The following is a 72,089-nucleotide window of genomic DNA, read 5'->3' as shown; positions in this document are numbered from 1 at the left end:
TGGAGGTATCACCATCCCTGATTTACTAAAAATTACTACAGAGCTATAGTTATAAAAACCACATGTTAATAGCATAAAAACAGACATGTTAGTCAACAGAATTAAACTGAAGACCCAGACATAAATCCAAATACATATACTCACCTGATTTTTGATAAGAAAGCCAGAAACACACACTGGAAACAAAATATAGCATCTTCAATGAATGGTGTGGGACAAACTAGATGTCTGCATGTAGGAGAATGCAAATAGATTCTTATTTATAATGCTGCACAAAACTCAAGTCCAAGTGGATCAGAGACCTCAACATAAGACCAGAATAAATACATTAAACCTGATAGAAAATCAAGTGGGGATTAGCTTCGAACACGTTGGCACAGGAGATAACTTTCTGAACAGAACACCAATAACACAGACACTAAGATCAACAGTTAATAAATGGGACCTCATGAAACTGAAAAGCTTCTATGAAGCAAAGGACATGATCAATTGGATAAAGTGCAGTCTACAGAATGGGAAAGGATTTTTAACAGCTCCACCTCTGATAGAAGACTGATATCAGATAGATAAAGAACTCAAGAAACTAGATATAAAAACATCAAATACTCCAGTTTAAAAATGAGGTAGAGATCTAAGTAGAACATTTCAATAGAGAAAACTCAAATGGCTGAGAAGCACTTACAGAAATGTTCAATATCCTTAGCCACTAGGGAAATGCAAATGAAAATTAATTTGAGTTTCCATTTTACACCTGTCCAAATGGCTAAGTTCAATAACCCAAGTGACAGTTCATGCTGGTGAAGATGTGAAGCAAGGGGGACACTCCAGTATTGTTGGTGGGCATGCAAATTTATACAGCTACTACAGAAATCAATACAGCATTTCCTCAGAAAGTTGGGAATCAATCTACCTCATGACCCAGATATACACTCTTGGGCCCCATACTACCACAAGGACACTTGCTCAGTCATGTTCACAGTAACTTCATTCATAATAGCCAGAAACAAAAAACAGTCTAGATGTCCCTCAACTGAAAAATGGATAAGGAAAATGTTGTACATTTATACAATGAAGTATTGTACCTGAAGTTTTCCTGTGTCCCGCCCAGTCTGCAGCTGCTCAGACCCAAGTAAACACACAGAGGCTTATATTAATTAAAACTGTTTGGCCATTAGCTCAGCCTTACTATTGACTAGCTCTTACACTTAAACTCAGCCCATTTCTGTTCATCTATATGTTGCCATGTGTTCTGTGGCTTTACCTGTGTGCCATTACATTCTGCTCCCTGGATAGTGGGCTGGCGTGTACTTACTCAGCTTACCTCTTCCTGGAATTCTCCTTGTCTGCTTATCCTGCCTATACTTCCTGCCTGACTACTGGACAATCAGCATTTTATTTATCAACTAATCAGAGCAACACATTCATAGCATACAGAGCAACATCACTCATCAGAGTACTACTCAGCTCTTTAAAGAATGGCATCATAAAATTTTCAGACAAATGGATGGAAGTGGAAAACATTATGCTGAGTGAAGTATGCCAGATCCAGAAAGATAAATATGGTATGCATTCACTTATAAGCGGATATTAGCCATTAAGTAAATGATAACCAAGCTACAATCTGTAGACCCAGAGTGGTTAGGTAAAGACAAGGGTGATCTAGCAGGGATGCAGGGGGCTCTCTGGAAGGGGAAATAGAATAGGTTTTACGGGTAGACTGGGGGTATTGTTGACCAGAGTGGTGGAATCAGGAGGGAAGGAGATGGTATGGAGAGAGAGAGTGAGGGCAGAGATAGCTGAAATGAGGGGGAAACGGTGCACTTAGGATGTGGTGTGGAAACCTAGTCCAGTGCAAACTTCTTGGAACTTACTTATGAAGGTGGTCCTGATAAAGACTTCTAGTAATGGGGGATGTGGAGTCTCAACTGGCTAGCTCTTGTAGCCAGGCAAGGCTTCCAGAGGCAGGACTAAGTTACATTCAGTTGAGTTGTTAGCCATGAGGTCTATAGAAATCCTCAAAAAACAAGGCTGTTCACTGTAACAAAATGTTGCTCTTTGTAAACTGACAGCAGGACTCCATTGTGGAGGACAACAACCACACAACTCATTGAACATGGAGAAGTGGAGCTGGTACCTATATGGTGCTGTGGGATGTTCTGTATGCTGTTAATGTATTGTTCTCATTGGTTGATAAATAAAATGCTGATTGGCCAGTAGCCAGGCAGGATGTATAGGTGGAATAAGCAGACAAGGAGAAATCTGGAACGGAAAAACAGAACTGAGGAGAAGATGCCATCTTGCCGTCCCGGGAGCAGCATGTAATGGCAAACAGGTAAAGTCATGGAACATGTGGCAACATATAGATGAACAGAAACGGGCTGAGTTTAAATGTAAGAGCTAGTTAGTGGTAGACCTGAGCTAATGTTCAAGCAGTTTTAATTAATATAAGCTTCTAAGTGATATTTTATAAGCTGCTACAGGGTCCATGAGGCTGGGCAGACTGAAAAAAGCTTCAGCTACAATATGGAATCCTCACCCCTACTTTCTAATCTTCGGTATGGGAAGGTACTTTGAAGGCTCCCAAAAAAGAAACGTAGAGACCAACCCAGACATAACCATTGATCTAAAATCTATCCTGCCTACAAAATGTGCTAGGGCAGTGGTGGCACAGAAATTGTGGGAATAGACAACTTATATCTGATTTGACCTAAGGCCCGCTCCATGAAAAGAAATTCATACCTAATACTTCTTGGGTAACCAAGAGCCAGATACTAAATAGTCCAGAGACCTAGGGTAAAACCAAACACTAACAGTCAAAAAAAAATCAATGAAATGACTCCTAATGATATTCTGCTATCCTAATAGATCAATGCCTTATCCAGTTATTATCAGAGAGGCTTCATCCATCAACAGATGGTAGCAGATTCAGAGGCCCACAGCCCGCATTATGCAGAGAGAGAATCTAAATTGGAGGTCTCCATTAAATCCCTCCCCTCTGAGGTCATAGAATCTCCCAGAAAAGAAGTGGAGGAAGACAATCAAACAAACAAAACTTAAGGCACATTTACCACTGATAGAAGAATCATCATCCAATTGTTTCACTCTTGGGGTTATCTTAACTGGTTGGTTCTTTAGACAAAATAATATATCATTATTGATAGTGGTAAAACTGATTGCTGTGTCATTTTTGACTGCCACATTAGAGGAAATCATGTTGCCAGGAGACGATAGCTTTAATCTCTGTAGGAAACCATACTTTCTTTAAAGTGAGGATGATAAATAATGGTAAGCAATGACACAAAACCTGAAATTTATTCCTGTTTAAGCAAAAGTTGTCATCCTATAAGCACATGGATCTATTCTTGATGCAATGTCACTTTCTAGATAAATCTTTCTGAGCAGAAAGAAATGTGTTCATTTCAATTTGTAGGAGAAATACATCTGCAGAAGATCTCATGCACCATAGCTCACATGTAGGGGACTTGTCAACAAGCGACACAAGACACAGAAAACCCAGGTAAGCCCAAAAACATCAGGCCACTGGGTCTGGTGCTACTGCCCAATTTATAATCATAGATATTTACACTGTTGTGCTGACATCTTAAAGTTCCCTAAAATGGAAATGTAAAAAATTCAGCCATTATGAAAAATGCTGCTTGCTGGAAGAGCAGAGAGAGTGAATTAACACCTAACTGATCATCTAGGAAATAAAGAAGACAATTTGGGAACAAGTTATACAGTTGATTCTTTGGTTAGTAAAGTATTCCAGTGAAGAAGAAAAAGATATTTTTCTTTAGGAAACTGATGCTATATTTAATTTCTGCAATAAAATTAATGTAAAATCACAGAACAAACACACTCACAAAGTTTATATATGTGTATATATACATAATTATAGGTGAACATTGACATGCATGTTTACCTGCCTTCTAAGGCAAAATATATGCAACACAGACTTTCTTATTTGTGATTCAAGGAGAATAAATAGTTGTTTACAAAATTAACTAACAACCACTTGCTGTTCAGTAGGGTGGGCTTGCAATGCAGCATCAAATAAACACAAGACTTAGAGTAGTTGTTCATAGACAGACATCAGCACTGTCACCCCTTCTACTTCCATAATTCAGGACAATTGTTAGTTATAGTGGCTTCATTTTTATTCTAAATAATCCCAGTAGGCAAGATGCTGTTAGCTTCCTGAAGCTCTCACCTGCCATTATCCAACCCATATTATACTGGTGCTCTAAATTATTTGAGACATCATATTTTTTTGCAGGGATTATGGGCTTTAAGATTCCTTTTTCATTTTCAATATTTCATCTAGAAATTTTTATTTTTCATGGATCCATTGCCTTGAAGCTGATAGACACTTGGTCTCTGAGTAAGTAAGGAATTGTAATAAATAGACTGTGGCAATACTGATGTGATGTTTGGTGAGGTAAATACGGAAATGAGTCTACCTTGTCATGAGTATCTACTCTTTTGTGAGAGAATAACAAACTTCAGACTTGGAAATTTTTGTAAGAAAATCAGAGAACAAGATAACCTATTTGGGCACAAGTTAAGAAACCAATTTTATTGTTTAAGCATGTTTAAAAACTATCCTAATTCACAGTTTATCTATAGCAAATGAATTATCTGCTCTACCAGATGGCTACTTAATGTTTAGACTAGTTGAAATATTTCATGGAGGAGCAGATGATTTATTAAAGCAATCCTTAAAATTATGCTATAGCTATATTGAATTTATAATACTTATGTACTAGTCATATTTTCTTATAAAATTCAGAGCACCGGCTTTGGATGTAGTGTAGAAATGCACTGACTCACATGCACACACACAACAGCAATCTTTTGGACCAATGCCTTCACTGTACTCATAGCTTGGTGCTGGCTATGTTTAATGAAGAGTAATGTACATCAAAAATTTAAGTTTCCAAATATAAGGTCAGAGTACTTTGAGAATTTTAAGACACTAATTGTCATACTTAAAGGCCAAGAATTGTCAAAAACCTACTTTAAGTCATATCAAAGCACATATAAAATAACTTTAGAAGATAACAGTGCACACAGTATTAAAATCCATTTCTTTACTTGATCATGAATTTTAAAATTTATTTTATGTATATGGGTATTTTGCTTGCAAATATGTCTATGCCTCACTCATGTGTCTGGTGCTCCTCAGAGCTGGAAAAGGGCATCAGTTCTCTAGAACTAGAGTTACAGATGGTTGTAAACTATTGCAAGGATGCTGGGAATCGAGCTTCAGTCTCTGTAAAGGATTTAGGACTGAACATTGGTATTGATAAGTAACTAGAGGCCTCTTCCCTGAGGAAAATAATTTCTCCCACTCTCAGCATTCTCCGATTGATTGTAGTTCTTTGTCTAGGGCTGAGACTCCACAAGCTTTCCCCATCCACTTTAAGATGTCCATTGGTATCGTCCTTGGTCACATCTTATTTAGGTAGCCATGGTGATGAGACTTCATGAGTATAGCATCTCTGATGTTTCTAGGAGACATAATGCAAAAGCAGATTTCCTGTTCATCTGCCTCTTAAAGTCTTTCTGTCCCCTGTTTCACAATGATCCCTGTGTCTTAGGTACAGGGATTGGGTTATAGATGTATGAGTTGGGACAGGGAAACACACAATTGATCTCTTGTGCTCTGAATTTTGATCATTTTTGGTTTTCTGTAATGGTCTCCTCAGGTACAGAAAGACAAATGCCGCAGGTTCTCTCTCATCTGAAGTTCCTAGCTTGAAGTTTTCAGATGTGAGACTATAACCTATAGCAACTGCAGAAAGAGTGAAAGCAAAAGGGGACAGTGAGTGGAATAACAGAGAGGGGACTAGTATGGTACAAATGATTTGAAGGGGTAAATGAAAAAAAGAAGATGCAATTTCATTAGCATGAACAGGAAGATTAATACAGTCAAAGGACAGGGGAGGGTAAAATAATGGTAAAGATGCCTGAAAAATCATAAAGAATAATATCATCTATCCACCTAAAATTATGTCTAATAAATATATGCATATATAGTTGAAATGAAATTTTTCTATCTGGGCTGACAATGTCCTCCCCAACAGCCATAGACTATCTAACAAAACACTAGGCATTAAAGCCCCCTTTTGAATTGCTAGTCACGGTTGTCCAAGAGAAAAAAAAAGTTTGTAGGCTATTTCTGTTGGTCATTGTTGTCTCCCAGAGGTAGAAGTTAAATCCCTATAGCTGAGGATAGCACTTCTCTTATAGGGTCCAGGGGTACTGAGTTGTATCTGCCCTGAATGCCGCCTCCCTGAGGACCAGCTTTCATGGTATTCATGAAGGAGCCATGCAATCTCCAAAGGGCGGGACACAATTTCAAGTCCTGCCCAGAAATGATGCCAAAATAAACAACATGGCACCATAAACCTAAAGGTTCAATACTGGAACACGTACCTTGGTGGCAACCAACAGCTCTCTAACTGGACTTAAGGCACACTCGACAAGACAGAAACCATGCCTGTCACTGGAAATCCTGATACTGGAGGAGAGCCTGTAAGTACCACTTTACTAAACCAGCACACTCCCTAACTACATTCTAAGTGTTTAAGTTCTTACTCTTCATCAATCAAGTTTTTCTTCACAACAGGCCAAAGTATTTTTTAAAAAATACTTCATTGTATTTGTGTGTATGCCCATGCTCTGTATGTGCAGGTGCCTACAGAAGCCAGAAAAGGGCATCAGAGCTCTAAAAGCTGGAGGTACAGGCTGTTGTGGGCCAACTCAGGATGTTCTGGGATCTGAACTCTGACCCACATAATTGAATAGCATGTGCTCTTGGCTGAGTCATCTCTCCAGCCCTAAGACTTGACATGTGTTAGAGAGACTTCTCAAATCTCATGTTTGTTTCAATTTTAGTCTCAACAGTCAAAATTCCTACATGTCCATGAAGAGATGAATGGATAAAAAAAAATGCACTAAATAGGTGTGCTGGATGGCTTTGTGTGACAACTTGACACAAACTAGGTTTATCAGAAAGGAAGGAGCCTCACTTGAGGAAATGCCTCCATGAAATCCAGCTGTAAGGCGTTTTCTTAATTAGTGATCAATGGGGCGGGCAGCCAGTGGTGGGTGGTGCCATCCCTAGGCTGGTGGCCCTGGGTTCTATATGAAAGCATACTGAGCAAGGCAGGGAAAGCAAGCCAATACGTAGCTCTCCTCCATGGCCTCTACATCAGCTCCTGCCTCCATGTTCCAGCCTTGTTTCGGCTCCTGTTCTAACCCTCCAATGACAGACATGATATGGAAATGTAAGTCAAATAAACTTCTTCCTTCCCAACTTGCTTTCTGGTTATGGTGTTTCATCACAACAATAGAAACCTTAACTAAGAGAATGCGTAAATGTAAAAGGTATAATATACACACATGCAAATAGTTATACTAATATTTAGACTTAAAAGAACATTGTGTAATTTAATACACTTACGAGCCAAGAGACAATAAGATAATCACAGAAAAAAATAAGCTAATCGCAGAATGACTAATACTACATATTTGCTTGGACATAAGGTATCTATATTAGCCAGGTTTATAGATGGACAGAACAAAATGAAGTCTGCTAAGTCCTATGGGGAGAGAGAAATAAAATATTGCCTTCTCATGAACAAGAATAATCATTTCTTGAAATCCATTGCATGCTGTGGTGTCTATAGCTAACATTACAGTATTTTTCAGTTACAATATGTTGGGAAGACAGATCTCATGTTAAATGTTCTTAGCAAAAAATGAGAGTACACACAAAAAAAAATCACAGGATAAATTTAGAGGACAGTGGATGCATTTACTATTTTGCTCAAAATCATGTATTCATTAAGTGTGTACAGTTTGGTATGTCCAGTATATGCCAATAAATCTTTTGAAAATTTAATTTGCATAACTATTTTCTGTGTAAAAAATAGGAAATGGAAAGTTTCGTGTTCTAGAATGTTTATATCCTAGCATTCTGCTCACATGAACCTCGTGGTGGTGTGCTTTAACAGTAAAGATCTTAGTGGAAGGAAGTGGTAGAAATCCTGACACCAGAACTTTACACAGATATTCTGGACACATGAGTGATCAATTAGCTGAGGGTAGAGTTTATGTATTGATCATAGTGCTTACATGTACTGATACTGTAAACCTTAAATATAATTTAGTGAAAAACATGCCTATTATGGGATACTTGTTATGGGTAGGTATATTTGTGGACTACCGATAGTTTAAGATTAAAGAACTTGCATGGACCTTCTGCCTCAGCCAAATGACTTTTATTTTTCAGGAGTCACAGAAACACTACATAATCAGAATCTCTTAATATTCATTGCATTTGTTAGAGAATTATTAAGCAGACACATATACAAAGAATATAATTTCTGACATTTAATACCCCAGTCAAAAGTAAAAGTTGAATTAAATGTAGAAAAAAAATGTCATTTATTTTTTAAGAAGAGCATAAGGTGATAAAAATAGTCTTTCAATTAATGCTCATGCCCTCAGAGTCATACTTTGGAATTAATGTAAATTAGTCCCCAGAAATCTATTTCAATAAGTCATTTAAGGAGAGAGAGGAAAATGATATAATCATATCCCTTGAGAAATAAATAACTTTTCTTCAAGATGAACTTGAGCTTCTGGACCAAAAGTGACTGGATCAAGAAATTCAGGTTAAAACAGAAGCAAAAAAGTAAATGTTATTCTTAAGTAGAATGGTCTACTTCTGATGAGATTTACATAAATCCCAAAGTCCAGCAGAGAAAAGTGGACAAGAAAAAAAGCAAGTAAGATAAAAATTGCTTAACAGAATTCTGAAGTCTAAGGGGATTAAGGACAGAACAACAAAAGACTTCAGAGCCATTTCTGTATTCTCAAGAGGAGATCATTCAAACCTATTTGAAATCAAAGAAAACAAAAGTCACTTCTAACGTCCATCCCTAGGACAAAAAGAAATTAAATCTGAGCCCAATTCATATGGAACCATGTTCCTGAGAACAAAGTGGTTTAAAATAACAAAAATTCTCTGTGGCAGGAAGGCACAAGATTATGAAAAGTTTTACCCTTATTTGGGAATGCTTTTCCAATCAATTTATTTTGTTTTTGTAGTGGTGGAAGTTAAACCTCATAGCCTCGAACATCCTAGGCAAGTACTGTACCACACCGTAGCCCAGTTGATGATTTTAAAACATGTGATTTAAAATTCTACCCTCTTGATGACTTCTTATTTTCTATAAAATTCAAGTATCTTAATATTTCCAACATTAATTTGCATGCTATTTATTTATTATTTATTTTTATGTGTGAATTTATATGAACAATCCATATGCATCACACACAGGCAAAGGAAAAAGTATCATCCAAAAGTACTAGTTTGCTTCTAGCTTGAAAGGAGAATATGAGAATATTGTCTCTTCTCTGTACTTGGCATCTACTTATTTTGCTTCAAGCACAGAAAAGTCAAAAACATTACATTTTAAGAATTTTATTCTGCATTATTTTAGTGTTGATGTTTATCTAGTTTTTTTTTTCTTGATTTTTTTTGTAGCTGGTGGGATCATTGAATTGAAGAGATCTACACAGGAAACAGTATTATCAAAACTATTTTTACAATTAAAAGTTGTTTCCTTAGTGTTCAGGCCTAGCTTCATATGAGAAATTCTTTCAAGCAGGATGCTTTGGGGGTCTTCAACTTAGTTTGGTCTAGAAATCAAGATTAGATCTTTCACCTAATACAGATTACCCTTAACTTTCAAGCATGAGGTCAAGAATAAGTCTTAGGAGCTAAGAGGAAATGTAGTTGTTAACAGATTCAAGTCATCAATTCAAAAGGAATAAGCAACATATTTCTCTCTTTCCTGAAACCTCACACAGTATCTAAAAATAAAGTTAACAATCAGGGCATTAAGGAGCACATTGCCGATTTGAGGCGGTACCTCATTTGGTCAAATTCCATGAAAAAAGATGACCTACGTTTGACAGAACCCACTTGAATTGGGTGCGGTGGTGTGTACTTGGAATCCCAGCAATGGGGAGGTGAAAAAAGTCACAGTCAAGGGACTCACTGGACAGCCAGCCAGTCTTGCCTAGTTGGCAAGTTCCTGGCCGGAAGAAGAACTTGTCTCAAAAAACAAAGTGGACAGTGCCCAAGGAAGGAAACCGGAAGTTCCCAGGACTCCTTGTTGGATACTCGGTCGGAGAACCCTGGTGAGATGCAGAGGAACCCTGTGTCTGAAGAGACTCCAGGGCAGAGCTAATGAGGAGTGTGTGATAGACCTTATTTGGAATTATCAAAATGGAGCTGATGAGGCCTGATGACTTTTCCTTCTGTTTGCTATCTACTATTTTCTCTTTTGTCTTTCATTCTTGGTATCAGCTGTTTTGAAGCTGTTGGCTTCACTGTTTTATCATTTCTCTGTACCTTCCATCTTAATTAGATTTACTAAAATCTCATAAAGGGTTTCCTTCATAAGCCTCAGTGCATGCAGGGGCCATGAAACTATTGTCCCAGAACAAATCTAGCCACATCTATTCATTTATAACTTGTATCGGTGCTTCTTGGCTACAATAGAGAAGAAAAGTTTCCACAGAGATCATATGGATTAACAAAGCATAATCATTTATTACCTGACTCTTCCAAAGAGCAGTTTGCTGAGGTCTCTTACATTAATGGCAGATGGCACCACTGGACATGTGCTAGGGGCCTATCCTGAGAAATCTTTAAGAGGTGTAAAGGAGATAGTTTGCATTTCTAACAGCTGCTAAAGAAATTTTCTTCCAAGGATTAACTGCAGAGTCATGTTCAGTCTTTTGACATTATGCATGATCCTGTCACCTGCCATAGGTTTGAGAACCAAGCAATAGAGTTAACAACAACAAAAAGATCCCTGAACAAACAAACAAACAACAAGCAAAGAACCTTCTGAATTGCTGAAAAGGAGGTAGGTAGATCCCTGAATGTTACTGTTCAGCCAACCTAGCCCAGTCTGTGAGCTCCAAGTGCCAGTGAAAGACCATGCCTCAAAAACCAATGTGGGTGGCTCCTGAGGTTGATCTCTGGCCTCTATGTGCATGCCTACATATATGTGTGCATACATACAAGTGTGCACCTGCATGCGCGTGCGCCCGTGTGCATGCGCGCGCGCGCACACACACACACACACACACACACACACACACACACACTACACACCCCATATTTTAAGGTGCACATATGCAAGTGATGTAAAATAAACAAATAAATGCTGAGGAGAGAGAAAAGAGTAAACTGATTAGTCCTTTATCCGTTGTACAACAATATGTGAGGAGTTGTGAGCAGAATAAGGTATGAAGATAATACTGTGCTGAGAATGCATGACCATACCAAGTCAGATTAATTTTATTATGACAAATATTAAAGTACATCAATGAAAAGGAAGAATAAAAGTTCCAAGAAGGTCTTTGGTGGAATCTCTGAAGAGAGTGACATTTGATCTGGTTTTTGTAAAATATATTGAAGTTCTCTCAGTGAAGTTTCCAAGTTGAAAAAACAGAGGACGAAAGATATGAATATAAGAAAATATAGAGTATGTTGAGGTACATTTGAGGAGATTTCTGCTTCAGAGATTTGTTGATTATAATCAATGTATTATACAGGGTATTTTCCCTTATGAACTGCATCCACTCAGGATTAGATTAAGGACTTTATAGGCCAGAAGTCATTCGAACTCAATACGGATGAGCAGTTGTCAAAAGTTAATAACTTGCACTGATTATTTATGATCCCATTGAAGTTTCTTTAATTAAGCTGGCTTTCATAATCCCTTTCTAATGCCTTATCAGCCTGATTTGTATCTCTGTAAGCACTGACTGCTGCTAACCAGGGGGTCTGTTATGAGGCCCCAGATGATACAAAAGTATTGTAGACTTAAATGAACGATTGATTAGCTAGCTACCCACTAAGCGTGGGTTACAGCAAGAGCTTGTCTCTCTCTGATTGAAGCTTCTATATTGAGATTCTGGTACTAGTGTTCAATTCTTAAAACTAGATCAATTCTCCTAATACACTATTATGCTTATCCAACCTGTGGCCTTCACAGTCACCTGAGCCTAGCTGTGAATGTGGCCCAACCCAAAATAAACTTATTTCAAAAGCTTAAAGGAAGAAGACTTCATTTTTTTTTTTTACTGGTTTCAGAGGACTTAATCCATCATGTTCTGAAAAACAATGACATAACAGCTCACACCATGCAAGCCAGAATCTATAGATAAAAGGAATGGCAGTATTTTCCTGGCTTGCTTTCTTTTCAAATCCTTTTCATTCACCCTGGTTATCAGATCATTGGATAGTACCAGACAAGTTCAGGGTGGGTCTTTCCTTCTCACTTATCTTTGTTCATTAGACATTCTGTTTGACTTTTTTCAAATACACAAAATTTAACTTGAATGCTTCTGGATTGATTATGTTGTGGAAATAATGCTCAAATTAAAAAAAAAAAAGACTGATGTGATAGAACTCAAGAAATAGTACCAAGAAAATAAACGACTCAATCAAAAAAAAAAAAAAAAGAGCCATAGATGTGAGAGGTGAGTTCATGAAAGAAGAAACATAAATGATTAGCAAACATTTAAGAAATACGTCGAGCATCCTTATCCATCAGGGAGATGCATGTTAAAACTATTTTAGTAATCCAGCTTACCCCAAATAGAATGGCTATCACCAAGAAATCAGATGACAGCAAATACTGGAATGGATATAGGGTAAGGGGAAGTCTTGTATATGTTGGTAGGAATACGAACTAATACAGCCAGTTTGAAAAAGAGTGGAGGGTTATCAAAAAAGAAAGGAAGGAAGGAATTCGCAGGAAAATGAGTGGAACTGGAAAGGAAAGTATAGGAACCTAACCCAGTGTAGAAAGTAAAACCCTGCATTCTCTTTCTCATATGTCTGGCACATCTTCTAGGTTTTAGATTTTTTTTTATTGAGATATCTAGAGTGATTTGGAAGTGAGAAAGAGGCCATGGTGGTGAGATGTGGGATGGGAAGAGGCCTTAAGACAAGTAGGAACGGCAAAAGAATACTATGAACCAGAGGAAAGAAGTGCTGGGGCTGGCCAGGGTTTTCCCAAGGACGGAGAAGATTGCTGGAGAGACCTGAAGTCAGCACACATTCTCCAGTAGACCTTTCCTCTCGGGAAGATAGAAATGAGAAAGGGACCCACCGCATTACACAGCAGTCAGATAAATTAGTTGTCTCAGTCCAGGGGCGAAGAAGTCTAACAGAGAGAAGCCATCCACGAAACAGTGTCAAATACAATATTGTTCTGGTGGAAGCCCTACCCCAGTCCCTGGCACCCTGGATTCCGTATACCCAAAGAGTCTGGAATGTTCTGATGGAAGCCCCACCTTTGTGGCCAGACCCTGCCCCTCAGAAAGTCCTGCCAAACATGGCTCCTCCCCCAAAGATGCTCAAGACCACTCTCACGGTATTTAAACTGCATCCCAGAAAACAGACACGTGCTGTCTCTCTTCCTTGTCTACTTGCTGTGAGGCCGGAGAATCACCTGGGAACCCTTTACCCATTAAACGGGGACTTATTCTAATTCCATCTGACTTGGTCTGATTTGGATTGCTGCGTGTGGGTGGAGAGGCTTATCAGAGTGCAAAAACCTTTCAGATGTGTTAGGTATTTTCCTCACTGTTACAACAAAATGCCTGACAGAAGCAATGTAAGTGAAGGAATGTTATACTAGCTCACAGTATCAGAAGTTTTGGTTCCTCCTGATGAAGAGGATGTATGGTGCTAAGAGCATGAGGCGGATGCTTGTTTATGTGGTGGCAAGGCAGAAAAGAGATCTGGGTGGAGTGTCTTGCTTTCACTAGCCAGCCCCACCTCCTAAAGGCTTTAAATAGCCCTTAAAGGGCACCACAAAGCTTGGGACCAAACACTGAAGGCATGAGCATGTGTGAGCCTTAACAAGGATTTTGAAATTCAAATCTTGTATTGTATGTCCTTAGGCCAATAACCTTTGCAGTCCCAATGAACATAATAATGGCTGGGTTAAAGTGTGTTGAAGAGATCTGCTTACTTAATCTGTTTTTAACACAAGATTTCACAGGAGTTAATGCTCTCTCATTTTTTCCACAACAGAAGTTCTTGAAGAAGTTAGGGCACCCTGGGGTTTCCTGATGCCTTACTAAGAGATCAGTGTGGTCCTTCCTTGTGAAACAACATACCCTTGTATGGTCTCATTTTCCTTAACGGGAATGATTTATGCAGAAGCAGATATAAAGACCAGTTGTCTTTTTATTGAAACAGGAATGACATTAGAAAAAACAGTATAAAATAATGTCACACTCATCATTGTTAATTTTCACAAATGTCACTTATGTGAGCACAGTTCCTGGTCTGGATATTTTCATGTCTCCCAAATTTCTTAGGTTGATAACTTTTTTTATTTTACTTTACTCATTTATTTTACATCCCAGCTGTCGTTTCCCCTCGGTCCTCTCCTCCCAGTCCCCCGCAACCCCTCTCTGTTCCTACTCCCCAATACACTTAGTCTTACTTACTGCAACTTGATATGCCATGTTTTGTTGATACTCATGGGAGACCTGCCTTTTCCTGAACACAAAGAGAGGAGGAGTGGTAACTTCTCTTTTAAGATGGTAGTGCTACTGGGTGGTGATGGCACATACCTTTAATCCCAGCAATCGGGAGGCAGAGTCAGGGGGATCTCTGTGAGTTTGAGGCCAGCCTGGTCTACAGAGTGAGATCCAGGACAGGCACCAAAACTACACAGAGAAACCCTGTCCCCAAAACAAAAACAAAACAAAACAAAACAAAAAACAAAAACAAAAAAGATGGTAGTGCTAAGCAGTGTGGCCTCTGGTACATAATTAGGTCATAGAGGTATAACTGTCACAAAGGTGCTCTTTAAGAAGTTTAGTGGAGACCTTACCTGTCTTGTGAGATTTGAATTATAGGAAATCTAGCTGAAGAAGTAGTCAACCTCCAGAACTAGACTGTGTTAGACTGTCTTGACACTCTGACCTTGGAAATATGGGAAATAACCTTCTATTGTTTAGAACTAACCAGCCTGTGGAATTTTGTTATAGTAGAAAAAGAAGACTATGGTAACACATGCTGGATTTATTAGAATTTTTAAATGAATTTATAAAGTTTTAAAAGTTCACTATTTTAAATTATTTACTAAAAACCAACAGATTTAGCACAAATAAATAAAACTTCTTGGAGTCATCAGTGATATTTTGGTTTAAGAGTTTCCTGAGACCAATAGAAATTGAAAACTGCTGCATCAGAGAGAAGTGTGGTGAAGCATGTTTTCCAAAATTATTTGAATGCTAATAAAAAGAAGCTACACTTTCCTTGAAATGAGTACTGTCATCACTATGACTAAATGAGGTAAGAGTCAGAGATTCACAAGAGGAAGCCTTTGTTGCTTGAGAGGAAGAAATTGTAGAATAACAAGTTGTTGAAGGAAAAATCCCTTTCTCCCTCCTGAGAAACAATGCATTATGAAGTATAATTGTATTATCCCTTGTGCATAGAAAAAATGCTAAGAGTTAAATGTGGGTCAAAGAGTAAATTCATAGTCCAATGAGAGACCAACTTTAGGTTATTGGACAAAGGTGGTAATAGTGATTAGTGACTTGAGTCCAATGCTTTGTGTTATTTCTGCTTCACTGTGACCAACATGCCTGGCAGAATCAGCTTATGGAAGAAGTTTGTTTTTGCTCATGGTATCAATAGGCTGCTACAGCCTAAAACAGAGGGGTAGGCATGGCAGAGTGGTTCAGTCTATGGTGGCTGGATGACACAATGGTGGCTGGCAACATCATGGCTGACCAGAGAAACAGAAAGAACATCCAGAACAGAGCCTGGATATGCCCTTCAAACTCTCACGCATAATGATCTACCTCTGCTAGGTAGGGCCCCATCTCCTAAAATCTATGCAGAATAGTGCCCCCTTCTAGAGAAGAAGCACCTAAAGCATGAACATAAACAATTCAAGACAGTGATTGCTGTGGGATGGGCAGTATGTCAAGTGTGTTGCTGATTGGTCAATAAATAAATCACTGATTGGCCAGTGGCCAGGCAGGAAGTATAGGCGGGACAAGGAGGAGAATAAAGCTAGGAAGTGGAAGGCTGAGAGAGAGACACTGCCAGCTGCCACGATGACAAACAGCATGTGAAGATGCCGGTAAGCCACGAGCCATGTGGCAAGGTATAGATTATGGAAATGGATTAATTTAAGCTGTAAGAACAGTTAGCAAGAAGCCTGCCACAGCCATACAGTTTGTAACCAATATAAGTCTCTGTGTTTACTTGGTCGGGTCTGAGTGGCTGTGGGACTGGCAGGTGATAGAGATTTGTCCTGACTGTGGGCCAGGCAGGAAAACTCTAGCTACATGTGATCCTGGGGGGACCTATCTTGGTAGGAACAAAGGAGGCTTCACTGAAACGAGTCTGAGAAATATAGGTAGAATGCTGGTGAGAAAATATAGACACTCTGGACCTCCCTTTAGTGACTGTGCAATTTGTATTTTGAATGAGTCTTCTAGGATAATAGTTAATATGAAGCAAATTTGGGAAACAGAGGTCATATCATCACAACTTAGAGGCGAATTGTAGGTCTTGAGAGAGTCTGGAAGTCATTTACCCATTCTCTAGATGGATGAACAGAATCATTGTCATTTTTTTCTTGATAATTTCATATGTGAGTTCTGCATTTATATCATTTCCATCCCACCCCTTCTCCCCTCCAACTCCTCCCATGACCTCCTACCCTCAAATTCATGACCTCTAAAATTATTATTGTTGTTTCACATACATACATACACACACACACACACACACACAATCACAAATGTATATATAAATGTAACCTGCTGAGTCTACTTAGTGCTGTTCATGGTACATACATTTAGAGCAATTACTGTGTTCTTTTGACTGGACAATCCAGGAATATATTTTCCTTTAAAATAATCTTTCCTCATTGAGTGATGTGCATGTAATAGGAAAAATATATATGGCTCCGGTAAAAATCAAAATATTCTTCGTTTTCATGGAAATGATGGTAGATAAAAATAGGAGAATGGATATTACAATTCTGAGAAGTACAAGTGGCTAAAATTATGAATTAAAAAATATTATAAAGCTTCCTACAATGATGTAGCTTCAAGCTATTGTTCTGTAAGGCATTTCTCCATCCAAACTGTTTGCATATTTATGCTGTCCAATGTTGCCTTCATTAGTGAAAGTATACACTATCTGAAATACATTTCCATGATAAACCCCGGGAAAGACATTCCATGGATGCTATAGGGAAGGAGGTATGCTCATAGCATCAATACCATGCATTGCATTCTCATGGCAACAGGTCTTTATGAGCATCAGTTCTGTGCATGTAAAACATGTGATATGACTTAGCTGGCAGTGAATGAGGCTAAATGATATACTGCTCTCTGCCTGCTCTTTGTTGTCTTTGTGATGAAAAGGACTGCACAATAAGATTTTAAGTATTTACAATCATCTAATAAAAGGCTTCATGGGTATTTATGAGGTACTTCTTTAACAGGATAAATTGTAATATTAATCAAAATCAGGACTACTACTTGGAATTCTTCCAAGAACCCAGATAATACATAAAGCTTTTCAGGTATTTTCCAATTCATTAATTCTCTGTTAGGTTGTTTGTTCCATTCTCTCGGCATGTACAAGAATGTAGCTATTTGACAGGAAGTCAAACAATCCCAATATGAATTGCTGTTTGCTGGCTTATTAGCTAAATCATGATGACTTGGTATATTGTTAATATTAAATAATATCCCTTCTATGTGAATATGCATGAATGCAATTCCATTATGTTCTGATTTCCTGTCTGTTCTGTGATTGAAACCCTGTGGGAGGCAAATTCCCACTTCAAAGTTAAATCTTTGTATGCCCTACTTCTTCCTATCCCCTTTCCTTTACCAATGGCCCCCAATCAGTAGGGATGGTGCTGAGACATAGTGCTTTACTGGAGTTGGAGAGAGCACAGTGGCATTTAATGAGGTGGAGGCTCAGGTATGATTATCTTTGAATCATTGTATTCGACTCAGAAAGAACCTCTAGGATAATGTTGCTTGATTTAGCTTCTACAAGCCCAGGCTGACAGTATGAAATTAACCAATATTCTACCAGGGATTGGAGGCAGAGTCCAACATTTCTAATAGTAAAGAATCTTATTCTGTGTTAACTTCACATTGTTTCCAAAGAAGTTGTTCTGAGTCTAATACAGACTTGCAAATAATATTGACAATTAACTCTTGAATTCTGTTTTACTTTTCTAAAACACTGTTAAAGATTTCAAGGGTAAAGAAAGTCATAAAACAGAGTTAAATGACATGACCTGCTATAATACTTTTCCCAGTGGCAACACTAAATGGACTTGGTCTGAGCTTTCTGTTCCTGAGAAACTGAGAGAACAGGGAAGGTTAAGAAACCTCCTTGAGGCAGAAGCAGGGAGAACTTGAGTTCCAGGCCATCATGAGCCAAATACTGAGTTTGAGATTACTCTGGACTACATAATAAGGCATTATCTCCCAAACTAACCAACCAACCAAACAAACAAACAAACCAAACCAAACAAACTAACTCCAAGCATACCCTGCCACTGAGTCAGAGAGAAAGAGACAGAAAGAGAGAGGGGGAAAAACTCAAGAAAAAAATCTTCCTGTTCATTTGTGTAACTGGGGATAATTCATAGCAAGTCACAACTAAGTCCCCCAAACCAACAACAAAAGTCCCTTTATCAAGACTTTTCTTATCCTAATAGTGAAATGTTTCATTGAGGCTTGCCCAGTAATTGAGTAAAACCAAAACTTATTATAAGCCACAGTCATCCTTGGGTCTCCCCTGCTATATAGCCTCCCTGGTTTTGTGGGTTGTAGTCTGATTGTTCTTTGCTTTATATCTAGAATCCACTTATGAGAGAGTACATACCATGTTTGTCCTTCTGGGTTTGGGTTACCTCACTCAGGATGACATTTTCTGGTTCCATCCATTTGCCTGCAAATTTCAGGATGTCATTGTTTTTCTCTACTGAGTAGTACTTATACTGTATCAAGCTGATAATAGAAAAAAAGAAAGAAAGAAAGAAAGAAAGTGCCTTATAGTCTTACCTACAGGACAGTCTCAATTGAGGCACTCTTTTTCCAGATAACTCTAACAAAGACAATAGCTAACTGCAGATACCAGTTCTAGGTCCTTCAAAGTTCAGAAGGGCATTTCATATCACCTACTTTGCCTTGTCTTGTTTGTTCCCAGATAGAATTTCTCTGTGTAGCCTTGACTGTCCTGAACCTCTGAGATCTGCCTCTGCTTCCCAAGTGCTGGGATTAAAAGTGTGTGCCACCATGCCCAGCTTACTTTGCCTTGTTTTTAAACATTGACTACTGATGTCATTTAAAAAAAAAAAAGAAAAAAAGAAAGCAGGCTGAGCAAGCCATGGGGAGCAAGCCAGTAAGCAGCACCTCTCCATGGCTTCTGTATCAGCTCCTGCCTCCAGGTTCCTGCTCTTCAGTGATGAACAGTGATGTGGAAGCATAAGCCAAATAAACCCATTCTTCCCCCCAGCCCTCCTAAAAAATACTTTTCTAAGATTCAAAATGCTCTGTTTGGCCCATCAAGGCCAGAGTTTACCAAAACATAATCTGAGAAGTTCTCTTGAAATAACTTTAGCATAAAGGAAATCCAAGTGTTAGAATTGTTTTGACATAGATCAATGGCATAGTATTGGCTTGTTCATTCTAGGAGTTAATGTCAGAAACATACTTTGATTTTTGTGATTTATATAGTTTATAAATATATATGAGCCAAACAAGTTAAATAGAAGATCATGACATTGGCAGGAACTGGACATGTGCCCGGGTTGCCTGCCTCGGGTCAATGTTCATTTCTTTGTGATTTCCCTCAAGAACTTCAGTATGATTTACAAATCAAGGGGTTAGGATCAAACACAAAGAGCAGAACTAAATTTAATTGCAATCTTACTGAAATACTAAGAGAATTACTTACAACCTTTGAGATTCATTTTTCCATAATGCAAAATGGGGATGTAATGATCTACTATGAACTATCTTATAGTATTTGTGAAGATAAATTTAAATATATAACACCACTAAATGTAATCTGAAATGTTAATGAAAATGAATTTCAGTGTTAAAAGAATTTTTTAAACCTTTTTGTCCAGCCACCTGGGCTATTATATATTTCTAAATCTGTGCTTTCACTGATATCCAACTTTAATTCACTTCAAGACTTTAAATATAATTTAAAATGTAAGTCCAATCATCTTGTCCATGATTAAATTGTTTAGTAACTTGACATTGCACATTACTTTCTATACAAGGATACCTTTATTCAATTCAAGTAATAGTTATTATCTTAGGCAGTTATGAAGATTTATAGAGCAAGCTATAATTCCAGATCTCATGGGTTTCAGGAGATGTATATCTTTCCTACAATAGAATCCACGCTAGGGTAATAGGACTGAGAGGATAATATAAAGAATGCTGGCCAAGAACACAAACATCATGATGATGGGTAGTGGCGGTCATGATGCTGCTGCTGCTGCTGCTACTTCTGCTGAGTGTGTGTGTGTGTGTGTGTGTGTGTGTGTGTGTGTGTGTATGAGAGAGACAGAGAAAGGGGGGGAAAAACCCCAATAACTCATGAAATATGTTAGGAAAGTAACTGTGAAAGATTCTCAGGAAAACAGGCTTAACAATACACTTCTACTAGTCACAGTCCTCAACAGATGTTTCACCCCTACTTTCAGCTGCAAAGTGTTTGGTTTCTATGACTGTCTTATAATTTTTTTCTTTCACAAGAAGATGATTTGGTCAATGGCTGGAAAGGGGCAGACTTCCTTTGTTATGATCTGCTTTAAGAACATTGTTTTGATCCTTGTCAGAAGCTTCTGGCAATGTCATTGTTACTGTAGCTGAAAGAAGACGGCACATCCATGAGGCCAGGCGTGTGGTCGTATTGCCGTGAAATGCTTGCTAGTTACATGTCATTTTCCTTAAAGGGGCACTAAAACTAAGACGAGATGGTGTGGGAGAAAGAAAGTAGATGCAGAGAAATCAGGACTCATGCCCCAGTCTTTGGGTTAACTGGTCACATGGTTGCCCAGGCAAGCAATAGCTTTCCTGAAGCTCTGCTTCCTCAATTTTCCACTAGAGAAGTCGTTGTCCAGGACTCTTAAATCCTGGACTGCAGCCTAGATATTGCCAAAGATGTAGTCAACTATTCTTTTCTTTTTCTATTCTTTGTTGGAATTACATGGGTGATTTGTTTGAAGTTGGCTCACATCTAGGATGTAAGAGAATCTGAGGTCTTACAGAAATTCTTATATTTCTGTCTAATACATTCTAAGAAGTAAAAAAAAAATTCAAATATTATTTCATTTATTTTCATAAGAACTTACAGTGCCTTGAATGCTAGTTTTAACAGTAAAATTTATAGAGTCAAGAATCATAGTTATTTCTTCCCTTCCATTAAATATCATCTAAGATGTGGACACATAGAGTCATGTAGTAAATATATTGATAAATCCATAAAATCCTTTAATAAGCAGGAACAGCAGGAGGAGAAATACTTATGTAACTGAAAATAAAGATTAACACTTATCTAATACATGCCTAGTATTCATTAGTATAATGCCAACAATTGTCATGATCATGCATATATTTTACATTATCACATTATTTTTAAGGAACCTAGGTCAAGTTGACAACTGAGCATACTTTGGCCTTTTCTCTAGCTTTTTTGTGTGGTTCTTGAGGTCAATCCAAGGACTCGTGCATGCTGAGCGACACCTTAGCCCTCTAAACTTTTTTTAAGAGAGCTGATACAGTTTAAGCAGTTTTCATTATTCATTAGGATGACTGATATATATTTACCTTCAGAAGAAATTTAAGATGAACTAAACTCCAATCATCCTCCTCAATGGACCATGCTGCCCTTGACATAGTTCTTTAAACACCCCCCTGTATTACCCAAGGTGTTATATGCAGATAACATAAAGGAGTATGTATTTACCTATCATGGTAAACATCAAGCTTATTTTGTTGGAATCATGTAAACGGCATATATGTGGAGATTATGTAAGATATTTCAGGCCACCTAACTTTAAAAGCTCTAATATTGTGCAAAGTTTGAAGACTATGGTATAGAAGGAATCTGAATAACCCCCATTCCTTCATGTTGAAGAAGACTACAGTCAATTTTACACACATGAGGAATGTCAAAGCATCTTGTCCAGAGCCCTTGAATTCCTGTGCTTGAATTGCTCTGGTGATAGGACATTGTCCACTCTTTCTGTTTGTATGGCCTAAGCTTTAGGATATTGCTAATACATTGAGTTCCCTGATGCTCAGCTCCACCCCCCATCAGTTTCAGAGGAAAATAAATCTTTGTAGAATCAACTTTGATTGGTCCATCTTAATGAGTGAAGCATTTCCTACAAATGGCACAGGCCAAATGTTGAGATTTGCAGGCTGTCTAAAGTTATGCATAATTTTTTCCTTCTTTTCCTTCTATCTACTCTCTCTTTGGCTTATTCTAATAGACCAGACTTCATTTATACAGTATTCCCTTTGTACCTGCTGGGCATGATCTGGGTTCCCCTGGATAACAGACTTTGTGAGTCCACAAATCCTTTTTATTAAGAAGGTAGCAGAGCATTTCATAGTATTGTCAAGTAAGATACATACATGTTCCTATATACTTTATTTCTACATTGGTTATAACACCTAATACAATATAAATGGTATTAACTCCATTTATACTATGTTGATTAAGGAAAATCTTTGTATGGATGCTTAGTGCAGGCACGATGTTTGGCTAGTAAGTTTTGATCTGTGCTTGGTTGACTTCCTGAATGTAGAACTCATGAAATCAGAGGGTTTAATACAACTCCCTACAATACTCACTTATGTATTTCAAAACAGCTTTTATTCTCTGTGAAATCAAACTCATTGTTCCCAGGGAACAAAACCTAACAATAACAAATGTTAAACTCTGTCACCTAGGTGTTGTGTACTCCCTGCCCTCCTTCCTCCACATATATCTAGGAATATTTCTTTTTATCCATAGTAATGTTAACTTAATATTTAGTATTATGCATATGCAAATATTTCTAGTTTTATGATTAAAATGTGCAGACTAAATTTCCAGGATATGTACTGCCTTTCCTCACTTGTGAAAATACTATATCTGTGTTTCTTCTCAAAAGTGACTTCCCTTTCCATCTCTGGATGTTTGCACATATAATATATTCCTCTGTATGAGAAGACTTACAAATTCTCACCCTTAATATCCTTCAACATTTACCCAATGACCTAGTAGCTTTTCCAAAATTTCTGTTCAAATCATGGGCATATATTGCAAGATTCTCTAACTGGGAGTAGTTCTACCTTACTCTTCAAAATAGGCACATATTTTCTCCATGTCATATACCCCAATGTTTTATAAATATATATTTATGCATGTTTCTTGTAGCATAACAAGTTTCACAAGAGGCCATTGTTTTCAACTGGTAACATTTATTGGGCCCCAAGAAAACAGGACAAACCAGAAGTCACTTGGTCACTTGGGCTACTGCTAGGTGATTAAACTGAACTTTGAAATTTCTTGTTGTAAAGCCATGATAACAAACTAACTCTCTCTCTCTCTCTCTCTCTCTCTCTCTCTCTCTCTCTCTCTCACACACACACACACACACACACACACACACACATACAAACACACACACACATACAGAGTAAAGAGAGCCTACTATGAAGCCATAAGCACCTATATATAAGCATATATATATACATATATATACATACATACATATGTAAATATCCTACATGATCATTCCCATCTACTACCATACTTTTCTTAGCTTTATGTTAAGAAATAAGGCAGTGGGTCTTTATATTTGTTCCTGTAAGCATCTCTGATGATATTGAGCAAGGCACTGATCTATGTGTATAGCACAATGCCATTTGTAGTCTTTTTCTTGCTGTATTTAAAAAAAATTTTTTAGAACAGTAGTATTTGGTTTACCTTATATCCCTGGGCTATCTTGTCTCAGGTTCTTGGTCACCTAAGCAGTGTTACGTATGGTTTCCATCTCATGGAATGGGCTTTAAGTCAAATCGGATATTGATTGGTTACTTTCAGAAGCTTTATGCTACCATTCATTGTCCCAACATATCTTACAGGCATGAGAGCATTGTAGACCCAAGGGTTTATGGCTGGCTTGGTGTTTATGTTTCTCTTTTAGTAGTGTGCAGAGTACCTTTAGTTACCAAAAATGCTAAAATAAGGATGAAGACTACAGGTAGACACCAGATGGACTTCTCAATGTTCAGTGAATTGTGTAGGTGTTGCTGTCAGCAATGGGGCCTCGCCCTCAGTTTGTAGAGAGCAACCTATAATCTCAGCAATAGCCTGGGTTATTTCGGGATTCCCATGGGATTTCTTGGCCAACTACTTAATTAGATGTAAACCAATATTAGCACTGGAAGCTTCATTTGGTGATAAGATATGGACGGTTGGGGCTCTGTCTCCCCCTTATTTGTCAATTTCACTTAGATTGCCTTCATATATGTATACATTTTAGGAAGCTTCTACTGTATTAGGTTTCCACATTACCCCTCAAATGTCCCTTCATTTTAGTTGTCTCTGTCTTTCCCCACATTCCCTTCCTTGTATCTTTCTCCCCTACCCTTCTGACTTGATCCTCTAGTTCCAACCCCTCATCCATCCAAAATGATCTATTCTAGTTCCCTTTCCTAAGGAGATCTATCTGTTCCCTCTAGTCCCTTACTCTAGATCTACCCTCTGTGGTTCTGCAGATTGTAGAGCTTGGCTATCATTGACTTAATAGCTAATATCTACAGAAGAAAATACATACCATATTTATATTTCTAGGTATGGAATACCTCACTCAGGATGCTTTTTTTTCTGGTTCTGTCTATTTACCTTCAGGTTTCAGTATTTCATTTTTTAAATGGCTGAATAATACTACATTGTGTAAATGTATCACCTTTTCTTTATCCATTCTTCTGTAGGAGGACACCTATGTTGTTTCCAGTTTCTGCTATTATGAATAGAGCAGCAATGAATGTGTTTGATTAAGTGTCTCTGCAGTAGGATGAAACATCCTTTGCCTATACGCCCAAGAGTGGTACAGTTGGATCTTGGCAGATACTATGCAGAGAGTGAGAGACCTTGGAACACTCATCCCTACACAGGATGTCTACATCAAATTTGTCTCCTCACGGCTCATGGAACCCTGTGGCATGTGCAGTATAAGAACCAGAGAGAATGGAATACACAAAGAAAACAAAGCCCTCTAAATCAACATAGTTCAAGCTCTCATGAACTCACAGACTGAGGCAGCATGCTAGGGCCTGGACAGTCTGTACCAGGTCCTGAATATATATTATAGTCTCCAGTTTTGTGTTTTTTATGAGACTCGAGTGTGTGAACAAGTTGATCTCTGGTCTCTAGGGTTCTTTTCCTTCTGTTTGTTTTGTTCAATCCCAATGAGTTAGTTTTGTTATATCTTACTAAATTTTATTTTTTATTAAAGAAGAAATATGACATATTAAGGGATACTCCACCATTTTAAACACATAAGATAAATAATTTAAAACAACTAATTTGTATCATTGGGTACCTGATACATACTACCTGGGATAAAGTAAGCACTCAGCGCATGCCTGTTAAATAATTGAGTACTATTTAAATTTAAAAGAATTATGTAAAAGTCGAAGAAGTTTAAATCATGACTTATACAAATATAAAATGGCAATCTGTTAAAGATGTATGTAACATTAATTAACCAGGATAATCAGTAAGTTGATAAGGGCGATTCAAAAGTGAACTTGAAAGACAAAAATAATCAGGCAATTAGGAATACTAAGTGCAAAAATGAAAGTGTTAGGTATGAAACTGGCTAAATTCCTATTTTGAAATAAAATATGTGCAGTCAACTTTATTACAGATTAGAATAGTAGAATATACATGTGCGTGTTTCTATATCAGATCATGCTCATTTTTACTGAACAGAAAACAATCATTTGTGTTATAGTCACTTTTCTATAATTAAATTTCCACCCTCTATAGTTATGATGACAAATCAATGTAAGAAAATGATTCTTCTGTAAAATCAGAAGTCTCCCCAGCCCCCAAAGAGATACCCAGAAGTCTCTTTTGCTGTTTCCAAGTACCTAAAGCTGGTTCCTAAAAAAACCAAAAAACAAACTAGGTTTACTTTTGTATAAATTTGTATTTTTATTCTCACTCTGATTTCAGGAGTCTAGATAGCATTTTAATTAAACTATTGTTAACTGTGGTAAGATTTAATTGTTTATTTAAAATCTGAGAATTGTTTTCTTAATTGAACTTCTAAATATACTTTGAATCCCTTTGCACTAGATAAGAATTTAGAGAATCCAATAAACAATTTCATTAGCAATAAAGTGTCATGTATTTTACCTTTTCTACCATCATGTGTGTTATTCTTTGGATAATGAGGTGGGCAGGACTGAGAGGTAGACATTTTCCACTGGGTTCTCACACCCAAAAATATTTCAATGAGTTCTAGCATACTTATTGGTGAAATTATTAAGGCTACTCCACGTAGTTAAAAGGAAAGTTTATTAGTGGCGCAACTTACAAATGAAGGGATAGGTAGGTCACAGGGTCTGGGGAAGGTGTGTTGTAGTCCAGCGGTGTTCTCTGGAGCTGTTTGGTCAACCTCCACTGTCCAGGGTCCAGGAACAAGAGAGAGCGGCATGCCCGATCTCAGGTCTCCAGGCCCTCCCTTGGCCCCGTGATAGTTACCGAAGCCTCAATGGGGGTTGCAACTTCCAGACCAAAGCTGGAATGGCTACCCACTACACATACTGATCAAAGAAGACACGCTGCATACATGATTGTAAAAATACTTTGAAGCCAGGGCAGTGGTAGTGCATGCCTCTAATCCCAACACTTGGGAGGCAGAGCCAGGTGGATCTCTGTGAGTTCGAGGCCAGCCTGGTCTACAGAGAGAGAGAGATCCAGGACAGGCACCAAAACTACACAGAGCAACCCTGTCTCAAAAAACAAAACAAACAAACAAACAAACAAAACAACTTTGATACAAATGAAAATAAAGGGCAGAGGGATTGTTTTCCCCAGGCTCCAGCCCCTTGGCACTCTTGGGGTGAGAATCACTCCGTCTAGACCTACCTCAGCTCAATTTAAGGAATATATGGCTGTGTGATCTTAGAGATGATCTGTTTTCTTTTGTAGATGCCCTGTCCTTCCGAACTCTATTCCTCTGAACTTTTTGGTCCCACTGTTGGCTAAACGCGAGCATGGTGGCAAAGATTGCCACAGCTGAAGCTTAGAAAGCAGCCATTTGATCTGATGTCATTCTGCACCCATGAAAACCTACCTAAGAGCTGATGGACCCCTGAAAAACATCTGTTTTCTAGTATCCTCTACTCTCCCTATTCTTTCTGTTTGTGGTAGGTGATGTCTGATATCTACTGCTGACTCCCAAAGACCAGCTTTCCACCCTGTTGTTCCTGCTCTGTGTCACAGAAACCTTCTGATAGCCAGTAATAAAGAACTTTTTTGCTTTCTGGCTGCCACTTGTCTTCTGTCAATGTCTTTCTTCAGGATATTACAGGACAGGTGAGAGGAGGGGCATAGGGATGAACATTACCTGAGATTTACCCTGGTTACATTAGTGTGAGGTGTCCACATCTTTATTGAAAGTTACAGTTCCACTTAGGGAGACCTTTGCAGGAAGCTGTGCATCCCAGATTCTGTTCAGCTGCTTAAACCCCAACAGTTTCACCCTCCTACTACTTTGGGTATGCTGGGCTGTCCTGGTGCCTTTCCATGGACTCTTCTTACGTATTTTCATCAATCTCTTCTCAATTGCCCAGATGAAGATCCCATCATATTGCTGTTGGGGCCTACACCACTGCTTTGTTTTATAAAGCCACTGATGACAGAATGTTTCTCTTTAACTTTGCAGATATTCTAGAATAAAAATCAACAAAAACAAGCAAACAAAAACCCCTCCTAACTAGAAAACACAAAAACAAAGAAACAAAAGCAGTTATTAATTGAAACAGATTTCTTTTTTGCAGAATTTTAGTAAACCAGGTTCCTCCCTCCTAGTACACTCTTTGCCACACAACATCTTCTGTCCCTCCAATTCTGATTCCCTTTTCAAAAGAGAAGGTGACAATAACATCAACAAGTTTAGAAGAATAATAGACTAAAGTATAAGTCTGCCACATGTTAGGAAGCCTTTGTGGTACAAACTCTGCTTTCTCCCTGATTGTATTTGATCTTCAAGGTATTGGGTCCTAATATTTATGAACTTCATTATCTTAATTTTTTGACTTGAAAATTTTTTCCAGTGTTTGCAAGTATAATGATTCTCCATGCTTGCCTCCTCCTACAGTGGCTGATCATCTCCTGTCTTATTTACTTGATCTTCCCTGTTTCCTGGTGAAACATTATTTTTCTTACTCTTATTATCATTATTAATTACATCATTCTCCCCTTTGTTTTCTTCCCTCCAAGCCCCCCCCCACACCCCCATGCCCTGAGAGTAGCCAATAAGTATTGGTAATAAATATTGGTTTGAAAGAAAATGGCCCCCAAAGGGAGTGACACTATTAGAAAGTGTGGCTTTGTTGGAATAAATGTGGTCTTGTTGGAGGAAGTGTGTTACTGTGGAGGCAGCCTTTGAGGTCTCATATATGCTCAAGATACTGACCAATGTCCCAGACCACTTCCCATTGCCTACCTATCAAGATATAGGACTCTCAACTCCAGCACCATGTCTGTCTGCATGCCACCATGATGATAATGGACTAAACCTCTGAAAATATAAGCTATCTCAATTAAATGTTTTTCCTTTATAAGAGTTGCCTTGGTCATGGTGTCTCTTCACAGCAATAGACCACAGCTAATACAAGTGCTAAACTATTATTTTGAAACATGATTATTTTATCAGTAGCCTTCCAAGAAACAGCCCGATTCATCTCTACTAAGAAAGACCAGGGACATAAAAATTGCAATAATTATTGTATAAATCAACTATGTGGGTGTGTGTGCATGTGTGTGCGTGCCTATGGTAAATGCATAAGTCTGAGAGGCCAGAGAAGAATGCTGGGCATTTTCCTCTATACTTCATTGGCTTGAACCGAAGCTCAACATCTTTTTTTTTTTTTTTTTTTTTTTCCCTACATTGGCTGGCTAGCAAGCTCCAGGTATCTATCTGTATCTGCCTCCTAAAACTTGATAACAGGTACATAGTGGGATCCAAATTCAGGTCCTTACGCCTGGATAAAAACTAGTCTTACCCACTTAGCCATTGTCTCAGCCTCCAAAACAATACTATTTGCAAGAGAAACAACTTAATGACAATTAAGGAGAGATTTTAGTGTCTACTAAACATAGTAAGTAAGTAAATAGATAGAATATATCTTTCTCTATGAAACTGGCTATAGGTTTTCTTTTACGTTTTTTCCATTAAGTAGTTAAGGCTGCTTTAATTTTGTTCTTCGGACTATACTGACCTCAACTTCATGATCCTCTTGCCTTAGATCTCTGAGTTGATGGGATTAAAGGTTTGTGTCATATGTGGCCTATAGTTTCTTTCTCAGGTTTCTTCATGTCAGGAGTGGAGACTTTATTAGAATATCTTTATTTTTATTTATTTTTTTTAGAAGATCTTTAAATGATGTCTTTTAGATCAGCTCTTTGGGTAGACCATTGATATTTGTCTCATTAAAAAAATCTTTGATTTGAATACATTCACTTAATAATAGCTAATGTTTGCCAAATTTCAGCCTAGTGATTAAGGCAGTGCATTGGCTAGCAGACCTAACAAATTGATATAATTACTATTTTATACCTTAAGCTAATATGCAACCATTTCCTACCTGAGTTGTCTTGACTTTATTATATTTTGTCTTTAACTTTATTATATTTTCTCTTTTTTCAAGAACAAATTATTAACCCAATGCCTTTTTATTGATTGTTTTCTGAAAACATAATGCAAATGTATTAATCTTCCTTGACATTCAAAATAATAAGTATATTCTAAATATTTACAGAGAAGAAATGTCCCTAGAATATGAGAAAAAATTAATCAGAGGGTGAGAGAGCACTAGAAATGAAAAACAAATAAATTAAACTAATCAAGTGTTCTCATTATTTTTTAAAGAAATACAAGCCCTTTAGTAAGCCATGTACCTTTCTTGACCTCATCTTAAAGAAGATTAAATTACACGTTGCCTTAAGCTCCTTGAAGTTCACCTAATTTATCATTTTATGAAATACATGACTTTCCAAAGATTTCTCGTGCACACGCATATCCACCCTCTCTCCTAACCTGCATGCCCAGTGTGCAGATCTCCCCGCTTTGTTGTCTGGAATACAATTCTGATCATCAGGAGAGATGCTGTGGAAACAGCAGAGCAGAAGAGTACCCAGCATTGAACATTCTGTTTTCTGCCAATTGCTCTGACCACGTGCATCTCACATGGTCAGTGCTAATTCCAGCCATTAACTCATCACACTGCTTCTCCTTTTTAGCTATCACCAGAAGGAGATACCAAATCACTCAAGTGAACAGATCAAATAAAAGAAAGAGGTGGAAGCCTCAGAAAGCTAGGGACTGTTTCTATTCATGCAATAAAACTACCATTTATAGTTGGCAGAAATATATTTTTCTTGATTGCCAGGAATTATTTTTTTCTTTTATGTTTTGAGAAATTGATAAAGAAGGCATTAACTCACATGGTGTCAAGGAGAGGTAACCCATCATCACCTGTCACTTTTATGTCAAAACACTTTTCAACATAAATTTTATATTTGTACGTATGTACATGTACATTTGTACATGTTTATATTACACATATGCATATGTGTACATGAGCATATATGCATATATATGACACTACACACGTACACTCCTATAACAGCTAGATTTTAGACAGTTCTTACACTTGATGGTGAAATCATTCATAGTGTTTTCATGTAGTACATGTAGCTACCTCTCTTGAGACAGCTTTCTTTGATTAAGTTGGTGGCGTCTTACATTTCTGCTATTACAAAGTCAAATGATTTGCTATTGATTTTACTTTGAACCTGAAGCAATGATACTGCGTTGGCAGACTATAATGAATGTGGATCCAAGTGTTGCCCCAGGGTTTATTCTCACGCTAAGCCTTTTTCCCATGTAGCCAATGCAAGTTATTCTAAAAAATGAAATAAATTTGAAAGGATTCGTGTTATCTTCTTGTTCCCAGTAAGCCTAGAATTTTCAAGGTGCTATCTTAAGATGAGAAAAAAAAAAAAAAACTCAGTCGTAAGTAATCCTACTGGAAAGATTATACAGGATTTGGTTTAATCCTTATTTTTTTCCACATTTTTATCTTTGGCTTTCATCAAACTAAATCAATGAATATGACTAGTAGCAGGCTCTTCTTACCTTAATGGACTTTTAAAAGCATCAGCTAAAGCTTGTTATATTTCTAATTTAGAATCTTAACTCCCCTTAATGAAATGTGTTCCTAAATTCTCTTCAGATATGTACTTAGAAAGGATTCGTATAGCTTCAGAAATGTCTTGAGCTGAAAATGAGAAACAGATTTAAGTCTAATTTGTTTGATTGAAACCATTAAATTTTTATTTGCCTTATAATTAATTTTTGACTCTTTGATATACATTAATTATTTTTTACTCTTTTTTGTAAATAGGTTTTCTATTTGCACTGTTGGTTTTAAAGTCCCAGATGTTGATTTAGGCTGGAAAATCATGAAATAGGCATAGCTGAATTTCATCGAATGTTTACTATGCACCAGGACCTTAGTTGAGTATTCCATATGTATTTTTGATTGTCCCTTGTAATTCCTCCAGGAGCTAAGAGGGCATGGAGGAGATCAAGAAAGTAAAGCTCTCTAAATCAACATGATTGATGCACATATGGTCCTACAGAGACTGAGGCAGCATGCACAGGGCTTGCATGGGTCTGCACCTACTGGTGAAAGGAGCTAAAAGCAGAAGTGGACATATATCTCCACCCCTAACCCAGCAGCAATCTCCAATCAATAACTAAAATTTAGTTGCCTCCAAGGGAGTCTCACTGGGGAAACAAACTACTCTTGAGGCTAGGCTGTATTTTCAGAAGTAGATGGCCAACAGAAAAGGAAATCATTAGCATCTTTGAGGGGTTCTTGTCTCATGTTGTGTTAGGGCTCTCCCTTTTATAAAACGTGTATCTTTTAATTTTAATTTTATAAAAATTATATGTACATACATATAAACACACACAACACATTCCCCTACATGTCCTTTGTGTATACTTTATCGCTTCTGGTTTACTGTTTTTATGGGATTTCTGAGTGTGTGAACGAGTGGGTCTCTTGTTTCTTGATTCTTTTCTTTCGGTTTGCTTGTTTTGTCTTATTCCAGTGCATTAGTTTTTATTTCATGTTACTCTATTTTATTATGCTTCATGTTATTGTATTATTAGCCCATACAACCTGTTTGTATTTTAATGATAGACAAAAAGGGATTGGATCTGGATAGGAGGTGAGGTGGTGGGGGAGCTGGGAGGAGTAGAGGGAAGAGACACCATAATCAGGATATATTATGTGATTAAAATATCCATTTTTAATAAGAGGAAAAAATGTGTAATCAAAAATAAATAACCCATCCTTCTGATTTTGAATGTCATTGTTTTGCCTAAATAATTTTGACAATGCCCCTTGGCTTACCTATCTCTATTCTACATAGATTCTTTTATATTCTTCTTTCCACTCAAATATCTATCACCAAACAAAGGCAAGACAACATGAAAGGAAGCAGCACTGCTTTCATGCTAAGCCTCACAACTATCTGGAAGCTCCAATGAACATAAAGAAAATTTCCTCAAAGAGAAGAAACGCGATTTTTAAAAAGATGGTAGATGGTTTGGGATGACTTTGATTGAATGTGTTATATAAATTTTACTTAAATTCTTTTTAAAAACTGCTGGAGCAATGGAGGTCAAGGACAAATAACTGGAACTTGCAAGGTGATAGGTGCTGGTCCAGTACAAGGAAGCACTATCCTGTGACCTATGCTGCTGATCTTGGGATGAGACTGTCTTTGCTGTTTTTGTTACTGGAACTATTAAAGCAGTAAATATTTGATGAGATAATAAATGTAAAATGCTTTGGAAAATGTAAATGTTGGTGATGATAATGATGGCAGTAATGATGAGGACACAGGGCTGAGACAGTTTGTTTGCACTGAAAAACTAAATCGTAAAATTTTAAAGATGTTAATAGTGAAGAAAAGTGATACCCATAATTATCCTGTTGGGCACCTTTAATGCATCAAAGCGCCATACTAAATATTTTATTTTACTTTGTCTAGTGGAATGTATGATTAACCTTGTTCATCAATAGGAGTATCCTCAGTCACAAACAAGGAGAGACAAACTCTAAAAACTCATGTTCAGTAGTAAAACCTTAAGCATTTGGGTTCCCAATTCTAGATGCCTGTACTGTTTATATAAATAAAACATATATATATATATATGTATAATATATGTATATATATATACATATGTATGTATATTTGTTTTGTTTTTTGAGACATGGTTTCTCTGTGTAGCTTTGCACCTTTCCTGGAACTCACTCTGTAGCCCAGGCTGGCCTTGAACTCACAGAGATCCGCTTGCCTCTGCCTCCCAAGTTCTGGGATTAAAGGTGTGTGCCACCACTGCCTGGCCCTATCTGTATATTTAAATTGGGATGGTTGAATTACTTCCTCACATAGGAAGACTAGAGTGCCATTAGTTTATTATCAATTTCAGTTCCAAAGCAAACATACCTAAACTTAACAAAACTTAGTTGACAATCTCACTTCAAATTTGGGGCGCCACATAACTATCATTCTTGCTCAGAGCCAATAAACAAGCAGTATAAGCCATTGAGTTATTAAGCTAAACTATCCTTTTCCATAGTCTGAAATAGGAGGAAGATGTCTCCGAATGGCTTAGTGTAATGGTGTTTGGTGGTAGACAACTCTAATGTGTTTGGTGGCGCATTGAGAAATGTCTTCCGAGATGTTGGGGGCCCTAGGTACCAGCTCTCTTCTTAAAGGTAGCTGACAGAGCATTCTCTTACTATTGATGTTTAAATGTTTGTCTTTGTGAGCAGTCAAGCTGGAAGTCCCCAGGTTGAGTTCAGATCTCTGAAGAATGTGAGAGTTGTGTGAATTTTTTTCCTTTCATTTTAGCACAATCAGTAGAGAGTGCTTCATTTGTATAATAAAAGAGCAATGTGAGAGGAAAATGGTCACAGTATTTCAAGGGCAGGCTCATTTCTGTCAGCCAGGCTTATGTCAGGAATGAAGGGCACTTACATGGTGACAACAGCCTGACTCCCACAATGGCAGGACTCGCCATTATCACCTTCAGACAAGACTTGGGGAACAAACTGGAAGGCAGTTGTGAGAGATTAAACAAATTGACTTGAATATTAAAGATTCAATTAGACACATCACTTTGACTTGTTTGCATATCTGCTGAAATGTGTGCTCTATAAAGAGATTTCAGCTACTGAGTGCAAAAAGGGGAAGAATCTGTGAGCCCCTTAATGCCTTTTCACAAGCATAGCTCTAGCATCAGACCATTTCTCTTAAAGGAGAAAGCTGTTCTTTATGTATAAATTCCCATCCTGATATGGCTCAGGGAGTGAATTCAGCTTTTATACTTTTATCTTGATTACTTATTATGGAGCTTGGGTTCTCTAAAACTTTAAAACACCTGTCTGTCTGTCTTCATGACCTTGATGTGTGATGCATGTTTGCTTTTTGTCATTTTAAATATCTCATTACCCCTACTGAAAAGTAAACTCTGCAAGAGTAGGTGTGGTTGTTTATTTTTGTTTCATTTTGCCTAGTGTAGTGCCAAGGATTTGTAATTAAAATGGTGTCATCAAAAAGGAGTGAGTGTGTTATTGAGTTTCCAAATAGAAATCAGAACTATGGCTTGGAACCTGGTTCCTCTCGCTTAAGGGAGCAACTGAAACTGGAAGCAAAATTTCCCTGTGTCTGATGGCATCCTTCAGCTCATTTTCCAGTAGCAAACACTGCTCATTGGTCCTTCAGGTTCCTGCTTCACAGATACGAATGCCAGACATTCTGGAGGACACAGGAAGAAGCAACTGATGAACTTTGCCAATAGGCAAGACAAATATTCAAATTTCCTGCTTCACAGAAAAGTCTAGGCTTGTAGGCTGAAGATGGATGCCCCAACATTACAGAGGAACTTTGGGTGATTGTCCAGACTGCTAGATGTCTCTGTCACTTCTAGAATTCTGGAAGTTGCTTACAATGTACTTCCTGTTACTTAGCTAATATTATATCCTTCTGAGGTCTTTGATGGAATTTAAGACTGGATAGTTATAATTATGGTTTTCCTTAATCATGATAAAGTGTAAATTAGATATGAAACTTTAGACTCACAAAAATAAGATGGATGATAGAGTATTTTCTTTAATTTTACCAAATACAAATAGACTAGATATTGTAACTGTAGTTTTTGCTTGATAATTGTTTTGTTATATATATGTTAAAGTTAGACCCTTCCTTTTTATTAGACAGAAGAGTGCTAGAATCTGGATTTTCTAGACATGGAACTGTGAAACATATATCCAATCTTGACTAAATCATAACATCTCATACCCTCAAAACCATTATATAGTTCTAACTTACTTCTTTGTCTATACAAGTTCTAAATACCGAATTTACCTAGAAAAGAAATGTCTTATGGTGCACAAGTACTTGCCTTGAAATATAAGGACCTCAGTTGAACCCTTTAAAACACACATTAAAAAGGTAGGCCTGAAAGTGCACATTTATAATGCAGGACTATGGAAGAAGAGACAGGAAGTGAGCCCTGAGGCTCACTGGCTAGCCAGCCTGGCCTACTTGTCAGTATGAAGGCCAGTAAAGGACCTTGTCCCATATTAGAAGGTGGGTGATGTTCTGAATAATGATATTCACAGTACAGTTTTGACATCCATATGTACCTGCACTATGTTTACACACACACATACACACACACACACACACACACAAACACACACACCTACACACATATGCACGCACGTGGACACACACACACACGCGCGTGCGCACACGCACACACACACATACACGACTTTAATACACGCTCCAAAAGCTAGCTGTTCTAGCCTTGAAAGATGTAGTCACTGCCAACTAAATTCTTTTTCTTTTATTATAATTATTGCTGTTTCCAAAATTATTGATATATGGCTATGATGGATTTGGCATCCATTAAACACAAGTACACAAAGTATTGTGCTAGTGTTGATGTCTACTAGATATATAGACTTGCAATGATTGTATCTCTATTGAGCATAGGTGGACATATTTTATCATGATTCCCTAACACACCATAACAAAGTTCATCCATCTCTCAGTACATAAGGGTATTGGCCCAGGATCCTGTAGATGTCAAATCTACAGATATACAAGTTTCTGATACAAAATAATGTATTTGAATATAACATATATAGAGACATCTTTATGTTTCATATAGTAATAGATTACTTATAATGCCTAAGACTTAGAGATGGGTTTACTTTGTTAGGAGGAAAATCATTGGGAAACGAATATTCTCCCCCCCCAAAAAAGGTGCATTATGGCGGGAGAAATACAGTACTCAAAATACACACACTCTCTCTCTCCTCAGTGTTTACATAGTTAATGGGTGTGTATGTGTTGTGGGAGGAGAGAGTCTACTAGCCTTTTGCAGGTCTTCATTTGTTTTTGTGATCTCAGTTCTTCTAGCATATTTGTCACCAAAGGAAGAACATTCCAGAAAGACTGTTTCTCAACCTAGAAGTTTAATATTCATGTAATTAAGTAATGGTTTATAACTTGGAAAAATGCCAAAGTGAGAAGAATATAAATGAGCAAAATCAAAATTTCATAGTAAACTGACCCAAGTTTGAATGACAGAATCACAGACCATTTTCCCCAAGGTGTTTGGAGCAAGATGTTTGACCTCTGACATCTGGGGATTTGAAGATGCTCAGAAAACATTGAGCATACTAGTCACCTAGGAACGTTGGTATAAATTTTAATCCTAGTTATTTGGAGTGGAACAGCTCATTCAATCTGTGCATTTTATATAAAGTGGGCTTTATTTTCAGATGACAAAATTTTGGGCCCCTATTTTAAAAATTTGGCTTTCTTTACTTAGTCTCTAAGTATCTCTGGAAGCCTGTATTATTACTGTCAGCTTCTACCTTCACAGAAACTGTATATAGAAAAACACTGGAGTCTAGTAAAATTATAACCTCTTTCCAAAGAGTTCCATAATGACCTGGGATGTGTACAAAATGATTTATACTACTGAGTCTCTATGGAAGCACACCACATTTCAGAAGATATTTTTACAATTTTTAAGGAAGAGACATAAGTTGTGAATCCCAAAGCAGCAACATACAGTGATTGGGAGTCGATGCTATGGGTTTGCAGCAACTGTAAATTGTGTTTTAGGAATCCCCGTGGAGCAAGTAGGAAACGAAGAGGAAAAGTTAATGCTAAAAATAGGGAAAAAATAAAATAAAAAGGCAGGTATTATGTGCCCACTGCCATGTCTAGCACTTAGAGAATGAACAAAAATTATTGTGGATATGAAAAAGTAAAAAAAGAAACCCATTTTAGTAAATGACAGTATAAATTATGTATAAAATTAATTTAGTAATAGGCATTGGACTATGACTGTGAAAGGATTTAAATTATTCCCAATCAAACATTAGGTCACCTTCTGGTTAGGGAAAGAAAATTGATCTTATTTAGGTGATTGAAAAGAATTCCAAACTGATAATTATTTCACCTAGAGATTATATTCTAAAATATATAAAGACATGTAATAGATGGTAGAATATTAATTGTCTATTAATGTTCTTTCTATTCACTAATTTGAGTTAGTGAGGCTGCATGATGGGTGAGGCAAGATGCAAATGCAACTTAATGCATTCTTTATTTTCATTATTTAAAGTTTTCGTAAAAACATTTTACCATATTCATGACTATTTCTTTAAAAGAAAAACAAAAGAGCAAGAGGACCCAACGTGCTCAAGTAGTTCAATTTGTGAGTAGAACTTCTGTTTTGCAAGTTAATAATATAGTCTTCCTTTCACCATTTGCTCTTGAAAGAATTCTGTGTCCCATTTGGTGAACTTAATTATCCCCTCTGGTGTTTTCTACATTCCATACTAAATATTAAGGCATGATGTTATATCATTGAATGGAACTACTAGGCCATAAAAAAATACTGTAAGCCTTTCAGAATTGAAATTTCCCAAAGAAAGAGACTTTAATAATAAAAGCATAAAGCTGAAGACATTTGGTATTAAGCTGGGGGCAAGAAATGGAAGGGTGCTTCCTGGATTTTCTGTTTCCTAGTGAGATTTATGCAGCATCACTCTGCCTAGGTAAACTTTCTTTAACAACTCAGCCATTTGATTGTCTAGGAAAAGATTATAATCCATAATTAGAATGTTGAGACATTAATTCTTTTAACTTTATAATTAAATTACATTAACTCAATTTAAAACACGGAAGGGTGGTTATATAGCTATAACATCACTGGCCATATCTATAAATAATTATACATGCAGACATACAATGAAATGCATAGTTGTGATATAAGAGCTTGAGTGCCATCAAGTCAGGTCTTTCACAAATATCAAGGACAATGAAGTTGTAAAATTTTGTTTAATAGTAGAGAATTCTGTGGCCCAGGGATTTTTTAAAATTAAGAAAAAATGGAAATATTACCATTTTCACCTCTCTAGACTCTTAATAAAAACAGACATGATCTTGTTACCACTATGTCTCTGAAAAGAAAAAAAGGAAGCAGAAAAGAGAGAAATGTAAGGGTAGAGCAATTTGGAGGAAGCTCACATGTTACAGGGCTTTCTGAAGTTGTGGCAAGTGACATGGAAATGTCTCTATGTTTCATTCTTATACAAAGTTTAATAATTCAGTCATCTGACTGGCAATCACTTAGCATTATGGTTGGGGTAGGAAATAGAAGTGTGGCTTCCTAAGCCTGAAGTGAGTGAATTAATTGGATTCTCTCTAAAAGAACAAAACAAATATAATGAATATACATAGAAGCCACAATTATATTTCCTGCCCCCACCATATATGTGTACACACACACACACACACACACACACACACACACACACACACACACACAATTAGACCAGCTTACAGGCTGTGGTCTGGCTAGTCCAACAATGGCTATCTCTCAAAAGAAAGGCCAAGAATCCAGTGGTTTTTCAGTCCATAAGTTGAGATGTCTCAGCTGGTACTCAGTTTACATGGGAATCCTGAAGAAGTAGGCTCTAACGCAGGTAAAGGAATACCTCAGCAGCAGGATAGATGAACTTGCTAATGAAAGTGAGGGCAAGTAGGCACTAAGCAAAAGCTTCCTTATTACATGTACTTTTATGTGGGCTGCCCCCAGACTAAGTGGTCCAAATTTAGAGTGGGTTTTCTCACCTCATATGATCCAAGAAAATCCCTCACAGGCATGCCCAACTGCTTGGGTTTATTTGACTCTAGGTGCATTCAGCCTGACAACCAAGATTAGTCATCACACCCTCACTACTGAATAAGCAAACACAAATAAGAATGGATGCTATTGCTTTATTCTTAGTCTTAAATGTTTGTCTTTTGACAATATGTCAACTTCATGCCTATTTCATTTTGAGTATTAAAGAATGACTAAGAAAATAAACATTCTCAATTAGTCAAATTAGGCTAGACTAGTCTTTTGGTAGATTAGCATGAAGATTCAAATGAGCACATGGAACTTTATTGCTCCATGCACATACACCCCTATTCAACTGACACCTTGGGTTAGGAGGGTCTGTAATAATCATTAATTTCATTTGGATCTTTCCTGGTATGGATTCTCACAGGGCTTTGGTATGGTGAAGACCACTTAGAGTACAAATTTAAGATGCCATCCATTCTCAAGGTTGTGGAAGCGTAGGGCCATTGCATGTATGAACTTGAGAGTAGATGTATCCTTGGCTTTTTTACCCCTGTTGTCTCACTTGGCTCATTTTAACCTTTCCCTGAGTGATGGAATCAAACTATTTCACTGTTTATCATAATTTTTATTTTGACAAGTTGTGTAAACACTATTGTAGACTCAAAGGAAAACAACTTGATCTGTCAGTCACTTGGTTGTTTCTTCTTCCTGTGACCTAGCAGTGCATTTTCAAAGCTAGCAAGGCATTGACTATTAGAAGCCATTGGGCTGCTTTATTGGGTTACAGGTTAAGTGATGACTCCAAAAGCCAAGCTACTTGTTTTCATCTAAGCTGATCTATAGCAAGAATAAACATCCTAAAAGAACAGAGTCAGAGTGTATCGGCATTAGAAAGCTGGAAGTGGCATGCTGTGACCCTCTATATCATGGGAAGGAGTTCAGGTGGGAGGAAATGGCATAGTTTAAGCATAAGAATTTTGATTGTAGTGTAAGCTTAACTTTACTGATATTTCACCTCAACAAGTTGGGAGAATAATTTTACCTGTAAACATCAGTATCATTAATTTAAAAATAAGGGCAATAGGAACTAGAGAGATTGCTCAATGGTTAAGAGCACTTGCTGCACTTCCAGAGGATCAGAATTCAGTCCCCAGAACCCACATCAGAAAGCTCAAAAATGCCTGTACCTCCAGCTCAACTAATCCAACATTCTGTTCTAGCCTCCAAGGGTACACACACTCACACACACACACACACACACACACACACACACACACACACAAATGCACACAGATAAAACTATGTTTAAAACAGTAGAGGCAGTAATCTTCACAGCTTTTTGATACAGAGTAAGAGAGATAGTGCTTTAAAAGTATGCTTGCTACAATGCCTTGGTGCAGTGAAAGCATCCCAAAGCAGTTGATCAACTCTCATTTATGCGTCAAACTTGTGCTAGAATTAAATAGAAAACAGTGTTCCATCAGGAGTTCACCAATCCAGGAAGAGAGAGTTGGAATTGGGAACAGAGAAAAAGAAATGGAATTGATAACTGGTTTTGGAGGTAACACCTAGAGAATTTGGTAATTGATTGGTGGAAGAAACATCAGTGATAGTTCTCTATTTTCTTGCATCAGCAATGATGAATGGTAGTACTAATTAACAGAGAACATGAGAAGGAAATCTTTGGTGTGAGGGAGAATGGGTCCTGTTTTAGATCTTCTCTACTGTGAAGACATTAGACCTGGATTTTACTTACTCTACACGAGTCACTTGCCAGCTCTAGCCTATATTGTCTACGTTTTGTTCTTGAATCGACGTTCTCCTTCATCTACAGGAAGTAAACATTGTCCTCACGCTAAACCTTTTGTTGTCATTGTTGTTGAAAACATTGGCTTATAGTAACTTGCCATGACATGGTACAAATGAAATAATCAAGCAATTGATTGTGGAGAGCCTGTAACAAATGTATGGGGATATAGCTAAGTATTAACAGGAGCTAGTTTAATCTGCTTTTCACCATAATTGATTGAGTGACTTCAAGAGTCTACATTGCTAGGAGATACAAGCTCACAGCAAACATTCTGTTCCTCTGGCTTTTACAGTCTTTCTGGTCCCTCTTCAGCTTTAGGTGCAGGATTATAATGTAGATGTTATCAGGTGGGAGAGGGCAATACATAATCTCTGGTCCTCTGGATTTTAATCAGTTGTGCTTTCTGTAATGGTCTCCATCTATTAGAAAGAGAAGTTTCATTGATGAATGGTGAGAACTATATTTAGCTACGGGTATAAAGACAGATACTTGAAAAGTAGTTAGGAATTTTGTTGGTTTAGTAAGATGGTGGCTGTAGGTTCCCCTCCAAGATGACTTTACTAGCTCTAGGGAGTTGTAATGCAAGAAATCCATGGAGCCTGCTTAAAGGGCAAAGAAATGTATTAGGGGAGAAAACCCTCACTGTACAGAACAGAATTGTCACAGGTTCTGGAATGCTGGGGCAAAGTCTCATGCTGTTCCAGTCCTCTGAGTCAGTCTCTTATCCAAGGCCCACGAGGGAGCAAAGAGGAGAGTTCCTATGTGCATCTCAGGTCTTAAGGGTAGCCAAGAGGCCACACCCCAGGGGCATGTACTTCAAAATCATAGGCAGGTAGAGCAGTTACCTGCTGCATCTCTAGGGATGGTGCTTTAAGGCCATAGACAGAACAGCTATCCACTACAGAGCTGAGTTAGGTTTTTAGTGACAGACATGGTTTTCCTCCTGTTGTCCAATTAAAGAGAAGTGCTATTGGTAACCACCAAAATGTGTGTACCAATGCTACACCCTGAGAGTTATCATGCCATACTGGTTATCATTGTACTTCAGAGGCATCATAGCTTGGTAGGACTGGTGGTTGCTTTCCCCATTGGAATTTCACATCACCTTCTGGTTCCATGAAAACTATCCCCCTGGGAGGAGACTTTCATGTCAGACTCAGCTCAGTACCTCTGGGCCCTGTGTGAGAAGTGGGTTATGTCTTCAGTAATAGGGCCTTACTTCAAACCTCTGGGAGGTAGCCAATGCCAGCAGTAATAACCTATAATGTTTTGAGAGTCCCTGAGCCAACCCTGACCAACAACTAAAAGAGACATTCTTTCGGCTGGTATTAGAGTTTTTGTTGATAGTCTATGGCTCTTAGAGGGATCATTGTCAGATCAGATGGGAAAATATATATAACTATGTGTGCATATGTACATACATACATAAACATGTATTATATATAATTTTAGGTGGACAGATAATAATATGAATCCTAGGATAGGCACACAGGATGGCTAGCAGATATGAATTTTCTTTTAAAAAATGTATTCTTCTCTCATACATTACATCCTGACTGCAGTTTTCCCTCCCTCCATTCCTCACAGGCACTCTCCCACCTCCCTTTTCCCATATCCACTCCTCCTTTTCCCCTCAAGAAAAAGAGCAGGCTTCCTGGGGAAATATCTACTGAACATGGCCTAACAAGATACAATAAGACTGGACACAAATCCTCATATCAAGGCTCAACAAGGCAACCCAAGAGAAGGAAAAGGGTCCCAAGCACAGATAAAAGAGTCAGAAACACATCCCCACCATGTTGGGAGTTTCACAAGAACACCAGGCTAAACAACCATAAGTTATATGCAGAGGACCTAGCTCAGACCCATACAGATTCTGTGTTTGTTGCTTCAGTCTCTGTGAGCCCCTATGAGCCCTGCTTAGTTGATTCTGTGAGATGTGTTCTTGTAGTGTTCTCCATTCCTCTGGCTCCTACAATCCCTCCTTCTCTTCTCCAGGATCCCCCTGGCTTTGCCTAGTGTTTGGCTGTAGGTCTCTTCATCTACTCCCATCAGCTGCTGGACGAGGCTCCTCTGATGACAATTGTGAGGTACATGCTCACATAGCTCAATTCTTCCTATGTAGGCAATTTTTTTTTTTTTTTTATAAATAAAGACTTTATATTGCTCTTCCTGCCCTGGAGAAAAAACCAGAAAAATACTACAGGAAAAACAGTTCCTTCTTATACACTATTTTTGACTTTGTGTAAAAGACATTTTTAAGTAAGAATTACAACTGTGGTATTTTATGGACAATTTTATAACTCTGCTGGAAAGCACTGGGTCTAGGATGGAGTTTAGAGGAGTTACAGCAAATTTCCCATCTAGTGAACATGTCTCAACCTAAGGGAATGAAGGGACTCAGCCAGTATTCAGCTTCCTCTGCTTACTAACCTAGGAGTTTCCTGGGAGATTTGCTTTGCCTTGTCTTTTCTGGAATTATAAGAATATCTTGGGAATCCTATTGGTAAGTTTCATGCAAAATGGGAAGGCAGTTCAAATTTTATTTGGCCAAGTTCTGAGTTGAGTGAGTTTTAGTATGTTGATATTTTCTAATAACAGATTTATACTTAAATATTTATATACAGATGATTATTTAAATGATTTCCTTATAGATGTGTATATCCCATTGAAATTCATAAATGGCACCTGGATATGTGCTCATTCAACATATATTTGTGGACATTCTATCACTCCAAATGCAATGACAATGAAGTCACTTATCTTGATTCATCAAATGAACTTCTACACTGAGTGTTTATGAAATTATTGTCTTACAGAAACTCAGTATTGACTGGGAATTCAGAAGGCTTTTAGCCCATTACTCTCATTTCCTCTGCAACATTTCCCATTTCTCTTCCTATAGACCCTCTTTAAATATTTTTAAGTAAACTTTTTTATTTTCAAATAGCTGAAGTTGTAAAACATTTTGTTTTCAATCAGAAGAAAACTGTAAGAAATAAAGTAGAAAGGGCTATTGTATATTTTCTCAAATTGCATTATTGTGTAAAGTCTTGTTTTCTCCATCTACAGAGATTGAAAACATTGTTGGGTATAGTAGTCTGGGTTAGCATCCATGGTCTCTTAGTATCTGCAGAACGTCTGTCCAGGACCTTCTGTCTTTTAGAGTTTCCATTGAGAAGTCAGGTGTTATTCTTATGGGTCTGCCCTTATATGTTACTTGACCTTTTTCCTTTGCTGCTCTTAAAATTCTTTATTCTGTATGTTTAGTGTTTTGACTATTATGTGACAAGGGGACTTTTTTGGTGAGCATAATATTTTTATCACCCAAGATTTTGCATGTTCTGCCAGCTTAAAGGTTTCTCATGTTACTGCAACTCATTCTCTCAAACTCAACCTCTTCTTAGGTCTTTTATAATTGCTAATCTGTTCTCCATTTATGAGGAGTTTTAAAGAACGTTGTATCAATGTAGGCAGTTATTTTTTTTAGAGTTGTCTTTCCCCAACATCACATGATTCTACAGATGTTCATCCAGTTTAATATATACACCAGTAGATTATTTTTCTTTTTTTAAATTAATTTTTATGCAATATATTTTGATCATGTTTTCCCCTCCAGTAACTTCTCCAAGATCCTTCCTACCTCCCTATCCACTCACCTTCGTGTTTCACTCTCTCTCTAAACAAAAACAAAACAACAAACAAACAAAAAACAAAACATAAATAAGATAAAAATAACAAAATAAAATGAAGCAAAAATCCCATCCCCATATAGAGTGGGCTCACATTTTTTTTATTGCTGAAGTTATTTCATTATCTGGAAATATTTGTTTAATTATTGACCTACTAACAGTTATGTTAAAGGATATGTGCTTTTCTCAAATAAAGACTTTATAAACATTGTGTACAGACTTTTAATAAAGGGAACATAAGTTCTCATTTCCCTGGATTAAATCCCAGCAACTCACTTGTTTGGTCCTGTGGTAGTTGAGTACTTAGTACTTTTTTAAATTGCTAAATGGTTCTCCAGAAATGCTGTCATACTTCATGGTCCCACAAAAAATGTACTAGACCTGAAAGCAGAGGCCAACTGCAGCATTTTGGAGAGTTTAGTCAGAAGAATCACAGGATAAAGGCCTGCTTGGCCTATGGAGCAAATGCAAGGTCAGGCTAGGCAATTTTGTGAGATTATCTCAGAACAAAGAATAAAAAGAACAGGCTGGGTAGCTCAGTAACAGAGCTCTTGTCTGTTGTACAGCCTTCCCAGTGAACATAAGCATTTGCCCCCATTGTATCACATCCTTGTCATCACTAGTTATTGCTAATATTAGTATTATACTTTTCTCACAACCCATCATGGCCTTGAATTTCTTACACAGTGAAAAACAACCCCGAACTTCTAATTCTGCCTCCACCTCCTAAGATTGTGGGCTTGCACCACCATACTAGGTTTTATGTGGTATTGGGAAGCAAACCTAGGGCCTTTTTCAACTGAGCTACATCTCCAGTTTTATTAACACATTTCATGTTAGACTTTTTGATAAATGTGTAGTGTGTGCATTGTACTTTACGTTTCCCTTTCACAATACTTAGTGATGTTATATGTCCTTTCAAGAGATTATTACCCCCTGTATCTTTATTATATTTTGATTGGGTTCTTTGCTTTTGGTGCTGTTGTCTGAGAGAATTTTTATATATTCTAGATATTAGCCCTTTTCTAGATAATGTGTTTTGCTAATATTTTCTTCTATTTGGATAGTTAGTTTTATCTTTTAGTTGCTTTTTATGTGTGTTGAATTTGAAAGTCTAATTTATTGGGTTTTATTTCATGGATTGTACTTAGAGTATCAATCATAAGAACTTTACACCTAGTCTTAGATCCTGAAGTTGTAAATATTTTTTCTTATTAAAAAAGTTTGTATAATTTTGTTTTACAATTAAATCTATGAAACGATTTTAGTGTTTATTGTGTTTAAAACTGAGGCTGAATTGTTCTTCTTTGCCTAAGGATGTCCAATTACTGCAACTAACTTTCTTCCAGTGAAATATTTTTGCAAGTTTGTCAAGAGCCACTTGAGCATATTTTGGGTCTATTTCTGATACCTGCTTTGTTTTATTGACCTATATGTTTATTGGTCTGATAATACCACACAGCCTTAATTACTGCAGTTATATAATAAACATTGGAATAAGGTAGGACAGTTTATGGTGATAATTCCTTTTTTTCAGAGTTCTTATAGCCAGTCTCTTTCTTTTGCATCACATATAAATTTTAGAATGATCCATCCTATTTTAACAAAGCATGACTGGTATTTTGAGGTGACTTGAATCAAATCTGTGTATAAGTTTGGGAAGAATAGGCAAGTTTACATTCTTTTGACTCTACCAGTATAAAAAGATGGTCTATCATTCTATGAATGCACATTTTGATTGAATAATTTTCTGCATAAGAATTGTTAAATGTTTTATTTAATTTGTACCTAGGAATTTGATTTTTAAGCAATTATAAATGGTATACTTTCTCTAAAAGATGCCATTGCACTTATTGCTAGTATATCAGACTGCACCTTATTTTTTTCCATTTCTTCTCTGGTCTATGATTAGAACTTCCAGGGAACATAATATTGTCCTTGTGTTTAGAAGGAAAGCACCAACACTGAAGACAGCTTATGTTGGAGAGGATGTGGAGCAAGGGAAACACTCCTCCACTGTTGGTGGGAATCCAAACTTGTACAGCCACTTTGGAAATCAGTATGGCGGTTTCTCAGAAAACTGGGAATCAATCTTTTTCAAGACCCTTGGGCATATACCCAAGGAATGCTCAATCATCCAACAAGAATACATGTTCAACTATGTTCATAGCAGCATTATTCGTAATAGCCAGAACCTGGAAACAACCTAGATGCCCTTCAACTGAAGAATGGATAAAGAAAATGTGGTACATATACACAATGGAGTACTACTCAGCAGAGAAAGACAATGACATCATGAGGTTTGCAGGCAAATGGATGGGATTAGAAAATGTCATCCTGAGTGAGGTAACCCAGAATCAGAAGTACAAACATGGTATGTACTCACTCACAAGTAGATACTAGATGTAAAGCAAAGGATAACCAGACTGCAACCCACAGATCCAGGGAGGCTAGCTAGTAAGGAGGACACTAGGAAGGACACATGGATTGTCCAGTGATGGAGAAATGGATGAGATCTACATGAGCAAACTAGGGGTAAGGGGGGTAATGGGGGGCAAAGGATAAGTGAAGAGAGCTTAGGGGAGTGGGAGGTTTGAACTGGAATGGAAACAGAGTGCGAGAGCAAGGAGAGAGATACCATGATAAATGAAGATACCATGGGAATAGGGAGAAACAGAGTGCTAGATAGGTTCCCAGGAATCCACAAGAATGACTCCATCATAGACTACTGGCAATAATTGAGAGGGTGCCTGAGCTGGCATACTCTGGTGATTGGACGGCTGAATACCCTAACTGTCATCACAAAATCCTCATCCAGTGACTGATGGAAGCAAATGCAGAGATCCACGGCCAGGTCTCAGGCTGAGCTCCAGGAGTACAATCGTTGAGAGAGGACGGATTCTATGAGTAAGGGATGTAGAGACCATGATTGGAAAAAGTACAGAGACAACTAGCCAAACTAGTGGAAATGCATGAACTGTGGATAGCTGAAGAGCCTTGATAGTACTAGACTAGGCCCTCTGGATAAGCAAGACAGTTGATGAGCTTGAACTGTATAGGGGGCCCCCAGGCAATGGGATCAGGACCTGTCCGTAGTGCATGAGCCAGCTTTTTGGAACCTAGTGCCTATGCTGAGATACTTTGCTCATCCTTGGTGCAGGGAGGAGGGGATTGAACCTGCCTCAACTGAATGTACCAGGCTCTGCTGACTCCCCATGGGAGACCTTGCCTTGGAGGAGTTGGGAATGGGGGGTGGGTAGGGAGGAAAGGGGGGTGGGAGGAGGGAGGACAGGGAAATCTGTGATTGGTATGTAAAATGAATAGAAAATCTCTTAGTAAAAAAAAGAAGGAAAGCACCTTATTTCTTAGCATCATGTTAGTGGTATGTCTCAAATGTTGAATCTGGGTGGGGACACGCGTTGTGTGATTACATCTAATAATGCTTTGCAAGGACATGTGCATCAATTTTCATGAGCATTACTGGCTGTAGTGTGTGTGTGTGTGTGTGTGTGTGTGTGTGTGTGTGTGTGTGTGTGTGTGTGTTCGTTGTACTCTATATCTCTGATTTGGGTATGAAGGTTTTACAAATTCCACAAAATAAATTAGGAAGTGTTCCCTTACCCTGTGTTTATCTTTTTTGTTATTTTTTTTGCAAAAACTATATAATTTGGCATTAATTTCTCTTTAAATATTTGATATCATGATTCACTGAAATGCCATATAGTTAAAGATTTCTTTTTGTGGAGACTTTTCATAACAAACACCACATTCTAATGATTAATGAAGTTTTGCAAATGATCCTTTTCAGATTGAGTATGCAATAGTGCTTTTTCTTCAGAGAAATTTGCTTATTTCTGTTAAATTTATGTGCAATATTTGTGTAATATTGTCTACCTTCTTTCTAAAGTGGCTTCTAAAACACTAGGAATTTACCTGTTACTTCTCACTATTGACTCCTTGTTAGATTCCACAGTCCTCAAAGAACATACCCTGATCAATTCTGTTTGATTGCATTTTTTGAGATCCAGAATATGATCTATTATGTAATATGTTTTATGTTAACTTGAACAGATGTGTATGTTCCTTCATGAAGCGGACTGTTTTCTGTATAGAGCACCCTGTGGGTTCATGGTAGTGTTGGTGATTTTCTGCACGTGCATCTTATGAATCACTGACAGGAGGATTTTGAAGTCTCTTACCATATTTGTGCATTGGTCATTTCCTTTCAATTTTATCTGTTTCTGCTTTGCCTATTTTCAGCTTTTTACTAGATGAATAGACATTTAGAATGCTATGTCCTATTAAATGGAAACTTTTATGCTTTATAATGTCTTTCTCTGTTTGTACTGAATTTCTCTGTAATCCATTTAATTTGATATTAATATGGCAACTGCTTCCTATTGATATTTTTATGATAGATTTTCATATGCATCCTTTTGCTTCTATCCTGACTCTTCTGTTGGAAGTGAGCTTTTATACATTTCTATCCACATGGTTATTTTCTAAACCTTCTCCACCAGCCTTTGAGTCATAATAGTGTTGTGCCTGAGGGTCTGAATCTACATTTAGAGATGTGTATTTCCTTATGTATGCACAGTACCCCAGTTTCTTTGAAAATATACTAAGCAAGAGAAATAAAAAAAATACACTTATTTCATTTTTTGCAGAAGTAAGGGATGTTTTTAAATAGAGGGGAATCTGCCTTACCAAAGAGTTCATTTTAAGGTTTCTAATTTCAGAAAAGTATCTTTACATTCAAGTGGGTCATACTTACCAACTCTATATCACAGTCCTTTCTTTTGCATTTTATAGTAATTTTTAAAATTCATTTGATTTTGTTGAGTTCTTACTATGTGTCAGCATTCAGGACTATGAGCACAGGATCTAGAAAACGGTTAGCCATCCATTTAGCAAGTGAGTACTTATTAAACATTCAAATATAAATGTCAAGTTGACAGTAGGGTTTTCAAATAGATAGTTCAAATTAGAACTGGAAAAGAATTTAAAGTTGTCAGTAATAATATAGTATCTTAAACTTTAGCTTAATAAGAAGTTAATGAGGATCTGGCCATGTGTAGAACAATCATAAAGGCTCATCAGGGAAAGAACTTTACCAAACAGTAGTAAAAGGACAATTCAAAGGCTTGATGTTGCTTATGCTCTGAAGTCAAGGAGATCATTCAGCTTATTTTTTCCTGATTAAGAAGGCCTCACACTGTTAATTCTAAATCAAAACACTGTGTGGCACAATGGTAAGTCTTACTCCAAGTTACTTCAGGAGAAGGAACCTACACACATCCTTATTCCCAAGGCTTCTGGCCATCATGTTCCCACTGCCCTGCTTTCTTTCATCTTCTTAACTCCTGCTGCTGGGTATAGCCAGTTCTAACACTATATCCCTAAAATATCTTCACAGTCAGCAAGCACTAATACTCTCTTCTAGTACCAATAGTATTCAAATTATAAGATAACAAGAGCAATTTCATGTAGACTGAATGGTGCTCAGCACTGTATTCATCAATCATCCATTCCAGGTTTCTCTCATCTTCTGTTCATACCTGCATGGATCTAGGTGCTTTGCCTAGCTTTGCTGTCCATACCTACAAGAAATATGAGCCTGTGGTTACAGTTATCAGCTGAAGAGTGCTTTTGTAACTGCCCCCTTCTCTCAATAAATTCCTAAACTTCTAAATGGAGGTATTTTAAATATTAAATAGTGTAAATGTTCTGAGTTTCAAGAATGAATTTTTAAGAGTGCTTTTGGGGGAAGAAGATGAGAGAAGCATCACAGGGATCCCTAGACCATCAGCTGTGCTAAGGGTAAGAGGTGCTAGTCTTTTGGCCCCTTATCAATCAATTTTGGTTTGCTGGCAGTTCTCTGTACAGGCTTTAGCTTTCCAGGAAACAGAGTTCCCATTCATCCCAGTACAACTCTCTAGAGTATGTGGCATTTGTAATTGGTTGGCAGTCAACACATACCATCTATGGTATTAGAGCATGCAGCCCATGATGGGAATCTGCGTAAAGTATCAAATGTCAGCTAGAGTGCTTTCATTGAATTGGTCAAGTATTCTAATTTAACTTCAAGCCACTCATTATAGACTCTCTAGTAAACTGATTAGCTATATAAGATTTCTTCTGCTGCTGATTAACCCAAATACGAAACAGTTTCTTACATTTGGATCTCTTAAAAATGAACAGGCTTTCTGACATCGAATAAACTCATCAGGACACTATTCCTAAATGTAGAAAAAGGACCTTCCATCTGCCATGCAAAACTATTCTCTGAATTGAAACATCTCCATCCTGGAGGGACATCTCTTAAAAAACTAGGTTGTTTCAACTTGAAATACTAAAGGGAAGATTCTAAAGAGGATTGTTAGGACTAGGAAGTAACCAACTCACAAGTCTTAGGAAGTCCCAGAAACAAGACTCGTAAGCCTCTCCCTTCCCAAGGTTATATATAGCAGTAAAGGGGAGATGAGACTTTCTCACTTGCTAAGCTGCTTACAAGTCACACAGAAAGTGCTAGGGTTGCAGGTATTGTGAGTTGGCATCCATTCTGGGGTGGGCTTCTTGGGGCTATAGCTGCCTTCTAATCACCTGTGCTCCTGTAAATAATCCTTCACATGTACTCTTATAAGGTAGTCCCATAAAATCATTGGTCTTCCAAGTTAGACTTTGTAAATTTATTACTTTGGTGTTTTACTTGAAATGAATAGACATTTTTTCACACTTTCTCAGGAAATATGACACAACTGTCTTACTATGTGTGGATATGTGGTGCTAGCTGCATAAACATGACTTTTACAATGGAAATAATGTGCCAGAAGGTCTTCTCACCCTGGATTCCCAAGAACATCATAAGCTTAATAAAAAATTCACAGGTTCTCCCACCCTCTGGAAAAGGTGTATGTCTTAACCAAAGAATCTAGTTCAATCACTTCTCAATTACAGACTCCCAAATAGTGGCCCAATGTCCTACTTCATGCATGGTATAGCTCTGTACTACTCCATAGAAATACATGCAGGTTACACATATAATTCAAAACTTTTTAGTAGCCACATTATACAAAGGTGAAATTATTCATAGTATATTTTATTTAACTAAAGCTACCTGAAATACTACCATTGTAACATGTTTTTGGTATAAAATGCTATGAACATGGGGCTAGAAAGATGGTTCAGCAGTTGAGAGTAATTGTTGCTCTTTCAAAAAACCCCAGTCTGGTTCCTAGAATGCATATCAAGTGTTTCACAATTGCCTGTAACTGCAGCTCCAGCAGATCCAATTTCCTCTGCTGGCCTCTCTGAGCGTCCACACCCATGCATTCAATCACTTTTAAAAGTAGTTAAAATCATAAAAAGATATCTATGACAGAAATCATGACTGATTCTTCTTTACCCAGGTACTGAATTCAGGGAGCAATCTTCAGCTGAGATTGTGCAGCCTGCCTTCATCTATTACTTCTGTGCAAAGAAATCAAAATAGAGTGGACATGCCCAGTTATCTCTTAAGTAACAAAACTGAAAAAAAAAAAAGGATAGAGAGGAGACGTAGAAAAAGTTATTGAAATTTATTTTGCTACTTTCTAGAACTAAAACATAATGTGAGTAAGTTTATCATGTTTCCCAAGATCATGCTGTTCCAGAAGTATCTATGGTAGACTAGGTTACCACAGCACTGGTGACACTTTCACTATTTCTTTCCATTTAAAAATAACAAAGACAGCAAAGAAGGCATTGTTCAGGAGATACTCTTAAACCTGTTAACTAAAAGAAGACATGAACTGTATACCAACTTTATTCTTTCTCTTGGTGTCTTGATATGTTAGTTCTTCCCAGGATCTAAATTAAAACTATAGTATCATTTACAGTGGAGCTATAGAGGATGTTTTAAGTTATCTATTCGTAACGCCTCCTTTCAGATATCTCCTAGGTAAGCGTTGTGAGTATCAGGATTGCCAACGCCTTTATGTTTCTTGTTTAGTGTTTTCCTCTGTTTGTTCAGCATTTATTTTTATGTTTAGCAAAAGGATGTGGATTATATTATGTTATAATTGAAAGCCACCAGCACAGGCAGCCTAAATCCAATTCCTCTTCATTTCAGTCAAATTTCACATTCCATTACAACGGAATTAATTTGATGACCAAATCTGGTATGTTACTGCTTTCCAGTTAGATTTGTTTCCAATTTAACATCCTAACTATGCTTGTAAAATAGACAATAAAACAATCTTTTCTGATTTGGGAAATACTCTTTATTCTTCATTTCTCTCTGCTTCACTGTAACATTTGAGCTGAGTTTTATGGAACAATCACTTTCCTCATCTAATTACTGCAATTCCCTGGTAGATGGCCTCCATTGCCCCGCTATAGCAAAATTATCATAAATACACAATGCTACTGCCAGCATTTCATCTTGCACATGCGTCAGTGAGCAAGGCAAGGTTTCTCCTCTCTAAATTGTGTTCTTGCTAAATTGACAATTTCCATGTGAACCCATCATGTCTTTCTATGACATCCCAACCAATTCCTGAGAAAGTTAATCTTGCCTCATAGATTCTCTCAAGGTTCAGCTCCTCATGCATGCATGTGACTGCACCCAGACAAGGAATAAACTGAACTCTTTTAATTAAGTATTTAGGCACCAAGACTCTCTTCCAACACAGAAAAGTTAGGGACAACTCTCCAAACAAGGCTGTCACCACAAATTAAAGCTGCAACAGCAGCAAAATCACAGGCAATCAGCTGAGCAAGCCCTGCTGCCAATTGTTCTACCTTTGTTATGCAAGTAAAACTGCCTGTGAAATCAGTATGAAGAGCAAGAGTGCAAGTCAGGTTTTAGACTGAAAAAAGAGGTCTCTGTCTCAGAAAATACCAGAACTTCATGAGACCTAGGATCAAGCTAAGGCCAAGAGTCCCTAAATCAAAGATTTCAGGTAAAGAATCCAGATGGTTTCCTACCATGTACATCTCTGCTCCAATTGTATCCATGGCAAAGGTGTCTGTGAACAACTTTTCCTCTGAGGCTGACTCCAGAAACAGCTTGCTAAAGCCATTTGGCTTCTAGAGTCAAGGGTGCCTGTTGACTTCAAAATCAAAGATCCAGATTTCATTTTTCTGGAAAGAAACATAACATATACAAACCCCACAGAACAAAGGTAAAAGACGGGGCAGGGTCTCTGAGGCAAACGTTCACAGGAAGCAAACTGTATGGGAGCACAAAGCTACACAGAAGGTGCGAAATTTTTCTGGGACCAGAACAAGATGGACAAGAAGGACAAACTGTATTTGTTGTGAACCCGGGCATGTTTCTTTCTGCTGGAACTGCAAGCTGTGCTGTACGAAGATGATAAGGAGACATTCAGGAGGCAGAGGCAAGAACCAGAGACTTCTCACAGTTCTCCTGGCAGCCTAGCTCCAGAGCTTAGCAGAACTTGAAAAAAATGGTAATAAACTTAATGTTATTATTTGTAGATACTATAGTTACGATTAATTCAGACAAAAGTCACCATTACACATTAAATATTTAAATAAATTCTTGATGAAAATAAGATTATACACAGTCTCAAAGAATTTCCTCACAGATTGCTTGTTAATTATAAAAGGAAAACTGGCAGTTTTCTAGTGGAGAAAATGGACAGTCCTTTAACAAAATCATCAAAATGCCCTCAACTAGTTATAGTGCACACAAGCATGAGTTATCTACTACTGCGGTACACTGGGACTGACATATTCCCTAGTATTTTATATCAAACATGCAAGTTGGGCACTGAAGAGTTGGCTCAGTGGTTAAGAGCACTGACTGTTCTTCCAGAAGATCACAGTTTAATTCCCAGAAACCACATGTTGGCTCACAATCATCTGTAACTCCAGCCCCAAGGGATCTTTTGCCCTCTTCTCATCTCTGAGGGCACCAGGCACACATGTGCACAGACCTACCAACAGACAAAACAAGTATACACCTGAAATAGTGGAATCAATAAACCTTAATATTTTAATGTAATCTTAATTTAGTTCTGACACAAATTAAGTGATAATACTTTCAAAAGCACTTGGACACTCTTTAGCAATGGGTTGAATGATGATAGTTGACTTGGTATGTTATGTATTTTGAAAGGATCTTTCCTAAACCCTTCTTTTCTACATACACCATATCATTATTTCTGTCGAAGTAAAAATAGTGCATTTGGAAGCTCATCTGTGCCTCAAATTTTTCTCCATGGGTGTTCAAAAACTCAGCAACATTTGTGTCTCAAGGGAAGGTGTTAATGAATTGGGTTTGGAGGCAGAGCTTTCATTTTCAGTATTTTTATCTCATCTTAGTTATATGTCATTTAGATGTACTGGTGGAGGCACTCTTCTTCAATGCTGTAGTCAGTGCTTAGTGGTCCATGCTCCAGTAAGCAACTCCACAGCCAAGTTCACTGGAGCAACCCTAATTACCCTCAGTGGGTTACAACAAATAAAAACGTGAAATAGAAGAGGAGCTTATTGAGAAGAAGATATGATTCAGGGGGAGTAAGGGAATACAAGAGGGCAAATGGGGTGAGTGTGATTAAAATACACACAAGTTGCCAAGGATAAAATATTATAAGCAGAAGAATTTCATTCAATTACATTTTGTATTTAGAATTGTTATTATATTAACTTGACAAGAGGTGATTTCAAAAGTCGTGTTAAGATAAGGAAACAAGCATAAAAAGATGATACACTGTATTTCATTCACATAAATTCTAAAATAAACAAAACTCATCCATGATAATGAGTGTCAGGCTGTGGATTAGCTTCGTGCTGAGGTAAGAACAGTGGTTGGAAGGCCTCAGCCATTCTTTTCATTTCCTCAGATACAATCTAGTGTTTCTGCACATGTGGGTTAAATAAACTTTTAGTTTTCCTGCTAAGAAATCAAGCCACGGAGAATGATCATTCCAGTCTCAAATGACTACTTGAAACCAAACTTTTCCATCCTATTCTATTTATATTGGGTATATATGTCATCTTTGGAAACATACGTGCACAGAGAGGAAATTTTAAAGCCTGGTGTGCTTTTCTAAGAACAAACTTTACAGTGAATTCTTTAAGATTTTTCCTTTATGATTATGTTTGCATTAAAAGTGAGAAAAATCTTTTTATTAAAAAATGGTGGAAGTGCTTTCTGTAGAACACTTGCTCATCTGCATGAAAAGCATTTTATTTCCCCAGCTGCTCTTTGTTCATACTGAATGCATAGTCAGATGGACTCCACACACTCAGTCATCGCTTTCTTTTCTTTAATGCACATTGAGCCATGCCTGAAACAAGATCAGTTTTCAGCTTAACTGAATACTGCATTCTGATAAACTCATGTGAATGGCTAATTCAAAAATATTCAAGATGCATTATTTACAAAACTGAAATGAGTTTTCAATCCTTTGGTATCTTTTTTTCTTCTTATTCCTTATTGTGCATCTTTCATGGTGAATAGAAATACTTTCTAGTATTCTAAGGGTCCAAAGTGTCAACTTGAAGGTGTTCGACCTGAACTGAAATCAATATTAATAATTTCAGTTATTTTTAATTAGCTTATACACTTGTGAGTGTCCCATTTATGATTAGGAGTTACTTATAAATTTGACATGTCTTTATATGATCCTACTGAAACAAGAGTAATTATCATTTTGTTCTTAAAGCATAGTTATTTTCATGAAAGAGACAAATATTCATAGAAGTAAATAAATATTGATATTTGTGACTTCCTACCCTCTTTATCCTAAGATATATTTGGTCTTTGTTATCTTAGTTCATATATGTTGTCATTTAATAGATTATTGCTAAAAGAATTGAGAGAAACATGCCAAGTTTTATCAATTAATAACAATATTAGCAGTATTGATGTAGAACAGAAAAATGTGTAAAATTAGAGAAAGAGATGGTGTGAAAGCACACTAAAAAGGCGGGGCACCATGAAAGCTTTCTAAATTCTGGGTTGCTGGTAGAGAAAGAGAATAAAGCAGAGAGAGCAAAAGAGAGAGAGAGAGTTTATTTTTGAGAATAGCTGTCATCATAAGCTTGCAAGTTTGGACATGATTAGTTATCTATCATGCTGAAACAAGTTACCATAGAATCCATAATACAAGCAATCAAAATTTGTTATTATATAATTCTGTAAGTCAAAAACTAGCATCAGTCTGCATTACAGTTAAGGTATGAGCAGAGTTGTATTTCTTCTGGAGCCTTGAAGACAGTATTCGTTTCTTTACCTTTCCAACCTATAAAGACTGATTACATTCCTTTGCTCATGGCCCATTTCATCTTCAAGAGCAGCAATGGTTGGTCCAGTTTGACACTATATCATTCAAGCATTGGCTTTTTCTTTCTCTAATATGTTTAGCAACACTTGTTATTATATTGGGCACACCCACACAATCCAGGACAATTTCATTATTTTAGGGTCAACCCAAAACAACCTTAATTTTACTTGTAACTTCAGATCTCACCTACTGCATAACATAGTATACTCACAGACCCCAGGGACTAACATGAAAGCACCTTTATGGGTCATTTTTCTCCCTTTCATAGACACCAAACCTGTTGCTATGGTATTACATAGAATATATCTTTTCCCTTGTGAGTGAAATGACTTTCCAAAGATAAAAACATTATAGTGTATATTGTTGTAAAAATATTTATCACATGATTGATGAAAGATGTTTCAAAACTTTTGAACTTTTATTATTGATGGCTCTGTTTTGGGGTTAAAGATAGCAAGTATTATATGTAATCAAAAATAGTATGTGTGTTCTAGTAGCCTTTGGTATATGATCTCTATGTACTCTGTCAGGAATGTGAGACCAAATTGAGCCATCTTAGAAATAAGACCAAAATGCTTTCACCCAAAAACTAAGGCCTAAGATGTCTCCTTCTAGGAATAGGCCAATAGTTACTGAAACAAGTCAGTCCAGATTCCAGAAACCAGGAAGTGTAAAAGTACAGAGTCACAAGGTAGTCACGAGGTAATGACTGCCGGACTATAGAATGTTCCAACCCTGGTTTCCAGGGTAACTGACCATAAAAATGTCCCTACCTGAGGGCAGCCAATGAGCAATGGCAGCGGGCAACCACCCCCTTAGAAGTAAGATTAAGCCATGATCTCTAGAAAGTACCTAGAAGCGAGCCAATCAGAATTGTGCCCGTACTAGCACCCCTAAATGATGTAACCTTTTGATTTTTCCATTTAAAAACTGAGCTTGCAGATAGGTGGGCACTTCCTCCAGCCTCCACTGTGTGGGATGTATTGGACGAAGTCCCTGGCTAGGCTTGTATTGCTTTTGGATATCTAGAATTAAACCTTGCTTTTGCATCCTGGCATGCTCATCTTTGGTGGTCTCTCTGGGGTTCACGATCTGGGCACAACAGGAATATTTTTCCAGCTGAATTATAGCAAGAAATCCATGATTTCCTATGGCTTCATGCACCATGGTCTAGTTTAAATATTAGTTCCATGCCCTAATCTGAAGACCACACTTCTTGTAGATAGGGGGCCTTTCACATATTGATCTTTACAAATGCATCCTCTATTATGGTATTCTTTGCCATGCGTATGGTTAAACACCTGAAATATCTTTTCAACATACAGATGGAGGAATAAATAATAATAATATCTGTGAGTGGAAAATGAGTAGATTGCTTGTTCCTTTTTTATTCTTGGTATCATCTTCTCATGCCCTTTTTAATAATCTGTACAAATGTACATGGCACACACAACTCTGTCTAAAGTTTTTCTGTGTTTTGAAATACTGTAATTAAAATGTTACTTGGAAATAATTTAAATATCTTTTGAAATGGTACTGATGACATCTTGAAAGGACCAAGTAGATGCCATAACAGGCTGCTCAGTCTTCTCTCAGAGATCAGGCCTCAAATCCAGTTTCCTGAGACTGAGCAAGCAGTCTCTGGGAGGGCCATGAACAAAAGACATAGTCCTTGCAGTAGCTCCCTTTCTGCATGTACTCTGACTCAAAGTTCAGCCAGATGTTTACTGTCTGGGACCCCTCACTAACTTAGAGTTATGTGCATGAGTCAAGGACAGAGCCTGGACCACTGAGTCAGCCCCCACAGTCAGTACATGCTAGGCCAGCCAGCCCCCATGGCAGCTCAAGGACAAAGCCTGGGACTTGTCCTGGACTGCCCCCAAAATGATAATTGTAAACCTCAACCAGTAAATTCAAAGGTTACATATCCTCACCCAATTAAAAGAGAACAGAGATAAAAATAAACCAATCCGAGTTGCACCTGTGCAACCCCCCCCCAACCCCCCTGAAGGGCTTGTGGGTTTTTTTGCCTTTAAATAGCTAGCCTCACAAAGAAAGAGCAACTCCTCCCTGCCTCACTGTATTGGGTATAGGAATGAGTTCCCTCTCTAGACTTGTATCTATAGAATAAACCTTGCTATTGCATTCTGGATATCCATGGGCTTCAGTGGTCTCTTTGAGGTCGTGATCTGGACATAACAATCTATGGGAAGGATTTTTATTTTTATTGAGCAACACAATCAAGATAATCTATCATCAAGAATGAACCTGCCACTGGAGAAAAAGATTTTGTCCAAGTAGAAACCAGAGAAATATGGGAGCATGGAGAAAGAGGAAAACATAGAGTTCATTTTCTTTCTTTCTTTTTCCTGTGATGAACACTGGAAAGTACAATGACATCCTTTTCCCACACAGTCTTTGTTTGATAAAGTTGTTTAAGGTAAGGATGCTAAGACACATTCCCCTACTGCAGGGTCATGGCCTATATCCATTTGATTCTGAATACTTGCATGTGCAAGTTGAACTGACAAAAGAAGAAATTAGTAATGAGATGAGACAATGAAACAAATAGATTTTTAACAAAATGACATATTCAGATAATGCTAAGATGTGGTTTGAGATGGTTGAAAAAGGCGTGAGAAACCATTACTATATGTTTGCTTAAAAATTCATATTATATATACTATATATATAAACTATATTGAAAGAATATATAAATATATATAAACTATATATTGAAAGAATATATATACATAAACTATATTAAAGAATATTAAAAATATATAGTCTATTTTTGTTAACTATATATTTATATATACTATAAATAAATAGAATATATATTATATATACATAAATATATACATGTAAATATATATTTGTAAAAATATATAATGCAAATATATATATATATTTCACTAGACTCCCCAAATAACATAAAATACTGCCATTGTCCTTGGTTTTCTCAAAAGTTGAAGGGGAGACCCTATTGCTGAAGATACCACAAACTATAGAAACAGGAGTTGGAGGAACTGAGCCAGAACTGATCTTGAAACCTTCTCTCTGAGGACTTGCTCTCATAGTATTGGAAAGTACACTTCAAACAGCCAAAGGAGAGAAGAAATCAATAGGCCTACCCAGCTGTAAAGGCAAGATATTCCTAAAGGTCCAATAGTGGTACTTATATCCTAGGGTGACTAACATCTGCCTAATTGGACTTAAAGTCTGTTCAATACAAAGAGATTTGTGCCGGGTACCACAAACATACCCTATTATCTGTGGAGGGAGAGATCATAGACCCTAGAGGAGAACCAACTACTGCCATTTCTTAAGCCAATATAATTTCTAATATTATTCTATATACTTATATTTTTACTCACAGAAAGGCATAGCCATCAAGCCTCTTCAAAGAATCTGCTCTTCGCAGTGTAGGGAGCCACAAGAATAAAAAATAGGGATTCCAGCTATATATAATAAGCTATACTTTGACCGACCAAGGGTCCATCAAATGGGAAGCCATTTATCACAGAATATTTGGTGTTATACAGCTGCTCCTCATTATGAATTTCTTGTGCTCATAATTCCCATAGAATGTGTATGTGTGAGTATCCTGTTCAGGCCAGTACTTGGATAAGGTCATGTAGGCAGGGCCTTCTGTCTCTGAGCTCCCTGCTCCCCTTTTAGCATTTGAATTTGGTATCTGCCTTTTGCAAATATCACCTTTTAGCTACATCCAAAGATAGGGCCAGCTCCAAACAAAGCACTGAAGGACAAGGGAGGAACAGAATAGCTACCAGACCACCCGCTAGGCACCTGAAGGACCTGAACTAAGGTAAAACTTCCTTTTGGAGGCAACCTAGCTCCTAGATGCATAGCTTTGTCTCTTGTGGAAATGAAGCTCAGACCATCCCCTTCTTTCAGGCCTAGGGGCATGGAATAGAGATTGAGGACAATAGGGCTTTTTGCATAAACAGGTGCAGTAAGGACTGGAGCGGAATTCCAGAGGCAGACACAGAACCAGAGAAAAGAGAAGAAGACAGAGATTCTGTAGAAGGTAAGGCATATATATCTCTTGTAGAGTTTATCAGGGCCAGGAGTAAGGAGCCAAGAAGGATAGATGGACAAAGGAACAGAGGACAAAGATGAGACCAAAGCATAAAGACTTAGTTATTACCAGGGCTATGAGGGGACAGAAAAAGTAGGTACAAAGAGGAACTGCGACTCAGGACGGAACTGAAGTTGTATAGGCAGAGTTTTGTCATACAGGAATAAAGTAAACGGACAAAAAAGCGTGGTGTACATAGATTCCTTTCCCTCAGATACTCCACGCTGGATGTAGAGTCTTCCCTGGGACTCTGGGAGGGAGTTTCTCAGGGCAGGTACTTGGGAAAATTCCATTATTGTAACAGATGGAAACCATTACAGAGATCCTGAAAAGGCCAAAATGAAGAGAATAAGTGACCATGGGGTACCCAGCCCCAAATGATACATCTACAATGCAAACTAAGGTTTGGGCAAAATTTTCAGAAGAGGGGGCAGAAAGATGGTAAGATGGGATAATCTTTTTATACACTGTGTAAAGACATGTTTCTGTCCTTCCTTGCCTGCCTAAGGCACCTTCTGATTGGTTTAATAAGAGCTGAATGGCCAATAAGTAAGCATGAGAAGACAGGTGGGACTTCTAGGGAGAGATAGGAACTCTGGGAAAGAATCAGAGGAAATTTGCAAGCTAGGTGCAGAGGAAATTGGATGTACAATACTGAGGAGAGGTAACGAACCATACGGCAGAATGTAGATTAATATAAACAGATTAATTCAAGTTTTAAGAGCTATTTGGGAACACGCCTAAGCTAAAGCTAAGCTTTCATAATTAATAAAAAGTCTCCATGTCATTATTCAGGAGCTGGAAGTCCGAAGAAAGAATCAGAGGAACAAGACTCCTGCTGCTAATGTCTTCTAGAGATGATAGGGAAGTTGTACCCATGAAACCTCAACAATATGACTTCCTAAACAAAAACTGTATAATGATAACATTAGTTGGCATGCCAATGTGTGGGGGGAAAGTTTTATAATGTTCCACACCTAAATGTAAAGCTTATAGCTAATCAGTTTTCTCTGGTAACAAGCTTCTTGATAGTTTTTCCAACCCAAGTGATCAACCCTAAACACATACTTGTGTATGCAATGCTAACAGACACAGCAAGCTGTATTTATATATCTGAATGTATATATGTATTTATACATATGTATCTAGTTGCATATATGTGTAACAATAATGATTGAAAAATAAATCATGAACTACACTGGGAGAGTAGGAGGGGAGTGAGGAAGGGGCAGAAATTATATAAATATAGTACTCAGGCATGAAATCCTTAGAAAATGTTTATATTAAAGAAAAAGAAAAATATAGGGTGAGGAGTACCATACTTTTGATATAATGATACTGCTTCATTAGCATCATTAAAACCACTAACACAAAAATAAAAAAAGAAGTGGCTCTTCTTAGTGTAGCAAAGTCTTGATTATCATGAATGCTTCATTTTTAGTACTGTAAATGTCTTCTTTTATCCCATAATGGCTACATATTCACAAATCATGGGTCATGAATACACATACACATAAACACACATATACACACATATATACACTTACACACTATATTCAGTGAAAGAAAAAATAATAATTACCATCCTTTTATCAAACTGATTAAAATAAGGGCAAATTGTGTGTGTGTGTGTGTGTGTGTGTGTGTGTGTGTGTGTGCAGTCATGCTCCTGTGTGCATGTGTGCATGCAGGTGTACACACACTTACATGTGTGTTTATGCATGCAAAAGGCAGAGCTTGATATTGGATGTCTTTGTTGATTGCTCTCCACCTTATACTTTAAAGATAGGGAAGATAGGGTCTCTTACCAAACTGAAACTCATTTATTGATAGACCTCTTGCCAGAAAGGCTCAGGGCTCTACCTGTCCCTGTCCCCCTAGTCCTGACATTACAGATGTGTGCCACTACACCTGGATTTTTACATAAGGTCCTTGTGCTTGTATGGCAAGCACTTTAGCAGATGACTCATTTCCAGCCCCAAAGAAGCTAATTCCTTGGTAGGAGAGGTGAACACATACTATGGTCTCTAGGACTAGATAGATATGTGATTGTTTATCCAATTTCTCTGCATTTCCAGACCCCTGTCACCTCTATACTCTGATAATCACATCTCAATCCTGAATAAAACACTCCCTTGTATCACTTTCTTCTCTAGAATTACTCTGTGCTTGTCTTGCTAGCATTACTTAATAAAAGAGCATGTTGCTTGTCACTTTCAATATCTTGGTGAAAACGTTGACCTTACACAAGTTTTTTACAAGCAAATTTGCTCATTTGTTGATGCACTAGTTTCCAAGAAAAAAAAAATGGCATTCTAGCAAAGTTCTTGTTTTCTTAGATGATTACTTAGGCTTTTGTATGTGTTCTTTATTTTACTGTTGTTATTGCTTTCATTTCTTCCCCAATGTAATGTTAACAAGAAAGGCTTACTGCCTTTAATTGTAAGGAAAGCAAGAGGTGTCATTTTGCTGACTTAACAACTATTGAGCCTGTCACCTGTCATAGCCCTGCTCTGGATGCTCAGGACAGAGAGCTCAGTTTATCAGACTGGGCCTCAGGTTCCTTTCCAAGTGTCCAAGTTATCAAGACATGACCTGATTTATGAAGATATCGCCTTGCAGTTTTTGTGCTGGAAGAGCTGGTTAGGACTTGGCTGATGGACTGGGTCTTCCTGGCCACAGGGTCAGAATTAACAATGCTCAGAATTGCCACTTTCTGAGTGTCTCCCGAATGGCTTGTTTCTCTGACCATAAATTACCCATTATTCTCTTTTGTGGATAGAGACTGCTGGAAATATTGATATTCAGTGTAAATCCTGGAGTTTGAGCTATAAAATGAGGAATAATAACAAATTGAAAAAATATTCATGATTATTTTAAAATATCCTCTGGTTTCTTCCAGTGGAATCTTTACGGACCTTACTTCACAATTCTAAATTTAAAAGTTTTCTGTAATCATTGTAATTGTATTTATATAGTGCGCCTGGCTTCAGATCACTATCTATATTACTGACACTGTACTTTCATGGTTGTTGTTGTTTTGGTCCTTTATTGTCTGTTAAAGGATTGGCCCCAAGGGTTGGATGATCATGGATCATTAGGAGGCAGTATTACTCATCAGAATATGAGCTTGAAGGATATTGTGTGCCCCTTGGTCTTTTTTATGTTCCTCTGATTCAAGAATTGTAAGAGGAGTGGTTTGCTTCTTAAAGCATTCCAATTCATGTTGTACAGAATTCACCACAGTTTCAAAACCTTGGGATCATCCAGTCTTATACTAGAAACCAGAACAATGAAGCAAAATAAATCTTTTTTATAAAGTTAATTGCCTTGATTATTTTGTTATAATGATAGAGAACTGACTAATTCAATGACTATTAATGGAAATGTGGAAAGATGTGATTCTCTGCTTTCTTTTATAACTTGAATCCTATGCATCATTTCTTATGGAGAAGGGTACTACTACAATAGTAGATGCTCTGACTTCTATGCAGAATGATTTTTATTAGCAGATAGAGAGGTTTTAAGATTCTTCCCACCCATGATCAGCTGTTGCCATTTCAAAATGGAACCAGGATGAGTGTTATCAATTTCAGTTGTAGATAGTAGCTTCCAAGTTAAGTTAGGATGTTTAGAGGAGTCAAGAGGAGTACAGGGAACAAAGGTGAGGAGCTAGTAATTTCAACCCTATCTATACTTTAGCCTAAATCACTGGCTATATACCAGTGAGCTCAGTATACCTCGTCAGCATCCTTATTTGGAATCTACTCACATATTTTGAGATTATATTCTATCTAGACTTATCTCCTGTGTAATATCTGTAAGCCATTTGAAACAGGATGGGATGAAAAAGCAGAATTTTATAGGTACAGAAAGAGACAGGTAGCTCCTGGGTGTGCTTTGTACCTAATAGTAGAATATAAATATTTGACAAATTCAAAGCCTTGCAGTTCCTGAAAGAACATTACAAACATCATTTCATCCTGAGTTCATCCTCAGTCAAGCGAGCATTACAAAGAGTGGCTTAGTGTAATCCTCCGCTCCAGATCAGCAGAGTCATTAGCTCAGACATGTGGAAAAGAGTAAATACTGGAGCTGCTAGAGTGAAGGTAAAGCCTGCCTGTTGTTCCTGCTCCACAGACCCTGACAAACCCAGTCTCTGCTCCAAACCCAGGCTCAGGTTTGAAAAGAGGGCATTTCACAGAACAGCCCCAACATGATTGTACTTACCCAGGACAAAGGAATCAGAGGCACTGGGTTTGGAGGGGCCAGAAGATGAAAAGCACAACTGCATTGGCTTATTTAGATTGAAATTTCTAAATGGAGAATGTGAATGAATGATCTGTGCCCATATACACTAAATCATAAAAATAAATAACTTTTCAGCTAGTGATTCAATAGCTGTAAAAGAACACAAGGAGCTCTAGTTTTATTTATGGTCTACCACTCTAAAATAAACCATTAGGAAAAATGGGAAAAAAAAATGTGAAGGTATTGCTATGGAATAGTACTCAGCTATAAAAAAGAATAAGGTTAATTTTCATTCAAGGTGAGAAAAGACTGTCAAAAAAGATCCCATATTGTATGATTCTATTTAAGAAATGTCTAAAAGAGCCAATTCTAAGAGACATAATATAGACTGACAGTTTCCTGAGATATTGTAGGAATAAGGGCTGGGGAGAGAACATCTATGGTATAGATTTCTTTAGGGGATGATGAAAATGTTCTAAAATAGTTTTAATGTCTCCTTTTTGTGATTTTATAACAATTTAATAGTACAGATAAAGGTGTGTGGTGCATGCCTTTACTCCCAGCACTAGGGTGGCAGAGACAGTGGATCTTTGATTTCTAGGCCAGTATGGTCTACAGAATAAGTTCCAGGACAACCAAGGCTATGCAGAGAAACCCTGTTTCTAAAACAACAACAAGAACAAAAGATGGGTAAACCATATGTTACAGATTGTGTATATTATCTCAGTAAAACTGTCTACTTAGTTTTACTCATAGGCTGTCTATATTTTGTGCCATTATTGCATGTGTCTTCATATCATAATTATATATCAATACCATAATGCCTTGATTATAGTAGCTTTGCAATGACTAGTGGGGTTAGTTAGTTCAATCTTATTTTCTTTTCTGTCAAACTATTTTAGTTTCTTTTTGTGGTTTTCATGTGAAAATTTTATACTAATCTCTTACAGCAGAAACTGTAGACCCAGGGTATGGATGAGACCTAACTCTGGATTAAGTCAACAGATGTGTGAGAAGTTTGACATCTTGCAGTAGCTTCTGCTGAAACTGTAGACTCAGGAGTGAGGCCTGAGTTGATATAGGATAACACTTGACTTTCAGAAGAAGACCAGAAATGGAGTATCTGGCCATAAATACTACTTGCACAAAGAGAAATGATACCTCAGCCATACTACAACTTAGTCATGTACTGAACATTGTAAATGCTACCATGGGAAGTAAAAAGGGGGATCTGAATAAAAAAATATACAAAGAGAGAGAGAGAGAAATAGAGAGACAGAGACAGAGAGAGACAGAGAGACAGAGACAGACAGAGACAGAGACAGAGAGACAGAGACAGACACACACAGAGAAAAATAACAAACAACCTTACTCCAGATGTACAAAGCCTAGTCTAGAAATAAAAACAACATGATAAACCAAGGTACCATGTCTCCCACAAAACCTCCCAATTTCATAATAATGTCCCCTGATGAGAATGGTCTGAAAGAACTTACAGAGAAATCATTTTTAAAAAGGACTATAACTATATTCAAACATCTTTAAGAAGACATGAAAGCACACCAAGTGAATGAAAACAAACAGTGAATGAAATAAGGAAGTTAATACAAGGCATGAACACTGACTTCAATAAGATGAATTGCTGAAGGGAAACAAAGCTGGGATGCTGGGCATAAAAAATATAATAGTCAAGTTAAAAGATCAGTGAAAAGCATCATAAAGATAACAGATCTTATGGAAAATAGATGATCAAGGCTGGAATACTAGTCAGAGGAATGGGATTATTTAGTGAAAGTCAGTAAGAAATTATAAAAAATAACTGTGATCAGAACTTGGGAGAGCTTGGGGATACCATGAAAAGATCTAAACTTCATTATGGGTTTTAAAAAAATAGAAAAAGGAAGAAGAAGAGGGGGAAGAGAAGGAGAAGGGGCAGCACTGGTGGCCATTGCAAACACATAGAGAATATTTTAATAAAATCATAGAAAAAATATTCTACACATAGAGAATGCCAACCAAGACACAAGAAGTCTACAGAATGCCAAAATCAACAGAATGAGAAAAGAAATGCCCCATAGTATATTATAGTTAGAACACTAAAAACTTTTACAAAAGAAAGGGTATTGAAGGTTGAAAGGCCAAGTCATCTATATGATCAGGACTACCAGAATAATTTCTGATTATTTGCCAGAAACACTTAAAGGCAGAAGGGGCTTGAAAGATGTATTCCAAGTGCTTAAAGAACACAACTGCAAACCCAGAGTATTATACCCAGCAAAACTATCTGTTAAAATTAAAGAGTTGAACTTTCCTTGACAAAAACAGACCAAAGAAACTTGTGGCCAACAAACTAGTGCTAGAGAGGAAGTTCTTGGCATGAAAAGAAAACTCACCATGGTGCCACAGGAGTAAATAAACAATACCAGGACAAATAATCAAAGAAAGTCTAAGAAAACACCACAAAATCATTAAAATGACAGTAATTAACACATAACTTTCATTAATAACCACAAATCTTATTATCCCATTTCTCCAATAAAAATATACAGATGAACAGATTGTATTAGAAAAAAGGAATCATCTCTTTTACTGTTCCCAAGAAACATATCTCTCCACCAAAGATAGAAACCACATTAAAGTAAAAGGGAGAAAAAAGGAATTCTAAGAAAATGGAACTAAGAAACAAGCAGGCACAGTTATTCTAATATTTGGCAAAACAGACATCAAACTAAGAAGTCAGAAGTGCTAAAGGAGATTACTTCATTCTCATTAATGAAACACTCCATCAAGATGAGATAATTCTTAACATATACTTACTAAATACAGGCACACGTAATTTCATAACACAACACTGGCAGATATAGAGGCACAAATTAACCACAACAGAGTGATACTGGGTGACTTCCATACCCAGCTCTCAGCTACATAACAATCATCTGAACAAAAAATAAATAGGGAAACACTAGGGTTAAATGAGATCAAGAAAACAGATGGATCTAACAGACATCTATATAACAATTCACTCAAACACTAAGGAATGCACATTCTTCCCACCAGCTCATGGAGCTTCCTTGAAAATTGTTCATGTATTAGGATACAAAGTAAGTCTCAATAGCTCTAGGAATCCTGCTCACAGTAATAAAATAGAGGTTAGAATTTGGAACGCTTATCTCTTGTTTAAAGTATCTCTGCCTGTATCAAGTTAAATGTACTGAGTTTTCTAAGAATTACACAACCTGGCATAGATGCATGCCTGGCAAATTATAAACAAGTTATCCGTGCCAGACATTACTATGGGAACTACCTGCTCTGATTTGTCTGCATAAATTTGAGAAAATCTTTGTTTCTAAGAAAAACTGAATCAAGTGGATATTGTCAAAGGGGCCATTACTTTACTGGTAGTTATAACAAAATACCTTTTAAAAAAATCATCTTAAGGGAGGAAGGGATTTATTTTGGCTCACAGGTTGAGAGGGTAAAGTCCACATTTTATGGGATAGAATGGTAGCAAGTGGCTATATGGTAGCAGGAGTGAAATGCCTAAATTCTTAGTATCTTGGTAGAACAGGAATGGACAAGAAGTAGAGTACAACTAAAAAACCTCACTGACACGGGTCTTCCAGTGAAGCCCCACCTCCTAAAGTTTCCACAGATTCCCAAGAGCTCAAACACATGAGCCTTTGAGAGACATTCATAGCCAAACTTCAAAGGGGACCAGTGTTTTTTCTTCTTCATTTGCTTTACAGTACCATTTCTCGTTTGGAAATAAGTACTTCCTTGTTTCATGTTCTCTGGGTGAGACTGTGACTCTCTGGGTTTTAATGTTTGTTTCAAGAGTGGACTGATGCTGCAAGTCTGACTAAGAGGACTGAAAGTCTAATTAAAAAGGTATCTTAACTCCACCTCATCCCAGGTGTGAGGCAGGGCTATCAACTGAGAGTGATTATTTTCTTGAGATGGATTTTGGAAATTTCAGCTTTATAAGCCATATTATTTTATTCATTAGCTAGTTGGATACCTCTTATCTTCCTGGCACCTTACACATGACTATCTCCTTTCTAAAAGATAAATTTCTGCATATTTTAATGAGTTTTTATTCATATTTATTTCTTTATCCCAGAGAACAGCACTTAGGACTTGTTAGAATTAGTACTTGCCACCAATTCCTCAAATTAATCGTAATATTTAGAGATAGAGACTTGTTCAGACATGTGGGCACCTCTACAACCTCCTCATTCCCACCCATGTCCCAGCATGTCCAATCAAAAGAAGGTCTAAACATGTAAAGGAAATCCATCCCCTAGTCCACTTGCTCAAATATTAAGATAAAACAACTTACCAATTGCGACTGCACAATGAAGAATTTGCTCAGTTTCAGAGAAAAGGGTCATTTTTTTCCACTAATCTAATTATATTGAACACGCAAACATCAAAGGGTATGCCTAAACTAAAGTGGGTGCTAAGTGGTGAATAGGCTTATTCTCTTCATTTCTCATGCTCTTTACCCTAGAGAGATGGGGGAAGAAGAAGAGGCCCGATCCAGCTCAGAACAGTTCAAGGTTGACACACCAATGACTTCATTATGGAGAAGGTAGTCGCTGTTCTTGTGTAATGTCACAACTTTAGGTATAATTCAGCTTTGGAGGCTCTGTGGGGAAGGAAGAATCTCAGAACAAATTGCCATTAATATTTAACACACACATACACACACCAAAAAATATTAGCCCCTTAAGCTTCTATGAAGTCTTTATGGGAAAAATAGAACAAGACCACAAGTAAAGTCACACTCGCGAATAAAAAGCAGCAGTCTTAACTACAGCAGCTGTGGGGGAATTAAGAAATAAACTCCAGCTTGCAGTTGTTTTGTCTGCAATAAATAACTGTTTAGGTCCTTGGAAGGTGACACCAATATTATTTTTTGTGTGTGTGTGTGTATTTGGTTGCGAGTGTATATACTGCATTTTAAACTAATGATGATTATCTGTAATTGACCTTAGATGCAATTTATCAAAATTTAGTGCTCCTTACCGACATGACATATGTTTAGAAGTCCTCTCCTTTCCTCCTCTCCCCATTTCTCATTCACAATACATAGGTTACATTGTGTGTGGGGGAAACAACAGCAAAAACAAACAAACAAACAAACAAATAAAAAACCCAAACACCCTCTCCGCTCTCACACTGTGAGCCAACTGGATCTGTTCATCAGTTAGATCTCCATTTTAGGATTACTATTGCTGTAATAAACACCGTGACCTAAAACACTTTAGGGATGGAAGGGTTTATTTGGCTTGTATATCCTGTGTCACAGTCCATCAAGGAAAGCCAAGACAGGAACTCAAACTAAGTGGGCATTGTGGTAGATTCAAAACCATGAGATGTAGGTGTTGTGGTAGATTCAAAGCCACAAGAGGGCAGGAACAAGCATCTCATTTTAACCAGCACTATTTACAGTCTAGTATGGCAGACACCTAACATGAAGTAGATGAAAAACCAACAAGCTGGGCATGAGCCAACGCACAGGCCAAGGAGGATTGCTTCTTACTGGCTTGCTCCCTGTGGCTTGCTCAGCTTGCTCTCTTGCAAAACCTAGGACCATCAGCCCAGCGGAGACATCTCCGCAATGAGCTGAACCCAAATAAACCCTTAGAGACTAGCCAGACTGTCAAAAGGGTAAGATGGGCATCCTACAGTGGCTGAGTAACAGCGGCTGGTGTCAAACCTGACCTCAGATTTGGCTTTCAGGCAGTTAATTTCTTTAACTTTTCATTGGTTTTAAAATTTGTGAAGCTGTTCGGAGCTTTGGTAGCTGATTAGCTATTGTATTTGAAAGATCAGTTTTTTTTTTTTTCAAATGTTATACAGACGATCCCTGATTTAGGCAGATTTTTCAACTTAATAAGAGCAGGAAAATCTCAGACATTCAGGAGAGAGCACATTTTGGAATTGGGCTTTTTTTTTTTTTTTTAAGATTTATTTATTTATTATGTATACAGTATTCTGCTTGCATGTGTCCCTGCAGGCCAGAAGAGGGCACCAGATCTCATTACAAGTGGTTGTGAGCCACCTTGTGGTTGCTGGGAATTGAACTCAGGACCTCTGGACCTCTGGAAGAGCAGGAATTGGGCTTTCTTGAAGACTAGCAAAGTACACCAGAGGCTTTGCTGTAGCAGGCAGCGGCAAGGGCAAGCTTCCTATCCACCTCAGGGTCACGAGAGAGAAATACCCAATTCTACTCATTCCCAAGACAGTCAACACGTTCTG

The sequence above is a fragment of the Peromyscus eremicus genome, chromosome 5 (assembly GCF_949786415.1).
Source record: "Peromyscus eremicus chromosome 5, PerEre_H2_v1, whole genome shotgun sequence".
NCBI lineage: Eukaryota > Metazoa > Chordata > Mammalia > Rodentia > Cricetidae > Peromyscus > Peromyscus eremicus.
Note: the sequence above shows the minus strand (reverse complement) of the source record.